The 61,703-nt window shown below is 38.9% G+C and overlaps 3 protein-coding genes across 3 annotated transcripts; all 3 read right to left on the bottom strand.

Annotated features, from left to right (window-relative positions):
* Positions 1 to 1,195: 1,195 nt before the first annotated feature.
* Positions 1,196 to 11,333, bottom strand: LOC146547125 (uncharacterized). Its single transcript, XM_085264064.1, has 6 exons — positions 10,781 to 11,333; positions 7,567 to 7,998; positions 5,358 to 5,759; positions 4,785 to 5,192; positions 2,822 to 3,268; positions 1,196 to 1,682 (listed from the first exon to the last, which is right to left on the bottom strand). Exons 1-6 carry the CDS (start codon positions 11,296 to 11,298, stop codon positions 1,196 to 1,198), a joined length of 2,694 nt encoding a protein of 897 aa, XP_085120190.1. The 5' UTR covers positions 11,299 to 11,333.
* Positions 11,325 to 31,779, bottom strand: LOC146547124 (uncharacterized). The gene is made up of 9 exons (XM_085264062.1): positions 31,602 to 31,779; positions 30,556 to 30,651; positions 28,801 to 30,406; positions 28,357 to 28,617; positions 22,951 to 23,382; positions 20,502 to 20,957; positions 15,439 to 15,855; positions 14,879 to 15,286; positions 11,325 to 11,778 (listed from the first exon to the last, which is right to left on the bottom strand). Exons 2-9 carry the CDS (start codon positions 30,575 to 30,577, stop codon positions 11,325 to 11,327), a joined length of 4,056 nt encoding a protein of 1,351 aa, XP_085120188.1. The 5' UTR covers positions 30,578 to 30,651; positions 31,602 to 31,779.
* An 11,351-nt stretch (positions 31,780 to 43,130) lies between these two features.
* On the bottom strand, positions 43,131 to 47,395 carry LOC146547123 (uncharacterized). Its single transcript, XM_085264058.1, has 10 exons — positions 47,260 to 47,395; positions 46,673 to 47,012; positions 46,325 to 46,588; positions 45,954 to 46,208; positions 45,621 to 45,869; positions 45,227 to 45,484; positions 43,945 to 44,250; positions 43,575 to 43,844; positions 43,370 to 43,453; positions 43,131 to 43,223 (listed from the first exon to the last, which is right to left on the bottom strand). Exons 1-10 carry the CDS (start codon positions 47,393 to 47,395, stop codon positions 43,157 to 43,159), a joined length of 2,229 nt encoding a protein of 742 aa, XP_085120184.1. The 3' UTR covers positions 43,131 to 43,156.
* Between the last annotated feature and the right edge of the window lie 14,308 nt (positions 47,396 to 61,703).

Genomic DNA, 61,703 nt, shown 5'->3' with positions numbered 1-61,703 from the left:
TCATGTGAGCAGCCTGTCAGCTCCACTTGTTTCTTCTCTGGTTGCAGTTTCAGCACTTCCAGGAGGATGGAGGTCTTTCTCTCTGAGAGGTTTATGGACCAGACTGCAGGAGCTGACTGGAAAACTGACTGTAATGATGGAAGGACACTCAAGCCTGTTTTAGTCTCATAGTCCGTCACTTTGGAGTACAGATTAAGCAGGAAATCACATTGTATGTATTTCACATTAACAGGGAATGTTTGATATCTGCACACTGATGATAACAGCTCCAGTATCTTCTCTCCTGTCTGCTGTTCTCTCTCTGCTGCTGCACAGAACAGATTCACAAAGAACCTGGTTTGATCAGAAAGATCTGACCTCTGAGGTTCAATACTGAAAAAAAGAAAGAAACATTTAGTAATTATTCAATTTCATCTGTATAATTATAATAACAACAACACAACAAGTTCAGCAAATGGGACATATGCAGTGACTTATAAACTATACTATAGTGTTTGTGTATTTATTGATTTATTTTAAGTAATTGCGTTTTATGTATATTATGGTTTTATATTTTTACAAATTCTTTATATACTTATTTATATACATATATATATTTAATGGTTTATACCTTGTGTTGGGGAGGGGGGGGGGTGTTGTGCGTGTGTGTTTCTTGTTTCTTGTCTTGTTTTTATGGACATGAAGTCTGCCAATAAAGATTGAATTGAATTGAATTGAATATACTACAGTATTACTTTTTAAAACTATTCAGTAGGCTCATGCTTGTTTGTTTGTTTGAATGTGTAGTAATCAATGATAATCCAACATACTGGTACATTTCAGACAGTTTCTGACTCACACAAAGAAAATCTTTTAAATTAACCTATGAGGTTTCCAAAGATTAAAAGAACATTGTTTTGGAAACATATTAAATAAGTTTATGCTCTTTAATAATGATTCAAATATTACCGTATACTCTCTACACATTTACATCAACTGACGTACCTGAGCTATCACATATAAGATAGATTTGATATTGAAAGATGGATTTCAATAATAATAGATTTTAAAGGTATCCAACCCAGTATTTGCAAGGTGTACTTAAAAATCTTCCACTGAATTTATTTATACTAATGACAAATTCACGAGAATATTTAAACCCATATTATTTGATTAAGTAAAGTCCTTAAAATTTAAGGGGATGAAAATATTTCCTTCACTTAATTTTGGAGCAAATCTCTTCTGTAGAGTTAGCTATGTACCTGAGCTGTGAGATATAAGGCAGACACTGCAGGAAACTCCTCACTTCACTCTCTTCATGTGAGCAGCCTGTCAGCTCCACTTGTTTCTTCTCTGGTTGGAGTTTCAGCACTTCCAGGAGGATGGAGGTCTTTCTCTCTGAGAGCTTTATGAACCAGACTGCAGGAGCTGACTGGAAAACTGACTGTAATGATGGAAGGACACTCAAGCCTGTTTTAGTCTCACAGTCCTTTGAGTGGCAGTACAGATCCAAAAGGAACTCACTCTGAGATTTCCTATCATCATCATCCATGTATCTGTCACTATACGGGAATGTTTGATATCTGCACACTGATGATAACAGCTCCAGTATCTTCTCTCCTGTCTGCTGTTCTCTCTCTGCTGCTGCACAGAACAGATTCACAAAGAACCTGACTGCTTCATGTGACCACCAGGAATAAAAGCTGGAACAATAAGAAGGAAACATTTAGTGATGATTTGATGTGAGCTGCATAAAAACAAACACACACTACTGATGGACTCCATCTTTCCTTCCTGTACATAATGAAGCTCCATGTTAAACACATCATCCATCAGAGCAGCCGAACACTGTTTTACACTCTTACAACACAAACACTCATCCTGCTCTAACACATCTGCTACATCTGCAGGTGGACACACAAAGTGATGAAGACTCTCTGCTGTCTGAAATCTTCATCTGCTGCTCACTATAGAGCTGCTACCATCATCATCATCAGGCTCAGTAAAGTTCAACAAAGTCAGGAGATAAAGTGCAGCTCAACAAAAATAAGCAAAGAACCTGGATTAACATGGCGTTGAGCTACTGCGTTCTTTCTATTCACAAATTTCATTTTTCTTGTGCAGGTCGATATTTCGTTAAAAGACGTTTCCAAACGGGTGCAGATAAATGCAGTACTATTCAAACATCTTGAGTACCTTCATTTCTTTATGTTTTGCTTCTAAACAGCCAAACTTTTTAAAAATGTTTCAAACTGCTTGTGAGGAACAGTTCTCTGGGCTTTCTGAAGGTCTTTCAACTATTTCTTCAGACACTGGCTGCTTTTCACTCAATTTCAATCTAGTGTGTGTACCATTTTCAGATAAATACTTTTTTGTTTGTTTGTTTGTTTTGTTTTTATTTTGGGAGACAAAACACAGATGTGATAGAGTCCAGGTGACCCTGAATTGGAAAAGTGGAAGAGAAAGTATGGATAGAGGGACATCTAACGCTGATACATGAATCATTACAGCATAAAAAAGGCTCCCCACTCATGGAACAAACCACTGTTGTGTCTACACATAACAGACAACTTAGGAAAGACCTGCTTTTCAATTGTGTTTTTAGACACTTTGTTACTAGCAGCATGTCACAAAAACATTATTTTTTGCAAAAATCCAAAACATAAAATAGTTTGACAGACATAAAATAATATTTTTCAACAAACAATGTGATCCCCAAAGAGAGATCTCCTGTCTGGCTCCTTGGAAGCAAAACAGAAAAAAGGAAGGTCTCTCAAGAATTTTACACAAGTACTCTAAATATCACAAGAGCTTCTAGTGAAAGAAAAAACTAGTAGTTTACCTGAGCTGTGAGATATAAGGCAGACACTGCAGGAAACTCTTCACTTCACTCTCTTCATGTGAGCAGCCTGTCAGCTCCACTTGTTTCTTCTCTGGTTGGAGTTTCAGCACTTCCAGGAGGATGGAGGTCTTTCTCTCTGAGAGCTTTATGGACCAGACTGCAGGAGCTGACTGGAAAACTGACTGTAATGATGGAAGGACACTCAAGCCTGTTTTAGTCTCACAGTCCTTCACATGGGAGCACAGATCCAGCAGGAAGTCACACTGATATTCCTTTTTATTTTCACCCATATATATGACATTAAAAGGGAATGTTTGATATCTGCACACTGATGATAACAGCTCCAGTATCTTCTCTCCTGTCTGCTGTTCTCTCTCTGCTGCTGCACAGAACAGATTCACAATGAGCCTGGTTTGCTTATTAAAATCTGACCTCTGAGGATCAACACTGGAACAATAAGAAGAAAAAATTGAGTGATGATTTGATGTGAGCTGTATAATTATAATATTGGTAAGAATGCAGTTGAGCAAAAACTTCTACAAATGGTATTATGAAGGTAAATACATTACCAAACTTAATAATTGAAAATAATAAAACAAGAGAATATGTAGAGAAAAAAGTTTTGACTTGGAAAAGTTACAGTCACATCACAAATATTGACAGATGTGTAAATGTATATTTACACAAATATACTGAGAGCCACAAACCTGTGATTTAAAATTTACTCATATGTATTAATCACAACTCTGTAATGACAGCCTCTAAAACCCACAAGTGCTCAAACTGTGCCCTTTTGAGCCACAAATTTGCACATTTTGACTCTTGCAACACTTCTTGCAGGAAATGTAAATGCAGAGAAGAATACACATATACATACACTACCCGTCAAAAGTTTTAGAACACCTGAACTTTTCCAGTTATTTATTGCAATTAAAGTCATTCAAGTCCAATGAATGGCTTGAAATGGGACAGAGATAAGTGGTAAACTGCCAAAAGGTAAAAAAAACAAGGTAAGGTTACCCAAAACAAAAAATAATGTTACTGGTAGCTACTGGTAGACAGAGCAATCACCCGAGACTGCAAAACCAGGCTGACTAACCTGTGCACTGCATGGATTAATTACAAGGTCTATGACTCGATGTCTACAAGTTATTTTGAACAATCCTGGATCTTGTTCTTAACATTTAGCTGACTCCTCAGGACTTGCCTTACACTCTGCAGGTAGTTGCAGCTTTTCTAGAAGCCTTATCTTGGTTCTCATTTGTCTGTGGGATCCCCAGGTACATGTAGCTGTCCTCAATGTCTGCAATGTTGCTTCTGGTAGTTGAATCCCCTCACCATTGACTATCTTCGTTTCTCTTTGTTATCCATCAGACTACATTTCTCCAGTCCAAATAAGATTCTGATGTCGTTGCTGGAGATCCCGGTGGTGTGGATCAGTGAATGTCTTGTTCACTCTTTGCATACAGCTTGATGTCATCCATGGACATGAGGTGACTGACGGTTGCTCTGTTCCGTAGCCAATCATGTCAATGATCTCACTAAGGACGATCAGGTCTATATAGAACAGCAGTGGGGACAGAGCCTCTCCTTGATAGAACCCGCACTTGATGGTGACTTGTGCTACTGCCTTGAAGTTTTGTACATCACATGCCCATTGAGTTCCTGATAAAGCCTCTTAGGGTCCTGTAGATCTGGTACAGTTCTAGGCATTCCAGGATCCAGGTATGGGACATGGAGTTATGGGCCTTCTTGTAATCAATCCAGGCGGTGCACAGGTTAGCTAGCCTGGTCTTGCAATCTTGGGTGATTGCTCTTTCCAGTAGCTACCAGTAAAATTATTTTTTGTTTTTAATACAAAAAGTGGTTTTAAATCTGTTTTGGTTGTGGGTCCAATACAGAGATAAATGGGAGGTGTCTTAATATCACAAAAGCTTCAAGTCAAATAAGTCTAATAATTTACCTGAGCTGTGAGATATAAGGCAGACACTGCAGGAAACTCCTCACTTCACTCTCTTCATGTGAGCAGCCTGTCAGCTCCACTTGTTTCTTCTCTGGTTGGAGTTTCAGCACTTCCAGGAGGATGGAGGTCTTTCTCTCTGAGAGGTTTATGAACCAGACTGCAGGAGCTGACTGGAAAACTGACTGTAATGATGGAAGGACACTCAAGCCTGTTTTAGTCTCATAAGAGTACAGGTCCATGAGGAAGTCACACCACTTTTGTTTGAGAGGATTTTTTTTGTATCTGCACACTGATGATAACAGCTTCAGTATCTTCTGTCCAGTTTGCTGTTCTCTCTCTGCTGCTGCACAGAACAGATTCCTGAAGAATTTGGTTTCTTCTAACGGTTTTGATAAATCAGGTATAAAACTGAAATCACAAATATTGAGATTAAAAATGTATATGTATAGTTTTTATCAAAAGAAACATAGGTTTAGTGTTATTTAAGTGTGAAATTTGTTTTAAGTCAATTTCAAATCAAAGAAATTTAAAATTGAGCAGCCTCAAGTGAAAATGGTGCTTCTAATAATTTACCTGAGCTGTGAGATATAAGGCAGACACTGCAGGAAACTCCTCACTTCACTCTCTTCATGTGAGCAGCCTGTCAGCTCCACTTGTTTCTTCTCTGGTTGGAGTTTCAGCACTTCCAGGAGGATGGAGGTCTTTCTCTCTGAGAGCTTTATGGACCAGACTGCAGGAGCTGACTGGAAAACTGATTGTAATGATGGAAGGACACTCAAGCCTGTTTTAGTCTCATAAGAGTAAAGATCCATGAGGAAGTCACACCACTTTTGTTTGAGAGAACTGTTTTTGTATCTGCACACTGATGATAACAGCTCCAGTATCTTCTCTCCTGTCTGTTTTTCTCTTTCTGCTGCTGCACAGAACAGATTCCCCAAGAACCTGATTTCTACATCTTGATCCCCGAAATAAAAACTGGAAAAATAAGTAGGAAACATTTAATGATGATTTGATCTAAGTTGCATAAATACGACCACATACCACCGGCCCTCATAAAGTAAACCTCCCAGGCTCCCATTTTTTATTGTTTGTCTTGTTTCAATTTGTTGTTTGTTTTTAACCAAACTAACAAAGCAACTCTAAAAACAATGCGACAGTTAGCGTTCGCCCCTACAGTGGTGAACACAAACACTTACTAACAGGCACTCTGGAGTCAGATTGGCATATGGAATAGAATAACAGAATTGGCGTGTTCATCACTGGCATACTTTTCACAAATGAGAACAGGTTCACTGTCAGCATCTGTGAAAGATGTGAAAGGGTCTGGAGAAGCTGTGTAGACACTTCTTGTAACATTGTTCAGCGCAATCATTTTGGGACTGATGGCCTGGGGAGGCAGTTCCTGCAGGATGAAGGAATTGATGCCACTGACTGGTGTAGTTGAGATATAATGTACTGAGTTAGTTGCAGTGTACTTTCTCAAAACTGCATTGTATTTATTTAATTTTCCAATTGAATTTTCATAATATTAAGGTTTTACATGTCGCTGTTGTAGTGAGACATTAGTCAGTGGGACACCATTAGTAAGCATGTTGCATATATGGGGGATCCCAGCCAGAGTTGCATGGACTCCACACTGGTAAGGCACATTACCCTGTAGCTCTTCTCCTTGTGCTAAATTATAAGTTTAAATTTGGTGTATTGTGCTTCACCAAGCATTAACTCATAAAGCAAAAGGTCCCCAAAATGGTTTTAAATACTCTGAATAAGAAAAATAATAAACAAATTGCTTTTTCATCCATTATACCACCCATTCATGTGTTTTTCCCTTGTGCTAAACAGGGAACAGGCCTGCTGCTGTGTGTCCACTGATTTTGCTGCACGTTAAATGTATTTTCAGCCAAGTTGGAAAAATGTACTTTTGTATGAATGTTTTTTGTAATTGGTTTATCTTAGTGAGGATTTAAATATTAAGTGATTATAAGTAGTTTATTTGTGAGTATATCTTGCATCATTTTTGTCTTAGTGGCTGTTTAGGGAAACCACACCACTATTTTGATGTTTTTCTATATTGTGGGTCAGAGCATGGACTCCACACTGTATGCCCACTGATTTTACTGCTTCATTTTGTCTTTTAGAAAATAAAGCCAGTTTTTCAACCAGTTCCTGTTTGTTGACAAAACACAGTCTACCAACTGATAGCTGCTACACTGGCCCCCTGATTGGGACAATATCTTTCAGTCTATCAATCGCAGATTGGTCCAGATTGCACCAAGGAGCTCAGTGATGTCCTGGTCCAGATTTGAGAGATGTTGTCCCTGGACACTGTTATTTAGAAGTATGCCCCAACGTTCTTTGGCATCCACACAATCAGATAGAGGCCATACAAACAATGAAATAAAAGTTTCATTTTTATTTGTTTCAATGATATTTCGGCAAAATGAACTAGCCTGCATTTTTTCTTTTTAGAGGGTTTTTCAATTTACCCCTTGGTAGGTTAATCAGTTTTATTTCCATCAAATGATGTGGCATTGTTTAATTCCAATAACATCACCCAGCCTAGTATTGACATTATGTTTGATTTTTTTCTCCATTGAGACCTGATGTGTTTTAGAGTGATTCTTTAAATTTGAGAAGTATATGATTTCAGGTATTTAAAACACTGTGCCAATAGTGATGGCTGTGAAATATCACAAGACAAAAATAATGAGTTCAAAATTGATCACTTCTAAGCACATCTTGTCATATGATAGGTTAATCATGTAAAATACCTTTCATTTACCTGAGCTGTGAGATATAAGGCAGACACTGCAGGAAACTCCTCACTTCACTCTCTTCATGTGAGCAGCCTGTCAGCTTCACTTGTTTCTTCTTTGGTTGCAGTTTCAGCACTTCCAGGAGGATGGAGGTCTTTCTCTCTGAGAGGTTTATGGACCAGACTGCAGGAGCTGACTGGAAAACTGACTGTAATGATGGAAGGACACTCAAGCCTGTTTTAGTCTCATAGTCCTTTGAATGGCAGTACAGATCCAGTAGGAAATGTATCTGATATTTTTTATCCAAGTTTGCATCTTCAGGAATGAATGTTTGATATGTGCACACTGATGATAACAGCTCCAGTATCTTCTCTCCTGTCTGCTGTTGTCTCTCTGCTGCTGCACAGAACAGATTCACAAAGAACCTGACTGCTTCATGTGACCTCCATGGATCAAAACTAGAAAATTAAGAAGGAAACATTTAGTATCTGGTATACACACAACCACAACCATCAGTAAATATCTGTGCTGGACATATTGAAACTACATTATGGGGTGCATTTTCTATGCTTAAAGGATTCAGGTCACTGTTAAATGGCTTAACAAACAAAATTACAGTTTTTATCAAAGTGGACAGGTACAAGGATTAGACTGAAAATGAGTGAAAAAGCAGTCAATGATCAGAAGCAACACTTTTAAAACCTTTCAGGAGGGCATTGGAGAACAATTTCTGAAGACCACTTAAAAAATTTAAAGGAACCCTCAAAATGGTGTGATATTTGACAAACACATGGACAAGGAGCTGAACTCCCAGTTCCAACTCCACAGTCCAAACACTTTAAGAAGATTAACTCAAATCAAGGACTCTGGTTTTCTAAATTATTTTTTCATTATTTTCTGTGCACAAACATATATGCCAACATAACATGATCACCTGCCTAATATTGGGTCAGTCCCACTTTTGTTATTCATTGCCTATGTAAGAAGGATTTTAAATTTGATTCTGATGAACAAGACACTAATGAACAGACACTAATATGAGAGAAATATGCTTTCCTAATTTCTAGTCCCGCTCACTGCAGCATTTTTGATCCAGTGAAGGTTTTTCAGTGAGTTTTTAGGACAGTAATTTAAAAGCAGGAAATTAGAGGTAATCCAGGTTGTTAGACATTTAATTGATCGGTGTTTGTGGTGGTGGGGTGTGGTCAGTGGTTGGGGGGAGGGTGGTGCAGTGGGTTCAGGAATATTGCCAGGGAGGGTGAAATGTAGCTGCTAGAGCAGTTTGTGGAGGTGATGACAGAGAGAAAAGAGGTTGGTCCACTGCCACTGGCCGGCGAGCCTGAAGGGAGCAGTTGCAATAGTGATCCCAGCTCCCAGACTCCTGGGGTGACACAGTGGTACTCGTGTTGGAAGTGGAAGATGGGACACTCGAGCAGAGAGTGAACCTTGGTGGAAGCAGAGTGGGTTGAATATAGACGTGATGCTCAGTTTTTGACCATGTGATAAAAACTGATGATCAAATGGTCAAATGATGTACCAAAAGACTCTGCGGTGGATCCGCCCTCATGTTAGCAGATCCACCCCATTTTCTGGCCATCTGAAGAGAATCTGGCACGCCTAGAGATAGCGCATCTTCAAACAGCAGTCTGCTCAGTCAGCGTGCCTTTTTAAAAAATTTAATTTATTCATGTTTTCCATTTTCACATTTTACGAGGCGCTCTCACACTGAAAGCCCTGGACTGGGCAGCAGCACTTCTGTAAAAGGGTAATTATTATAGAATATCTTGTCACATATCCTGCATTCATGAAGTTACCATTTCAGTGAAATTATACTGGTGTGAAATAATTAAAGTAACTACTTGTATCAGTGTGACAAGTAAGTATAGCAATCTAATCACCTATTTCAATCACTCCTGCAGTCGCTTCAACGACTTAACTCTCATCTCTCTCTGTTGCAGATTTTCCCCCAAATGCTCTTACCATTCCTGCCCGGTTGTTAAATACTGTCTCTGTAAACAAACTTTGCATGTATAAAAATGTATTCTGAAATACAACATATTAAAAAATTAAAATGTCTTTATTAAAGCAGCTATTAGTCAAAATTTTACCAGCCAATTTTGCTATGAATCTTACATGTCTGACAAGCACAAAGAGATACTGTATGAGATATGATAGGATATATAATTATATGATATTGAGAGAAGTTTATTCTCTCTCGCTGCTGTCAACTATAGATTTTCTCCCTGGGTGGCTTTGAAAATGTTGGAGAAAGAAATAATAAATTGAAAGGTGAAGAATGTGTGGGGAAAAAACAGCTACATGCACTTAAAACATTACTCACACATTACATTAGTGCAAGTGATAATGTTTAAAACAGTTCAAAGCCACAGAGCAATGCTGTGGTCAAACTGACTACATAAAAAAGAGTCATGCAAATTTATTTCGTTGAGATCATTGCATTGACTGTGCTGAGTTCTGAAAAACAAAAACTAAACTTGGAGGTTTATTAAAGTTGGTTTGCTGCTTGTGTGATTACAGATGTAAATAGAGTCATGTTTCCCACTGATAATATCATAAAGCATTCAACCTACAGCAGACAGAGGACGTTCAAGAAGCTGTGCTGCTGTCCCTGTCCATGATGATCCTGCTCATGCTTCATGTAAACAAAACTGATTTTGATGGAAAAGTTTATGGTGAAAGACCCTTTTTTGTCAGCATGTGGTGATGGCTGTAGCTCAGGAGGTAGAGCAGGTCATCTACTAATCAGAAGGTTGGTGGTTTGATCCTTGTCTGCTCCAGTCTGCATGTCAAATATTTGTGGGCAAGATACTAACACCAAGTTTCTCTCTGATACATCCATCAGAGGATGAATACGTGTGAATGTTACATAGAAAGAGCATAGAAAAAAGTGCTTGGGTAAATCAAGAAAGTTGTGTAAAGCACTTTGAGAGCTCAGAGTAGAAAAGTGATATAATAACCATTCCATTTACTATGTGAAAACCATTTCCCAAAACCTGGACTAACAGCTGTGATTTATCTTGTGAGATTGCAAACAGAAGATGAAGCACTTTTTTTCCCCTTTTTGTGGGGTAGGTGGGATATATGTGGACGTATTGGGATGAGAGGAAAACAAGCTTTCTACAGTAACCTAGTAAGACAGTTCAAATTCATATCTCTTTGTTATGAAACTCCAAATGATGAGTGCAAAAGACATGACTTTACTCTGCAAGATTCATTTACCTGAGCTGTGAGATATAAGGCAGACACTGCAGGAAACTCCTCACTTCACTCTCTTCATGTGAGCAGCCTGTCAGCTCCACTTGTTTCTTCTCTGGTTGCCGTTTCAGCACTTCCAGGAGGATGGAGGTCTTTCTCTCTGAGAGGTTTATGGACCAGACTGCAGGAGCTGACTGGAAAACTGACTGTAATGATGGAAGGACACTCAAGCCTGTTTTAGTCTCATAGGAGTACAGGTCCACGAGGAAGTCACACCATTTCTCTTTAAGAGGTGATTTTTTGTATCTGCACACTGATGATAACAGCTCCAGTATCTTCTCTCCTGTCTGCTGTTCTCTCTCTGCTGCTGCACAGAACAGATTCACAAAGAACCTGATTTCTTCTGAAGGTTCCAGTAACTCAGGCATGAAACTGAAATCATTAAAATTAAAAATATGATATATAGTTTCTACAAAAAAATGGATACTTTGTGTGAATTGTAATATGAATTTTCTTTGTTGGCAAATTGACAAAAGGAACATCTTCTAAAAAAAAATGTAAAAATTAACTACCTGAGCTGTGAGATATAAGGCAGACACTGCAGGAAACTCCTCACTTCACTCTCTTCATGTGAGCAGCCTCTCAGCTCCACTTGTTTCTTCTCTGGTTGGAGTTTCAGCACTTCCAGGAGGATGGAGGTCTTTCTCTCTGAGAGCTTTATGGACCAGACTGCAGGAGCTGACTGGAAAACTGACTGTAATGATGGAAGGACACTCAAGCCTGTTTTAGTCTCACAGTCCTTCATATAGGAGTACAGATCCAACAGGAAATCACACTGATATTTCTTCATATAATCATCACCTATGTTTCTTTCATGAACAGGGAATGTTTGATATCTGCACACTGATGATAACAGCTCCAGTATCTTCTCTCCTGTCTGCTGTTCTCTCTCTGCTGCTGCACAGAACAGATTCACAAAGAACCTGGTTTGATTGGAGAGTGTTTCTGATGACTTACAGCAACTGGAAAACAGAACCATGTATGATGCAGAACACCACTGATCAATTCTTTTTGAATATCATTTCTTCTTCAACAAAAGAAGGAAAACTGCTGAATCAATTGAAAACCAAACGATCTACAGATTTTAAAGATTTATCACATTATAGCATTTCAAAGAACTAATAATGACTCCTTTATCCAGTAAGTTAATTAGATAATTCATGTACTTTGAGCCTTTCAACGTTAACACATTAATGCCGTGTTAACACCGTCATCATGATTAATGCGAATAAAATTTCTAATGCAATAAACCCATTTGGAGCACAGAATGTACGAACTTTGGACAAACTGTCCGAAATGTGTTGACAGAGACATTTCAGGGATTTTGAGTCATGGGGTGATCGTGGCTCAAGAGTTGGGAGTTCGCCTTGTAATCGGAAGGTTGCCGGTTTGAGCCCCGGCTCAAACAGTCTCGGTCGTTGTGTCCTTGGGCAAGACACTTCACCCGTTGCCTACTGGCGGTGGTCCGGGAGCCTCGCCTCTGTCAGTGCGCCCCAGGGTGGCTGTGGCTACAATGTAGCTTGCCGTGAATGTGTGTGTGTGAATGGGTGGATGACTGGTTGTGTAAAGCGCTTTGGGGTCCTTAGGGAAAGTGCTATACAAATACAGGCCATTTACCATTCTTTGATCAGGGCTCACAGAAGAGCTCAAGAAGATGTGTTTTTTCTCTGTATCTATTATTGTAGGATCTACCTTCGCCTTGAGGCGACTGTTGTGATTTGGCGCTATATAAATAAAATTGAACTGAATTGAATGTGGTCTGTGAAGGTCCCAGTGGTAATCAGAGCACTAGGTGCAGTGACTCCCAAGCTAGGCGAGTGGCTCCAGCAGATCCCGGGAACAACATTGGAGATCTCTGTCTAGAAGAGCACAGTGCAAGGAACAGCTAAGATACTGCGCTGGACCCTGAAGCTCCCAGGCCTCTGGTAGAGGACCCGAGCTTGAAGGATGGACTGCCCGCAGGGGCGAGAGGGTAATTTTTTTATTTATTTTTTTTATATACACATATACATATCAAAAGCATCACCAATTTTCTAAGTAAAAGTATTTCTAAAGGTGCTACTCATATAAAATTCTACCCAGATAATGACAATAATCAGTAGCAACTCATATAATCCACACATGTCAAGAAATCCAACCATAGACGTCCATAAATTATGTGTAATATTGAGAAATGAAATAGAGAAAATCATTTAACATGCTTAGTGAAATTTTTTTAATACTTTGCTCAAAAGGCTTTCTTGGTGATGACCGCTGCAAGAAATCTCCTGTATGTAGATAGTAGTCACATTTATTGCCCAAGTGTGATTTTAGCCCATTCTTCCACACAAACAATCTTCAAAATCCTGAAGGTTCTGTGGGCCCCTTCTACGAACTCTGAGCTTTAGTTATTTCTATATATTTTCAGTTAGGTCAGGTGATTGACCTGACGACACATACATGCTTTTCAGCATTAACTTTTATTTACACACTCGGTTGCTGTTCACAGACACACATGGCTGCAGCTTCCCAGCTCAGCTGAACACTCACGACAGGACACAGTACAGATTTTAAGACAGGGCATGATCGAACCTACTTCCCTCCCCCCGCGAGCAGGAGAGGAAACCAGCCCAGAATGTTGGTGCCCCAGCCCCAGGTCCAGCAATAGGGCAATGACAGCTCGGGCAGCTGGCCACTTCTCCAGCGGCGGCGGCAAAGGTAGCCCGGTGGTCGGCCGCGTGGCAAGCAGGTGCGGCATGCGTCGGCGAGCTGAGGCTCACAGACAGTCAGGTGGGCACCCGGAGCATGGGACCACGAGAAGCTCCGGCCTCTGGTGGAGGTGAGACGGGTCTGACCTGCACACCGACCTCAGGCTTATGTGCAGGTTCCTCTGGCATGGGAATCTCCGTCTCCTCCCGCGGCTCCTCAGCTGCTCCCGCCTGAGCAGGTCACAGAGACAGTAGTTCCTCCGCCGCCCTCCTCCACGGAGCCAGGACGGGCGCAGACCACATCCCGGCACAATCTTCATCATCCTTGTAAATGGCAGCAGATTTTTTATCAAGAATGTCGTGGTATGTTTTTCCATTCCTTCAATCATATGAAGCGTGCCAGTGGCCTATGCTGAAAAATAGCCATACACCATGATGTTCTTAACTCGTAACTTCACTGTTGGTATGTTTTTGTGGTCATATGTAGAGCCTTTTGACCTCAAAACATACTGTGTATTATGGCATTCAAAAAGTTTAACTTTGGTCTCATTTGAACAGACTATATTATCTCAGTATTTCTCAGACTCGTCTAGATGTTGTTCAGCAAACCTTAGATGAGCTTCAACATTTCTTCAGTTATTTAGTCTTGCATGGTGAGCGTGTGTACAGGTCATGGTGGTCGAGTGTATTATATATTGTTTTCTTTCTGTACGTGCTGATGATTTCAGGTCGTTCTGTAGCTCTCCACAAGTAGTCCTTGGCTCTTGGACAATTCATCAGATAGTTCTTTTCACTCCCCTGTCTGAAATCTTGCAGAGAGCACCTGGTTATGGTCAGTTTATGGTGAAATTATGTTTTTTTCCACCTCTTGATTATGGCGCCAACACTGCTCACTGAAACCTTCAGTAGTTTTGAAATTCTTCTGTAACCAATGCCATCAGAATGTTTTGCAAGAATAAAGTTAGGTCTTGAGAGACCTCACTGGTTTTAACCCATCATGAGATGTTTCTTGTGTGACATCTGTTTATTCCAGTTGAGACTGAAGAAGCTAAAGACTGACAGATTTCAGCACCACCAACCTTCCTTAATGTTTTTAATACTTGTCCCTGCTTCACTCATCCTTATTACACCTAACTGAATTTATGGACATCTATGGTTTGAATTCCTTGCAACTATTGCTATTATCTGGTAAAAATTGAATGTCAATAGCACCTTTACCAGTTTCTTTACTTAGAAAAATGGTAATACATTAAATAATTATTTTACCCACTGTGTGTTTGTTATAATATAAATTTCTACAAATATGTTTATTGATCCTGTATACTGTTAAAAGATATCCCTTTACAGAAGCATATAGATTCTGAGTTGTTTTTACCTGAGCTGTGAGATATAAGGCAGACACTGCAGGAAACTCCTCACGTCACTCTCTTCATGTGAGCAGTCTGTCAGCTCCACTTGTTTCTTCTCTGGTTGGAGTTTCAGCACTTCCAGGAGGATGGAGGTCTTTCTCTCTGAGAGCTTTATGGACCAGACTGCAGGAGCTGACTGGAAAACTGACTGTAATGATGGAAGGACACTCAAGCCTGTTTTAGTCTCATAAGAGTACAGGTCCACGAGGAAGTCACACCATTTCTCTTTAAGAGGACTGTTTTTGTATCTGCACACTGATGATAACAGCTCCAGTATCTTCTCTCCTGTCTGCTGTTCTCTCTCTGCTGCTGCACAGATCAGATTTCTGAAGAATTTGGTTTTTTCTGAAGGTTCTGGTAACTCAGGCATGAAACTGAAATCATTAAAATTAGACACATGCTATATAGTTTCTACAAACAAATGGATACTTCCTCTGAATTGTAATATGAATTTTCTTAGATGGCAAGTTGACAAATATAAAATAAAGGAACATCTTCTAAGAAAAAAAAAGTTTTAATAAACTACCTGAGCTGTGAGATATAAGGCAGACACTGCAGGAAACTCCTCACTTCACTCTCTTCATGTGAGCAGCCTGTTAGCTCCACTTGTTTCTTCTCTGTTTGGAGTTTCAGCACTTCCAGGAGGATGGAGGTCTTTCTCTCTGAGAGGTTTATGAACCAGACTGCAGGAGCTGACTGGAAAACTGACTGTAATGATGGAAGGACACTCAAGCCTGTTTTAGTCTCATAGTCCTTTACATGGGAGCACAGATCCAGCAGGAAATCAACCCATTTATCTTTCATAGCATTTTTTTGGTGACTGTAGAGTGATAACAGTTCCAGTATCTTCTCTTCTGTGTACTGTTCTCTCTGTGCGGCTGCACAGAACAGAATTCCAAAGAATTGTGTTTGTTCACTGAGTTTTGAAGCCTGGTGACAAAACCTAGAATGAGAAGGTAAAGAAAAGAATAAAAATTTCAAAATGTGGGAGCTTTTAGGTGTGCACATTATACATTTACATTTTTGCTTGTATAAAAACTTCCAAACATGGAAATGATGTCACTGGAAATATCATATTTATGTTTACATAAATACAATGAAACTGCAAACTAAAACCTCAAACACAAGCTCTCACAAATTGGACATAAAAACTAAAATTTGCATTTGTCCCTCTGAAATAATTACAACCCCCACAAAAAAACAAAAACTAACACCATTTCACACTTGATATTTATAAATGCTAACCAATTCCTAAGAGGGAAACAACAATGTCCTATGACACACACATATACAAAGTGGTTGCTAATATTGTGAGAAAAAACTGGTGTAGTGGGGTATGTAAATGAGTTATTTTCTAACATTAAAGGTAATTTAAGATGATTACATCAATTTTATGGAAATGTAATTTCAGATGCTGGCACACTATTGCAGTTGTCTTGATATATGTTCAATCATCGAGGTAAAGCAATCCCTGAAAGTTAAACTAGCATTTTACCACTGAAAACACTTTGGCGCTATCTTAGTGCTAAATTTGGGGTATAACTTTACCAAGCTGGACAACACAGAGATAACAGACAACCATTGACATTCACACTGATATCTACAACTAATTCAGAATTACAAATTAATCTTACACATTAGGACAATTTCATATTCAGATCCTTCTTGCTGTGTGACAACTGTACTAACCACTTTAAAGACTCCTTGTACCTTTGCTGTACCTAACACTATAGTTCAATAGGATAGATCCAATAACCCTTGTGGCAGAACAGGATCCATCCATCCATCCATTTTCTTCCGCTTATCCAGGGCCAGGTTATGGGGGCAGCAGCCCAAGCAGAGAAGCCCAGACTTCCCTCTCCCCAGCCACCATGCCCAGAAAACCTCGCCCAGGAGGCGCCCAGGGGCGCATCCTTGTCAGATGCCCGAACCACCTCAACTGGCTCCTTTCAATGTGGAGGAGGAGCGGCTCTACTCTGAGCCCCTCCTGAATGGCCAAACTTCTCACACAGCCACCCTTCGGAGGAAGCCCATTTCCGCCGCTTGTATTCGCGATCTCGTTCATTCGGTCACTACCCACAGCTCATGGCCATAGGTAAGGGTAGGGGTGTAAATTGACCAGTAAATTGAGAGTTTCGCTTTTACGCTCAGCTCTCTTTTCACCATAACAGACCGGTACAGCGTCCGCATCACTGCAGCCACTGCACCAATCCATCTGTCGATCTCCCGCTCCCTTCTCCCATCACTCGTGAACAAGACCCCGAGATACTTAAACTCCTCCACTTGGGGCAGGGTCTTGTCCCTGACCCGGAGTGGGCACTCCACCCTTTTCCGGCTGAGGACCATGGCCTCAGATTTGGAGGTGCTGATTCTCATTCCCACCGCTTCACACTCGGCTGTGAAGCGTTCCAAGGCGAGCTAGAGGCCATCACCTGATGAACCCAACAGGACCACATCATCTGCAAAAAGCAGAGATGAGATCCTGAGACCACCGGAGTGAAAGCCTTTCACCACTTGGCTGCGCCTAGAAACACTGTCAATGGGCCATTTAGTCCTTATACAACCGTTGCAAGAGCTTGGTCCGCATAGCCGGCAATAAGTCGGACTTGTTCCTGGTGGGTGATGGGCTCCACCAGGGCTGTCCTTTGTCACCGATTCTGTTCAGAACCAGATCCATAGAGGCAAATAGATTTAGGACAAGTTGGTTGCTCGTTTAGGTGGCTGTAGCTCAGGACATCGAGGAGATCATCTATTAACACAAAGATTAGAGGTTCGATTCCTTGTTGCCCCAGTCTGCATGCCAAATACCCTTGGGCAAGATACTAACTCCAACTTGCTTTCCGATGCATGTGAATGTTAGATAGAAAGCACTTAAGCATAGTAAGAAGTGCTCATATGAATGGGAGAATGAGGCATGTTGTAAAAAGTGCTTTGAGTGCTGCAGGAGAGTTGGAAAGTGTTTATAAGAATCAGTTACTTTAGACTGAACTGAAGGAATGATTAATTATCACCTAGGGCTGTTCGATATAACGATATATATCGGATGACAATATAAGAACGTCTATCGTTTCATTTTACGCTATCGTTTGTTTCGTGGTGTCGCAAAATAAACTGTTTACGGCAATATTTTTTCACCGTTTTGATGGTCACTGTAGCGGCTATATTAATTTCTTAAAGTTCTCTCTTTCTCTTATATTTAATATAACCACACTAAGGACGGACATGCGCCTGTTTTTATGCGTTGTCGTTAGCAACAACAACGGTAACAGCATCACGTGTCCACTTGTTTATGTTCCACATAAACCTTTCAAAATAAAGCTCAAGATCCTGTTGAGACTTTTCAAAATAAACTGAATCGCGTGAAAGAGCAGATTATTTACGGATCAGAAGTAAAAAAGAGCCGCCAGGTGCTAAAAAATAAACCTTAGACTCAAACGTTAGAACAGGTTTTTCCCCGCAGCACACCGTGTAATAAATACTCACAAAGAAAACGGCGGCTGTTACAACTTATGTCTAAAAATGTATAGTTTCATGCATCGGTTAAAACACTCGACTCCAGCTACATGACGCACAGCTGGAAACACTTCCCGCAAGTCGAGCTGCCCGAGATTCACAGAATTTACAGAAATTTTTACATTTTTGTGATTTATATCGTTATCGGGACGATAGAATTCTTATATCAGGATATGAGATTTTGGTCATATTGCACAGCCCTATTATCACCTTCTGCATACAGGTTTGAAACGCAAATTCAGAAAATAAACTTTGAATGTACATACTTTTGTCTCGCTGCAAGCACCGCAGAACTTAAATGGAGGAAGCTGCGTAGTGGTAAATGCAATCATTTTCACAAATATTGCTGCAGATTTATATCTAGTTGAATATGAATACCTGCTGTCCAGAGTTAGGCAATTGCTTTAGACAACAGGTGTTCAGCAGGAGAGCATGTACAAAAATACATGCTTTTCTTGTGTGATGATATGTGAAGTTCTTGGTTAAAATATTAATAAATGTAGTATTTATTTTATTACAAAAAATGTTTTACTTTGATACGACTTTTTTTCCCCAGTAGAAATGAACCAGTCACAGGTACATGCGTGCGGTGTCTTGAAGCAGGTTGAGGGAGAAGACGAGAGGAGCTAGCGCAAAACAGTGTGGACTCCTGTAGTGATGTGAAGCAAAAGGTGGAGACCACGCATGGTTATCGGTAATATAATGCAGAAACTGTCAGACATTGCAAAGCACTGAATGCCGACCTGAAGTTTGCTGCTCGTTTATAAGGATAATTGCCAATTGGCAGAGCAATGAAGCAAGATAGCAGCCTAAGCTTGCACTCAGTTTAGCATGTCCCAACAACTCTAAAGAGAAAAGCCATTTTGAGTTATTTCTGAATTCATAATTCTCTCTCTCTCCAAAGAGGTTAGTCTAACTAAGTTTTTTGCTTTGTAGAGTTACTTTCCATTGTAACAACTATCCATCCATCCATTTTCTTCTGCTAATCCTCGTCAGGGTCGCGGTATCTCAGCTACCATAAGGCAGGTGGCGGGGTACATCCTGGACAGGTCACCAGACTGTCGCAGGGCTAAGGCATAGAAAGAGACAGCCATTCACATTCACACCTATCAGCAATTTAGATTTCCCAATTAATCTAAACCCACTAACTGCATGTATGTAGACTTTGGGAAGAAGATAGAGTACCCGGTTAGAACCCAAACAAACCGGGCAAAACATGCAAACACAACACAGAAAGGGCTGGTGGCCAAGAGGTAGAATCAAACTCAAGACCTTCTTGCTGTGAGGCACTAATCTCTGTGCTACCATGCTGCCCAATTAGAGAAAGCTGGTGACGACTAATGAGAGAAAAAAAAATATTAAATACAGTGAGCCAAAAGAAATGTTGGCAAATAAATGCAAATCAATATCTAAAAGGGGATACTCCTATCAAAACCCTCAATGAAAGCTGCATAGTCTTGGAAAATGATGATTTGAGACAGAACATTATAAGCTTAAAAGCTGTATTCATCAATCAAAGGGTGGTTGATCTGCAAGCGAGCAAGAATCAGCTGAAAGAATGAATGTAAACTGAAAGACAGTGTGTTCTTAAGGACAGTGCTGTTTTGTTTGTTGTTATTTACTTATAATTCTTGGAAAAGTTATGTACACGCCAGCAAATTCTTACTTCCAAAATCAAAATGTAAAAGCTTTTATACTCGTTTCATTTTTTATGCGAACAGCTTGAAATACAGCTTCAGAAAACAGTATATACTGTTTGATGCTTAAACAGTAGATATTTTATGAATAATAGCAGGTCAACAATACTTTTAAGGGACAACCCTACTGGGTTTTAAATACCTGGGAGTCTCCATCCTTTGATTTTAAAACTGAAGCCTCTTAGATGAGAGGCAAAGCATCTGAAAAGAAAACTAAAGAAGTCCATCCGCTTTCTTTCCAAACTGCTTACACTAGCAATACAACTGTTTTTAACTGAGCTTTAATTCAAATTTAATTGAATAGTTCTGTTGAAGAATGACTCTTTTTGTTTGATAGACATCTAGAAATAAGGACTAATTTCTGATTTTGGCCATTTACCTGAGCTGTGAGATATAAGGCAGACACTGCAGGAAACTCCTCACTTCACTCTCTTCATGTGAGCAGCCTGTCAGCTTCACTTGTTTCTTCTCTGGTTGCAGTTTCAGCACTTCCAGGAGGATGGAGGTCTTTCTCTCTGAGAGGTTTATGGACCAGACTGCAGGAGCTGACTGGAAAACTGATTTTAATGATGGAAGGACACTCAAGCCTGTTTTAGTCTCACAGTCCTTCAGATGGGAGAACAGATCCAAAAGGAAATCAGACTGATATTTCATGTCATTATCATAAAGATTCATGTTATAGTGATCTTTAACAGGGAATGTTTCATAGCTGCACACTGATGATAACAGCTCCAGTATCTTCTCTCCTGTCTGTTGTTGTCTCTCTGCTGCTGCACAGAACAGATTCACCAAGAACCTGGTATGATTCGAGAGTCCTGCTCTCTGATGACTTAAACTGCAATAAAAAGAAGGAAATGTGCAATTAACCGAAGAAAATAGCAATAATCATAGTATTTACTAGCAAGGAAAATTTAATAGAATATTTTACAGAACATCTACCAACAGAAAACACAGATGGAGCCAGTACATTAAAAATATGCACAGAATAAGCACAGAATTATACATGCAATTCTCTTTGTAAATAGTATGGCAATTGTAAGTTGAAAGGGAATCAATATTTCAATACCAATTCAAATACGACACCAATAAACAATAATCAATAAAACTAACACACTAAGTGAACTTGTGCTTAAATACTAATGGGCGTGTGACATAAGCAGATTCAGAGAGGGTTCTTATTCACACATTTTGTTTTCTAGATTTACACCAAACCATTTCCCAAAATATCTGGAACCTAAATGAACATTTTAAAATTTCTAGTAAACACAAAAATACTAATGAAAACCATTCAATAAAAACATACCTATAAACAGAAAAACTAAATACCCCTCTACCAACGACCTACTCTTTGCTTCTTTTACCCTGTTGGCACAAAAGTATGATTTCACAGGTAATCAGTTATTTTAGGTATTCTCAAATAGAAATTTCGCTCGATCTAATCTGATCAATTTCCCACATCAACTACCAAAAACTCTGCTCGACAGTACCCTGGAAACAGATCCATTAGCTAGAGGGGTGGTAACTTGAATTTATGAGATGATTTTCAATCATGAATGCCCGCCAAACGTCTGCATGAGATATTGCTGTGTTATGTTAAAATACCACTACTGAGGACAAGAAATATGCAGAGCTTGGCTCCAGACATTTGGGGCAAGGACTCTGAAGTGCTACAGGCTCGAGCCAAAGATCTGGAACTGTAACTCCAGCATACAAAGTTGTTTTAGTTGTTATCCCTAAGATAGCAACATGGCTAATGCTAACACTTACTAATATATAAAATCTTAAGAATTCCAATAGTAAGGCATATGAAAATACCATTGACCAGCTTATGCTGCTTACTGATCAAATAGAAATCCCAGCAAGCTGTAGGTTTTAAGGCCTCTCAAATCACAAAGTAACTGACTAACAGTCTGAGAGTAACTCTTGCTTTATTTCCTATCACGCTCTCTGTTCACATTTTGTTCCTCTCACAGAGCATTCCTTTTTCTTTTGAGATATTGAGTTTCCAAAGTTATTGAATGCATCCCTCATATCAGCTAACAGGGATCCAAATGGATACATGAGGAAAATCACAACTTCTGATTTAATCTGTGTAACTGCTGACACATTTCCTCTTTGCTGAAAATGAAATCTGATTTTGCAAGTGGCAGCAATGAAAGACAAACAATCTGACAGTTCTGCAATTTTTCTGTTTCTCTATTCACAAATACCACAAGCTTCATAATGAAAATTTAAGGCAAAATGATTATCTATAGTTACTATATTTTCACAAGGAAGATACTCACACAAAACCAAAATGTTCTATAGAGGGCTAAAAGTCTTATTTTATTCCTTTTCAATTTTATAGGCATGACCAACACTTTTCTCCCCTTAATATTGAGATTGTTGCAAACAGGATGTAACTAAACACAAAGTCTGCCTGTTGATGTACTACATGTGAAGAAAGCAGGTCATGCAGTATTGCATTGCATCAGTATTGGTGATGGGCATGTGTCATCCTATAATTCATCCATCCATCCTCTTATTCAGGACTGCTGGAGCCTATCTGCACTTTGTTAAGGCAAGAGGCAGGTTCCACCCTGGACAGTTCACCAGTCTGTTGCAGGGCTAAGACAGAGAGCCACACAACTATTCACACCTATGAACAATTTAGAATAACCAGTTAACCTAACCTCACTAATTGCATGTCTTTGTGAGGAAGCTGGAGTACACAGAGAGAACTACGCACAGAAAGATGCTGGAATTGAACTCAGGAAGGACCTTCTTACTGTGAGGCAACTGTGCTAACCACCATGCCAACACAATATTTAGTGACTTTAATTTTTTACCTGAGCTGTGAGATATAAGGCAGACACTGCAGGAAACTCCTCACTTCACTCTCTTCATATGAGCAGTCTGTCAGCTTCACTTCTTTCTTCTCTGGTTGGAGTTTCAGCACTTCCAGGAGGATGGAGGATTTGCCTTCTGAGAGGTTTATAGACCAGACTGCAGGAGCTGACTGGAAAAGTGGCCTCAGCATTGGAAAGTCACTTAAAATCCCTTGAGCTGTGATACATTGATAAAATGTAAGAAGGATGTCATGTTTTTCACTGTAAGCAGAAAACAAAGCGAGGAGTGTATCCACCACCCTGGGGAAGTCTTCTCCTTTGTGAAATACTTCCAGGCATAAATCCAACAAGAGTTGTTTTTCTTCACTCTCCAATATCTTACAGCTAGGCTTCTGTTCCTGAAAACTGCCAGGTCTGTGGTTCTTCCTGAAACTGCAGAAGACACACACACACACACACACACACACACACACACACACACACACACACACACACACCTTTTTTAACTGTAATTCAACATACTTAAATGCACCACATTCATTATGTTTTACACCAAAATAATAGCAGCTATGGAGATATAGTGCCTTCAGTCTAGCTTTCATTAGTCCAAAGAACAATTATGATCTCCACATGCATAAAAGTGGTAAAGCCAGTATAGACAAGTCTCGTGAGTAAAAGCAAAATTACTCATTTTGAATACGCAGAAAAAATCAAAAGTGCACAAGAATATTCATCATCAGATGCAAGACAATTAAAAATGGCTTCCTCAATGTCTTGTAAACTAGTTATTGTCCCATTAACTGCAATGTATACTAGTGTTTTCCACACATTCAGACTTTAATTGGGGAGGGGTGAGAATATGCGTGAGTAGCCAGGCCCGCAGAAGTACCAGCTGAAATTTGGAGGAAAACACATCGGGGATGCAGAGGTCAAGGACAGAAAAGAAGAAAAAAGGTGACGGTGAGACAGCGGAGGCTCGAAGCGAGGAGGAGGTATAAACCGTGTCTGCCGTCTATCGTGATGGGAAATGTGCGATCGTTGGCAATTAAAATCGACGAGCTCTCAGCACTGTTACGGAGTCAGAGGGAATACCGAGAGTGTAGCCTGATGGGTTTCACCGAATCACGGCTGCACCAGGACATTCCCGATGAGAATGCTTCCGTGGAAGGCTTCCACACTGTTCGGGCAGACAGGGACAGCATCGCTAGCGGTAAGCGGAAAGGAGGTGGGCTTGCTGTTTTAGTTAACAACCGGTGGTGTAACCCTGCCAACATAACAATCAAAGAAAGGATTTGTTGCCCGGACACTGAACTGTGTGCTGTTGGACTCAGGCCATATTATTTACCCAGGGAACTCTCTCACGTCATCTTGGTGGCTGTTTATGTTCCTCCCTCTGCTAACCCCACAGCTGCATGTGACACTATCCACTCTGCCATAGCTCGGTTATAGACTCAGCACCCGAGTGCCTTTATTGTGATCTCGGGTGACTTCAACCATGTATCACTGGACAATACACTACCAACATTCAAACAATATGTGGACTGTCCCACCAGGGGAGAGAAAATTTTAGACTTACTGTATGTGTAACAGGGTCATAAATCACATTGTTATAATTACACAAAATGTGTTCTAATCCCCCAAACTGCTCCTTTTATACCTGACTTTTAGGACCTCCAAGCCTGTAGTTGTGTTCATTATCAGTTAGAGCCCCTCCTCATTCTTTTCTTCTTCTTCTTTGGTGCAATACTATAAATACAGTGTACCCCTTTTGCCTCTCCCCTTTTTCTACAATTCCCCTGTGGGAGAGGTGGGTGTCATTTCTTTCCAACACCTTAAAAACACACATAATTCATATTTAGCCACCCTGATGTTTATGATTGCGATGTTAGTTCAGTTATTGTCATTATTAAGCCTGTTTTTGTAAGATGTGATAAGAGTGTAGTATGTGTGTATCATAAATGTGTTTTAGGCGCCATAAATGCTAGCATGAATATATACTCCTTGCTAGCTTGGGAGCTGTGGTGGGTTGAGCTAACCCTCTTCCCCACTGTTTGTATTTGGTCTAGGAGCTGGAGTGGGCAAATTATTTACTTGGAGGTCTTTCTTTCTTTTACCTTTTTTATCAGGTATGTCGGATTTCATGTTGTTGTTTTTGTTTTATCTTATGTCAAATATGTTACGTGTAAATGCATATTTTATGTTTAATGTAAAAATAAATGCCAGCCCTTTTTCTACAATTCCCCTGTGGGAGAGGAGCTGGAGTGGGCAAATTATTTACTTGGAGGTCTTTCTTTCTTTTACCTTTTTTATCAGACACAATGTGGAATCACACCGGTTACATATGCTAACGTCAAGGATGCATACAGCTCCTCCTCCCTCCCCCCACTTGGTAGGTCAGATCATAACCTGATTCACCTCACCCCCCGCTATGTGCCAATTGTGAGGAGGGAACCTGTGACCACCAGGACTGTTAGGAGGTGATCAGAGGAGGCAATAGCGGAACTACAGAGCTGTTTCGAGGTGACCGACTGGGAAACACTCTGTGAGCCTCACGCCGAGGACATCAATGGGCTTACTGAGTGTATCACAGACTACATAACTTTCTGCACCGACTCCATTGTTCCAGCTCAGACTGTTCATTGTTACCCAAATAACAAGCCCTGGGTGACTAAGGACATCAAAGCCCTCCTCAACAACAAGAAGAGGGCTTTCAGAGGGGGCAACAAAGAGGAGGTGAGGAAGATCCAGGTGTTACTAAAGGACAAGATCAGAGAGGCTAAGGACAATTACAGGAGGAAGCTGGAGTGGAAACTCCAGCAGAACAGCATGAGAGAGGTGTGGAGGGGCATGAAGACCATCACTGGATTCAGGCCAACCAACAGCAGGGGAGCTGAGGGAGGTGAGAATAGAGCCAACGAGTTGAATCTGTTTTTCAATAGATTCGACATCACAGTGTCTGCTCCCACCCCCACAACCTCACCTGTAGTCAGCCTGGAATCCAGAGCCACACCACTGTGCCAGCCTCTCTCTTCACATGGCGCTGTTGCCTCCTGTGAGATTCCTGACACCCCTCCCCCACCCATCACCTTCACTCAATACCAGGTTGAGATGCAAATGAGGAGACTTCACTCAGGCAAGTCTGTTGGACCAGACGGAGTGAGTCCCCTCGTCCTCAAGACCTGTGCCCCCCAGCTGTGTGGAGTCTTTCATAAACTGTTTATGCTGAGTCTGAGTCTGCAGAGGGTCTCGGTGATGTGGAAGACATCATGCCTTGTCCCTGTACCAAAGACGCCACGTCCCGGTGGCCCCCAGGATTACAGGCCCGTGGCACTGACCTCTCACATCATGAAGACCCCGGAAAGGCTCATTCTGGACCAGCTGCGACCCATAGAAAGACCACATCTGGATCCCCTTCAGTTCGCTTATCAGCCTCGTCTCGGAACTGAGGACGCCATCATCTACCTGCTCAATCGTGTCTACACCCATCTGGACCAGCCGGCGAGCACTGTGAGGGTCATGTTTTTTGACTTTTCCAGTGCTTTCAACACCATCAGGCCGACCCTCCTGGGTGATAAGTTAGCAGCGATGCAGGTGGATGCTTCTCTGGTGTCCTGGATTGTTGATTACCTGACAGGAAGACCACAATATGTACGTCTCCCACAGTGTGTGTCTGACAAGGTGATCAGCAACACAGGGGCACCACAAGGGACTGTCCTCTCCCCCTTCCTCTTCACCCTCTACACCACAGACTTCAGCCACTGCACAGAGACCTGCCATCTTCAGAAGTTTTCTGATGACTCTGCGGTGGTTGGATGCATCAGCAGGGATGATGAGACAGAGTACCGGGCTGTGGTCGACTCCTTTGTCACGTGGTGTGAGCAGAATCATCTGCAGCTCAACGTGGCAAAGACCAAGGAACTGATCGTGGACTTCAGGAAGACCAGGAAACACTTGACCCCTGTTTCAATCCAGGGGGTCAGTGTTGACATTGTGGAGGACTATAAATACCTTGGAGTACACATTGACAATAAACTGGATTGGGCTAAAAACACCACAGCACTTTACAGGAAGGGCCAGAGTCGTCTCTATTTTTTGAGGCGACTGAGGTCCTTCAACATATGCCGGAAAATGCTGAGGATTTTCTATGAGTCTGTTGTGGCCAGTGCGATCCTCTATGCTGTTGCATGCTGGGGGAGCAGGCTGAGGGTCGCAGATGCCAACAGACTCAATAAACTAATCCGTAAGGCCAGCAATGTTGTGGGGATGGAGCTGGACTCCCTCAAGGTGGTGTCGGAGAGACGGATGCTGTCCAAGATAAAGACAATGTTGGATAACACCTCCCACCCACTCCATGACATGCTGGTCAGTCACAGGAGCTCGTTCAGTGAAAGACTGAGATTACCGAAAAGCACCACTGAACGACACAGGAAATCTTTCCTGCCTGTGGCCATCTCCCTGTACAACGCATCCACTTAACACACTGTTTGCTGCTACAACTACACATGTTTCTTTTTCAGCTATTTATTTATGAGTGACTTATGTATGTATGTATATATATATATATATGTATATATTGTACTATTCTTAGTTAGTGTATTGTCTGTCTTGTCTTAATGTTGGTTTATAATGGAGCACTGTAACAAAAAATAATTTCCCCCAGGGATCAATAAAGTATTCTGATTCTGATTCTGATACTTGCTTGATTATGCCATAAAAGGAGATGCACACACAACCAATCAGATAAATCAGTTTGGAAGTTTTTCCTCTGCAAATCTACAAAACCAGTTACTGACAATCAAACATAGTTTAAACATTAAACATGTGGTGTTCTAAGAAAATATACGATTTAAGAAAAAAAATAAGAGATTTTTCTTTTTCATGTGACGGCAACAACATGTGTTATAAAAGTTGAGATGGAGGCAAAATGCTGGAAAAGTAAATGGAACCAAAAAGCTGGAGGAACATTTTGCAACTAATTTGTTTAACTGGCAATATGTCTGTAAAATGATGGTAAAACAAGAACACTGTCAGAGCCAACTGAAAACATTTGGAGCTTCACAAACCAAAAATTAAAGACAAAGATGGTAAACATGGCCGAACTTTTCTGAAATGTATTGTTGGCATCAAATTTAAAATTATTTTTCATTTTAAAGATGTCAGGGTTGGCTTGATGGATTCCACATTTCATTTCCAACTTTTAAGATAATTTAATAATCAATGGTGACGATGTGGATCAACAACCTCAGCTGAACAACAACAACAAACAGTTGAATGGTCTTCAGAGAACTACAGAATAGGTTAGCAGTGACTGAACTTTAAAAATTAAAGCAAGGTGGATTGTGTTCAAAGATGGAGTAGTTCTTTCAACAAGAACAACTTGTGTAACTGTGAAAAAAAGCCACGTACCTTAGTGAGTGGATGTACTGTGAACACTTTAAGAGGAACTTGCTGAGATAAGGACAGACAGGATCACTATTGTCCCAGTGAAGACAGACTTTAATCTTCTCTCTGCTTCTCTGAGTTAATTTTCCTGCCTGTTCAAACAGTCGTCTGTCACCTCTGACTGGAAGATGTAACCGATTCCCATCAAGACCGAGTAAGCAGACGTAGTTCATTTCCAGCTCATTGATAAGAGAAATAGTCCACAGCTGCAGTAATGAGCAACACCTGTAATAAGAGGATTTTTTTAGAAAGAATATCATTATTGTAAAAGACAGCACAAACACTGACAACCTTTAAAACTACAAAAGTATAAATTAAAGTACAATGGGTGATACAGTAAAAATCTTGTCAGATTACATAGAAGTGACATGTTTCTGACATGCTGCTGTGAAACATGCTCATCCTTACCTCTGAACATTCCCCAGACTTTCTAACTGGACCTTTGATCCTTCTTCTGAAACTGTTACAGCATCAAGGTACAGCTGTATTTTCTTCTCCTTACTCTGGCTGATTATGTAGGACAGAGCAAAGCAATGCAGAGAATCAAGAGTTCCCCCTCTCACATCAAGACAGTAGCCCAGTTTGTCCAAGAGAAAAAGACAGACTTCAGGAGACTGAGACTCGTACAAACACTGGCACAAGAACAGCAAGTCATCAGTATGTCTGTCTTTTTGGTGAAACTCTATAAATTTGATAAGCACTTCTTTGAGGTCAGTTTTGAGGTCACTGATGTGCGAAGCCAGAATCAGACTTTCTAACACATCTGTGTTCCTCTCATTCAACAGTCCACACATGAAAAGGATCAGATGTTTCACATGTGTCAGCCTGTCAGTCGTCCAGAGCTGAATAAAACCTCTGATCCTCTCTGGATTCATCAGGAGCCACAGTGCTGCAAAAAACTCCTGCAGTGTGGAGTGTTTAAAGGCAGTTGATGTTTTCCACACAACCCGAGTGACTTGAACTTCAAATGTCTTCAAGAACGATGAATGAACACAGCTGTCTTCACAGGTCAGAGATGTTAAAATCTCAGTTTGACTTTCTGTTGCAAGAAAAGCAGCTTCAGCCAAAGAGGCTATTGCATCTCTTTCATATGTAGTGTTGCTGCTCCTCTGAATGCAGAAATGAAGGATGTTCAGGTATATCTCAGTTAGTGTGCATGGCTGTGGAAGATGCTCTGAGCCCTCAAAACTAAAGAAGGCAATGACCATCAGTGCATACACAGGAGTGTGACAAAGACTGAACACTTCGATGTTACTGAAAACGTTGTTCATGTGTTGCTCACTCAGGTTCTTAGATAAATATTCTCTGATGCTTTGTTCACTGAAGCCCTTCACTTCCACTCTGAGAGGATCCCAGTCTGACAGGAAGTCTGCTGACTCCACCTCTGGTCTGCAGGCGATGATGATCTTTGACTGAGGTAGAAGGTTCATGTGGATGAGCTCCCCCACCACAGATGAAGAGGGGAGGTCTGTGAGCCCATCAAAAATGATAACAACTCTGTCAGAGTTAGTCTTTATGTCCTGTAAGACCTCATCTCTGCCTTCATCTGGTTCACTGAACACACTGAAGAGGAGATCCTCCAAGCTTATAGTCGTCACATCATGGGATGTTTCTCTCATGTCAAAGTAAAACATGTACTTTATGTTCTTGTCTTCACTTTCTGCCCACAGTTTCAACATCCGATGGGCCACAACTGTTTTCCCACTGCCAGCTGCACCAATCAAAAGGATCTTTTTCTTATCATGTTTCAGGAGGTCACTGACGGATATTTCTTGTTGGTTCTCAGGTTTGTAGGTCTTTACATGTTTACGATCAATCTTTCTTTTCTTCAACATTGGGTTTTTCATTATGGATGGTGAATCTGCTTCTTTTATCCATAACACAACTGGAGTGTAGGACAGTCCAGGGCTCTGCTTGTTGAATAGAAGTGCTTTGCTTTGGATCCATGAGCTTTCTGATAAATTTGGAGCTTTGGTTTTCAGCTTTGCCTGGTAGTTATGGCACAAGCTTTGATCTGAAAGAATGACTCAAGTTAGAAAAAACATAGTAAAACTTCTGGTAAAGTATTTTGCTCTGACAAATAGCAGAGAAATATCATGTTAATTCAAACTGTACAGATGAATATGTCAAATGCCTGTCATGTATAACCAGACTTTAACTTACAGAAAGAGGCTTCACCATCCATCCTCTTCCTCTCTGCATTTCTGCTGCTCAGTGTAAAATCCTTCACCACAAATTTCAAGGTTCCTGAAACTTAAACTGTAAATCGTAGCTGGTTAATTCCTTTAAAGTTGTTTTCTCGATTATTAAATTCAATTGTAAATATTCGTATGAAATATTGTAAATTTAGTAAATTCTTAATACTCTAACAAATATGCTACAAAATTACAAAGCTGCAAAAATATACATGTTCACAATTCAGTCACAAACAGCTTCTGTGCCTCTTTAATAAATACATTAGGTTTTGTTGCATGCCACTAGAAGTCTTTGTGCTGCTGCTGGTAAATCTGATCACAAATGTTCCTTCTTTTTTAAAATTCAAACTTTATTTTTCACACACTGTTCTCGTTTAAATGACCTGCGCAAAACAACGGGATGAAAACACATGGAAGGACGCGCATTTTGTAGTCCATCGTTTCAAAATTTTCAGCACGGCGGATATCCGGCGTCACTTCCGATCATAGCATAGTTAAACTCTTTTCCTGAAAACCTCCAGTACTTTCAGACTGTGGAGTGTCTAAACCTAATAAATGACTCTTTGCAGCAGCACTATCTGTTCACGTTTTGTCCCGTTTTCTCAATTTCCCAGCAGTAACATGGCAATCACACTGACGCCCCGCTGCCATGAATGGTAGCGCCCGGTGACGTCATCACGTTTGTACTGAGGTCTACAAAGAATGTGAATAAAATAAGATACACGGAGAAAGACTACCCCCCTTTTCAAATTTTAAAGATGAGTTTCTGACGTCTGTTTCGGCGTACAAAGATGAGACTGTATTTATGAGCTGTACAGGTCACTGTGTAACGTTTGTGGCGCATGAGCAGTCTCCGAGTTTGTTGTGTGAATGAAGTTCACAGAGAAAATAAGTGAATGTGACCCTCTAACACTGCAACATTTATGGCAAACTTTATCACAAACTCCATGTAAAACAGCACTCTGAGGCTAAAACATGTTTATAACCGAACACAGTCCAGCTTCAAAAACTTACCGAGCACAGTAAAGTGTCACAGATGGAGTCCCCCGGCAGATTTAAGCGGCTCATTTCTCTTTGGACCTGTGGAGCTTTCACACAGCAGTAAACCGATGGTCTAAGTACTGATCCACCAGCGCAGCATAATGAATAATCACCAAACCTTCACGTTGCTCAACAAGAAGCTGCTTTCGGTTATTCAGTAGGTCCACTTCCTGGAGTCTCGCGTCAGCCCTGTTTGTAGGTCCGGCTGGTGTCCACGAGGTGGCGCCATTAGATCAACACGAAGATGACACCAAGCGCTCGTTTTCTTCATTCAAATCGATTTTAATCTGATACCGATTCATTAAATCCTGTTATTTATTTTTAATATATATATATATTTTATATAAATTGTTACGTTTCGGTGTGTCAGTGTTTTGTTTTTGCATGACTTATGTATTTCCTGCTTTACTTTGAAAGTCTGTGTTATCTTAGTGTGTTCAGTTTACATTTTCCCTGTCTCGTCAGTTCTAATTTGCCCCAGCTGTGTTTCCCTCCTGTGGTCCATTTCCTGATTGCTCCCTCTATGTATTTAAACCCTGTGTTTCAGTGTGTCATGGTCGCGATCTCCCCCGTGTTGTAAATAGTTTGGTGTTTTGTTGTAAATAAATAGTCTGTTGTAAATAGTTGTGAATGGGTTTGTTAATACTTTCGTCATGGGATATTTTCGTTTTGGGATTTTGGTGGAGAGCCTTCGTGGTTTTATTTTCCTTATCTTTGTTTTTCTACGTTGCACCCCGGTTGCCTAGGCCGGGGTGTAACAAAATCCAGAATCTCAGGTCAAAGTACACAAAAATATTTCAACAACCACCCAACAGCAAAACAGCAAAGATCAAGTAAAACGATTCTGTAAAAAGATGTAAATACAAAGCACGGGTCGTTCATAGTTTACTTCTGTTTTTGTTCTTACAGGATATTTTAAAGCGTTTATCTGCTATAAAAAGCCAGACCAGGAAAATCTCCATATGTTTCTATGTTTTATCCTCAATTACTTTGACACTCTGCTGTTAAGTTAACACCTCTGATGAAGTCTCAATAGTGTCAGCTTTGTTTTTATACCAAGATAGTTTACACTAAGTTTGTAATTGCAGAGAAGTTTTCAAATAATTTGGAATTAAATATAGTTAATTTCCGAGGTTTAGAGGGTTCTTTCAACAGTACAAATCTAAGATAAATGATCATAATTATAATATTTCTGAATGAGTCAAAATTTAATTGAATCAAATCAAACCTTGTGAATCAGAATTGAATCAGCTGTAGAAATCAGTGACAATACCCAGCACTATTTCATACCAGTGCATATGTATAATAGTAAAGAAACACCATTGATCCGAACCACATGTAAATGATAAAATACAGATGAATGGATAATTCTACTGAGTCTGGTGACTCCGTGTTTATGTTTTGTTTTCGTATTTTCCTTTGATTTAGTGTTTTTTCATGGCTTTGTCTTTTGTATTTATAGTTTTCTTAGTTACTCTTTAGTACCTTAGAGATTTTCCAGCCCTTAGGTTTTGTCACCGTCCCTACCTTGTGTTCCTTGTGTTATGTCTGGTGTCCTGTTTTTTCTGTTCATGTATTTCCTTTGACGGTCCCGTGCCCTGCATCAGTGTGGTGTTTTGCCTCATCCCTGACTCATCTCATCTGATTATGTTGAGCTGTGTTCTCTTGCTGTTTGCCATTTCCTGATTTCCCTCTGTGTGTATCTAAAGTGTCTGTTTTCCTCTGTTCGTTGTCAGATTGTCTGCGTTATCTTCTGCATGTTCCCCTGAGTTACCTCCGTTTGTCATCCTCCATGATGTTTCCCCTGCATTTCATGTCTCAGGCTCCTCATTTCAGGTTTTATTAATGTTTTACTTGTTCTTCATGTTCTTTTGTGTAGCTTCACCCAGTTTAGTTTTTGTTAGTGTTTTCAGTTTACCCCTTTGTTTGTTGCTTTGAAGAGTTTTTTGACAGCCCCTCAAAATAAAGGCTTGCTTTCCGTTTAACCTCATCTTGCATCACTGTGTTTGCATTTGGGTCCAGTCTCTCTCCACTCCACACCATCTGCTTCACCAGATGTTACAGTTTATGTTTTGCTTATTTGTAATAGTGGTGCAGGTGTTTAGATTTTCCTGCACATTGGGTGATTGCATGGGGGTGGAACCCCTTCAGGCTGACAAACTTCAAACTACAGCAGTGACACATGCAAAGTTTGCACTGGCAGTAAGTGAGACCAGACCAAACCAAAAGGGGGACAACTCTGACTCCACTCAACCCCCTTACAGGTGCACCATTTGTTTAGATACACTGAAATACAACAATGAAAACCACTTAACAAAAATGAGCAGGGATTATCCTGAGCTTAAAAAATTGGTGGTTGGAGCAGGTAATAGCAATGAAATACAACACCAACTAACTAAATGCTGCTAACCTATAGGTTAGCAGCATTTAGTTAAGTCTATAGTTAAGTCTATAGACTTAACTTTGTGGGAGAGACACTTGAATAACATACTTTCCATTAGCATCACATTGTTTGCTTTGACATTCAACTTTTGGAAAACCATCCTGGTGTGTTACACAGCCAGAAGAGATGGAACAACTTGTTAATGTTACCTTGTAAGATTAATATGACAGATAAATATGACAAAAAAATGGCATCATTATTATAGATATTGTATTATTTAACATTAAACTGTGCCATAACAACATAACATATCAAGAATCAAAAAGTTTTCATTCTTTATGTTATTTCTTTAAACTGTGATTCAATGTATTCAAGTTCCAAAAAATAAAAACAAAAACCCTCAAAGATGCTACATTACAGTGTTGGGTATGTGACATACAGTAAGTACATCTAGATAGCAGATAGATCCCATTCAAAACATAGTGCCAGCTGTTAAGGATTCTAATCAAATGGGTGCAAAACAAAATATACATGTGGTTCTGTGTAAGTGTTGAAGTGTAAATGATGATGCTGGCTTTGCATATGACTGATTCTCCTCTACATGTGTCACCATCCTGTTGTTGTCAGACAGTTTGAGGTTTGTGTTTATTGTGAGTTGACAGGAATCTAATAGAGAACAAACACAATCCAGCTGCAGTTATTGATCCATCATCTGTTCATTGATTGACACTTTGATGGTGACAGATGTGAATGAGTGATGTGACAGTTTGAAGATGGTTGAATGTGTGCTGCTTTGTTTTCATGAATCACATTAAAAACACACTTACACTTCCTCAGACCTCAACCAGTCTCAACCATTGTACTCCAGCAGTTTCCACACTGAAATGAGGAGGAGGGGGGTCATATTCCCCACGATTCATTGGTGTAACCCAGGGTACACTGGGTACATGAGTTGTTTATAACATGATTCTTACAACAAGGAGGTCATTTTCCATTTTCCAACATCACACGTGAAACATGTGCGAAAATAGAAAAAACTCCTCATTCTATGATGAGTGTGGAGGTTGGACAGAGCTGAGAAAATCCCTGATTCTCCTGAAAGTTTACATGAACACAAACACAAGCACTTCACTCACTTTCACTCTGTTACTGTTCTTGGTCTCTGACCCAGTGTTTATTGTTTATTATTTATTTGCGGGGTTATTGCTGTCTGTGTTTTGGTTTTGTATTTCTAGATCTTTGGTTTTGGTCCCATATGTTCCCTCTGTTTTCAAGTCTGTCCTGTCCCTGTGTGAAGCCCGTGTCCTTGAGTCTGTGTACTTCCTGTTTTTCTTGTTGGTACTCTCTGTGCGTCAGGTTCTCTTTTGCTCTCCTCCGTCTAGTCTTTGGAAATAGTGTCAGCTGTGTCTCCTAGGTTGTATTTTTATTCAGTGTTATCATAAAATCTTCATGATTCACCAGACGTGACATAAGCTGTGATCATAGCAGCAACTCAAAGCTGCTCCAGGCAGTCATTTTTTCATTTAAATTGTATGATTTAATTCCACTGAATTTAGAGGAAAATGTTAGCTCAGGTCCTCTACCAGAGTCCTGGGCAGTATCTCAGCAGCTCCTAGGACTGTGCTCTTAAAGATGGATGAGGAGAAAAGTTAAAACCAGAAGCCAAGACTTTTTCAAAAAAAAAAAATTCATGTTGTTGTTCATGTTGTTTTTAAGCAGTTGCAACATGTCACTCTGTATATCTGTATGTCTCTGAGCTTCTGTGCAGGATTATCATTAAAATGCTGGTAAAATTGGCACAGTTGTACCCTCCTGTCTTCAACCTAGCTGCGATGTTAAAAAATTCAAGAGGTGCACGACTGGAGTTCAACATGCCACAAAGATTGTGTCTCATGACACAGGATGTGATGGGAAAATCATCACATGACATGGAGAGCATCAAAACAGCCTCAGACCTATGATGTAAGATGTGAGCTTCCTGAGTAATGCAATGACTGTAGAAAACATTGGTTTAATGCATGTGTAGCTGTTGCTGTTATGGTGCACGTGGTGTGATATGCCCATGTAGAAAGATGTCTGTGAAAGTTCTCAGTCATCCAGGTCATCGTAGTCAAAGGAGCTTGCAAAGAAAAGCGTCTGGACTTCTTTAAGTTGCTTGAAGACGTTTCACCTCTCATCCGAGAAGCTTCTTCAGTTCTAAGGTCAAATGGTGGGGAGTCCCAGATTAGTAAATTAGTAGTCACATGTAGAAAGGACAGCACTGCGACACTGGACTTGCTCTTACTCTGGGTTCCCTCTTTATTTTGGCAACTAATACAAAGATAACAGCATACAGTCGTCATCAACAGTGTGTTACTCAACTGCAACATTCAATTCTGTTAACAAGGATTAGAACAGTTATAGTCTCATAGAGAAAAAGACATGGGTGCATGTCAGAAAGCACCCGACTAGCTAACTAGTATTAGCTTATCATGCTAACCAAAAATGTTACTCATGAATAAAGTTACTATTGATGCACCAAAATGCCTGTAACTTTCAGGGTACATGCTAGTACTACTTACAATAAAAATACATATTGACAATTACTACTGTGAGGATGTTTTCATTGAGGCATCCACTGTGCAGCGATTTCAAACCTTAACAATGCAGTTGCGGTATTTCTCCATCAGGTGGCTCCCAACTATTCACAAAGCACATCAATTTTGAGGAAATTCATAAAGCTGTTTTCTAACCGTGTTACACATGCAGGAAATCTTTTTCCCTTTTTATGGTGGGGGTGGTTTCATTAAAAAAAATTATATATTTCTTCCTTTACAAATATTTACTGCTGAATTTGATAGAATGCACCTTTGTCAGCATTCCCTCAAATACACACCACATGTAGTAGCATCAACATTCAGTTCGGTGTTTCAGTATAATTCTTATTATTCTTATTATTCTGATTCCTGTCACACAGATACTGGCCTGTGAAGTCATTAGACTCCAGCTCGCCACACAGAAAACTTGAACTGAGACAAAGGTGACATTGGTGGAGGAGGAGCAGCTTTATCCTGATAAGGCAAAGAAAAGTTAAACTTGGAGAATTCTAGTGGTTGTAAGATATCTGCTCTGTACTGACACTGCTTCTCAGATTTTCTGGACAGTGAATGGATGATTTTTATTATATATAGATCCAGATTTACTAAAATGTTGTTTTTGCACTAACTGGATTCTGGGATGAAAAAGTCCTATCAGTATTAACAAAGAGAACACAGTGAGAAGATTGTGTGTAAGAGGAGGACGCTCTGAGATTTTAGTGTATATTATACAAGAATGTGCTGGGAGTTCCTTTCTCAAGGGGCAAAATATAGAGAAGAATATTTAAATCAAGCATGCAGATTGATTTGCTTTATGATAGTTTATAATTAGTTTATTGCTAAATGTGTATCCATAATGCTGGATAAAAAATTTTAAATTTTCACTTGATATGGAGGCAGATATTTCTGTGTGGTGGATTGCAGAGAGTTTAGAGCTCATGCTGGAGAAATATTCTCCACTTGTGTCAGTTTATTTGTAATGTCAGAAAAGCATACAGGTCCTCAAACCACCTGATTCTAAATGTGCTCAGTGAACTCATCTCCAATCTGAAGGAGTCACACAACACCAGCAGCAACTAAACTCTTCCAGCTCTTCAGTTTTTGATGTTGGGTTCTTTTCAGCAAACTGTGGCTTCTGTGGCTGGAATTTCACAGCCTGTGCAGTGAAGTTCAAAGAGAAATGTCTGAAGAACGGAGAGAACCGACGGATAAGGACGGTGACTTTGGACCCTAAAAATAATTAGGCCTTGGATGGATGTCAGTCTGATCAAAGTGTTTGCATTTAAAAAGTTTTATTATTTTTAATTAAACTGTTATAATTTCAACACCATGGACAGCACGCACAGTTTTCACAGTGATCTCACACGTGACTGTTTTTAGTGGTGGACGTATGTTGCACATAAGGTATAGATCACAAAGTGAATGTAGGATGCCTGAATACATACACTGTATCACACTCAGCATTTTCTGAATGACACAGCCCCACCACCTGGAGCCGACTGTGATCTGCACATGATTTTCTGTAACTATAACTAACTGAGACACAATCACATAAATTACAGACATCTGACCTCTTATTATTTATTCCCTGAGTCCATATGCAGCTGTACATTGATGTGATAGAAAAAATACATTTATTTTAAGAAGAAAAAATTTGAATTGCATTTTAAACGAGGTCCACTAATGAGGAAAATGTCATAAAAGTGTAACATCATTCAAGACCATACAGCAGTTTAACATGACAGGTTTTACACAGAACAAACCTTGCTATGGTTGACCAAAGAAGTTGAGTGCACATGCTCAGTGTCATATCCAGAAGTATTCTTTTGAAAATAGATGTAATAGATGTAATATTGCTGCAGAGGTCGGAGGTGTGGAGCGTCAGCCTGTCAGTGCTCAGACCATACGCAGCACACTGCATCAAATGGCTGCCATACCAGAAGCCTCTTCTTAACATAATGCACAAGAAAGCCTGCAGTTTGCAGAAGACAAACATCTTTGCTTTTTCTTAAGGAGAGGTTGGACAAACATTTCACAGATCAGTGGTGCAAACAAACAAAAACATATGCTCTGATCTACAGATGTGAGAAAGAAAGTTGGTCTGTTTTCTCCACAAATGTGCCAGTGTATGGCATATTAAAGGTTTGATGAGCAGGTAAAGTCAGAAATGCAATCAAATATATAATTCAACCAGTAAAACCATTGTTTTCTGTTACATATCTGTGATCTGACATCTTAATCAAACTAACAATAATAATAACAATAATAATAATAACAATAATAGTTTTAGTAATGATTTCTGATTTTTGTAAAACAATACATTTGAAAATTCATAGAAAACAATAATTATATGTTACCATTAAAAATAACATTTAGATTATGAGTGTGTGCATACTGGTGGATTAACTGATACAGAAAAATTTAGGTAGTTGCTGTTAATTTAGGTCATCTATGGTATAAACCTTACACTGAGTGGTGGTCTGATAAATTTGACTGCACATTTTAACCACAATGCTGCTGAATGTAAATAAGCGTTACCATGCTTCAGCATAGTCTGCATTACCACTCATCTGTTTTTCCTTGAATTTGTTAACTTTACGTGAGTCCATATCGAACATTTAGCCTGATTAAAAAAACAAAAACAAACTATTTCTATCATGTGTCAGTATCGTGTGTACTGTGTATTTGAATTTTTATGTGATTACATGAGAAGTCCAAGGTGGGGTTAAACAACAAAAGCCGCATTATGAGGCAGAACAGAGGAAGCTTCAGAGACAACATACAATTCAGACATAGTAGGGAAAAAGAGCTGCGATGACAGTGATCTACAGAAGAAGCAGCATCAGGGGCGCTTTTAGCCCCTTTTTGGGGGTGCAAATGAATCAAAGCACCCCCAAAGATTTCTTACTTTTTTTTTGACAATATTGGCTGTTTGTGTGACACACTACTAAAAATATAAAAAGCATACAGTACTTGGCTGAGGCAAAATGGTTTGTTCCAGCTCGCCTCTCCCCTGCTCTGGCTCTATCGCCCTTTCTGCCAGCGCGATGGTGGCTGAGACGCAACGGAGTGGCGGTGTGGGTGTCTGGCTTAAAACAGGACATATTAGCTACATTTAACCTTCAGTTACTCTTTATATAGTTAGGTAGGAGTCAGACCATGTTTCTTTTTAGCTGAAAAACATTACACCAGGTAACCAGCAGTGTTGAAAACGTGTTTCCCGACTATGTTTGCTACCCTACAATCCGTCCTGCTCTGTAGTAAAATCAGTGACATTCGACTGTCCTGTTGCTCCCATTGAAATGTATACAGCCTATTTAAAATCTAAAACTTAAAGTTGTCCGTAGCCTGCTGTTGTTACCACTGTCCTGTTTGAAATGGAATGAGAGAAGCTGCTTATTTTGTCATATGTGCCGATATTAAACCCAGGAGCCGCATTCAGGTAAAAGTGTAAGAACAAATGATCTGTCAATAAAGGATAATGTTGGATCAGTGTTTCAATAGTTATATCTTTTATTAGATGTTCATGTGGTTTGGTTATTTGCCTTTTAGTTGAAAGTACACTGAGAGAGGACATTTTTATTAGTGATCTTAATAGTATTTTTTTCATATTAATGTAATTTTTTCATCTAATTGAATACAATCTATTTGTGTATGATTGTCAGTCCAAAGAGGGAGCGAGGAAAGAGGGAACGTGAGGAGAAAGTACAAGGTCAGGAAGAACCAGGTAAGAAAACAGACAGGGAATAGTGACAGGCACAACAAACTGTTAAACTGCTTGAGAGAGTTGATGATAAAAAGTGATAGACAGATTTGCCAACCTCAAGCTGAGGCGACATTGGTTAAAATAAAATTAAAAAAAATCTGCAGAGCCATATCTGCAATAAAGATAGAATTAGAATTAGAATTCAACTTTATTGTCATTGCACATGCACAGGTACAGGGCAATGAAATGCAGTTTGCATCCATCCAGAAGTGCTTTAGTGATATAGATATATTACAATATATATTAGCAATAATATAGATATGTAAGTATATTACAGAAATGGGTCTATTATGGTATGTTATAATGTACACTGTGTGAAGTATGTTGTGAATATTCTATAACTATAAGTATGTACAGGCTGTAGTGAGTACAAGCTATGTACAGGATATGAACAGGATATAAATATGAAAAACTATACAGAATATGAAATAAATAACTTTACAGAAATCTGAGATATACAGCTATATAGAAATGGGAACTATGCAAGTTGTAAACAGTTGTAGGATTAAAAATTATCGTATGTACAGAATGATTATTTACACAGAGCTATACAGTAGTGCAGTTAAGATAAGTGAGATATGTGGATAATTTCTACAGAGGCTGTATAAAGTGCTAGGGGTTGTGAGTGGTGGTTCAGTCCATGTTATTATTGTGTGTTTGAGGGTACAGTTGTCCATTGTGGGTGTGCGTATGTTCAGTCCATGAGTTTAACGTGGGTCAGATGTCAGGAGGCAGAGTTCAGGAGTCTGACAGCTGTAGGGAAGAAGCTGTTCCGGTACCTGGTGGTCTTAGTCCGGAGGCTCCTGTAGCGCCTCCCAGAGGGCAGGAGGGTGAAGAGTCCATGTGATGGGTGACTGGGGTCTTTGATGATTTTCCCAGCCCTTTTCAGACACCGCTTCCTGTAGATGTCTTTTATTGCAGGAAGTGGTGCTCCGGCGATGCGTTGGGCAATTTTCACGACCCTCTGCAACGCCTTCCGGTCCGAGGCAGAGCAGTTCCCGTACCAGACTGTTATACAGTTGGTCAGGATGCTCTCGATGGTGCAGCGATAGAAGTTCACCAGGATGTCTGAGGACAGGTGGTGAGCCTTCTTGACCAGCTTGGAGCAGTTGGTCGTCCAGGTGAGATCCTCGGAGATGTGGACTCCCAGGAACTTGAAGCTGCTCACACGCTCCACAGCCGTCCCCTTAATGTGGATGGGTGGATGTGGGTCAGCATTCCTCCTGTAGTCCACGATAAAGATCTTTTCATACATAGTATACATTGTACCATAGGCAAAGTTGCCTCCATTTTTATATATTTTTTAATTAATATTTTGTACATTTGTACATTTCAAGGACTCTTCTATTTTTGGAGTGTATTTTTATGTATCCTATGTATACTATTAGCATCATGCATTATTCTCCCCCAGTAATTAAGGTTAGGATATGTATTTTTTGTTATTCCAATCCATTCTTCATTTGCAGCATTTAAATAACCTTTATCGTATTTCATGGTTTTGTTACAGACTTTTTAAAAAGTGTTTTGCTTTTCTTTCACAAATATGGGGATTAAACTGTGTTAAAATGTACAAAACAGTGATGTCATGTTTTGAGACGAGGACCCAGGCACAGAGAGACTTGATGAATTTAAGAATCTTATGATTTAATAAAGAAATTTGCAGACTTGCACAGAGATGGTAAAATTATGATGACTGATAACGGAAACGAAGACAACGGAGGACGAGGACAGGGAGGAACAGGTGTTTAAATGCACCAAGGAGACAGTCAGAGGGAACTCGGGACAGCTGGAGACATTTAATGATGCAGGGACTGACAGAGACAGGAAAGACGTCTCATCGTGATGAGTAAAGTTTATCTTGCCTGGCTGGGCAGCTGTCTGGGTGCTCAGCACCCCCAAAGCTCTGATCCTAGAATCGCCCCTGTGTATATGATAATAAAACCACTCAGTGTTGTTATATAATTATAATTCCCATATCAAAAAATGTAAGAGTTGTGTGAAATTTTAGTGCACTATTTTTAAAGACAGACAAGTTATACATTTTTATAAACTCTTTTCAGACAAGATCAGATTTTGTATATTTACATGATTAAAAGTGATATTTGTAAACTGATTTGATTTTCACATGTATTTCATAAAATCTAAATATGCACCATGTTTTGCACCACACCTTTATTTCTTGCATTAATTCATTTAAAATAAAGAAATGACACTCACTGGTATCTTTATGGTCATGCCACCTGACTGCAATGTTATTACATGACTACTGTGAAAATCATTATGACATCTTTATGTTCCAACTCACACATGCAGTCCAAAATCAGTGCAGTTATTGCAAAAGTACCAACAATTAACAAAGCAGATTCACAACTTTAATGTAATTATTACAGCCTCACTTTGTTTTTTCACTATTTGAAAATAATTTAATCACGATAAAACAATCTGATATGTAAACATTAGGATGACTGTTGCATAGCTTCAATCAGAGCTCCATAAAACAAAAATCTGCAGAACTTTCAGAAACAGTCTGAGGTGTGCTCGTCTCTACACAAATACTATTTTTAATAATGACATAATAAAGAAATACAATAAAGCAAAATAAAATATTCTAAAGTAGCTATTAAAGCTTACTGAACCATTATTGCTGTTGTACATTACAGATTAGCAAGAAACAATTATGAGACCATAAAACCACAGGTCCCTGATGATGATGATGACGACGATGATGATGATGATGATGATGATGATGATGACGACGACGATGATGACGATGATGATGATGACGACGACGATGACGAGTGCTTCACCAGATCTCAAACTGCTTGTGTTCCTTGAAGGCTGCTCTGTGCACGATGTTGTTGCTGTAGAGTCTAGAAAGAGACCAAAGCAGAGAGAGCAGACGTCACTCATTCACTCAGAACAACATGAATCCATGTGAGCTCAGACTGTGAATGATTCCTCTGAGAGTCTGAGGAGAAACTCCTTCACTGATGGGGACTGATTCATGTTGGCTCACCGCACACAGTCGATGGAGGGGTTGATGGAGAGCAGCTGCAGTAACACATCAGTTGAAGCATCAGTGATCTGATTGTGACTCAGACTGTAGCACAAACACAACAAGTGGCTCTAAGTGATCACTGCAGATTATATTATTGTAGTGTGTGTGAACAGGCTGATGGTTATTGGTGCCTCCCAGAGAAGGATCAGTGTGTGACACTCACTCCAGGACTTGGACTTTGTGCAGATGTGTGATGAGAGGGAGCAGCAGCTGGTCAGTGAGCTGACAGTGACTGAGGTCCAGCTCTGTCAGCCCTTCACACGAGTCCAGCATCTGGACCAAAGCCCCACAGACCCTCTGATCCAGCGTGCTGTGACTGAGATCCAGCTCTCCACCCAGAGCTCCACACAGGGACACCGCCCGCCTCACTGTGTCCCTCTCACTGTTCACAGGAACCAGAGACAGCAGCTGGACGAGGACAGTTTTACTGACTCTAAACAGGACAAACAGAGCAAAGAGAAAATGTCAGGATGCATCAACACCAGTGTGAACGAGCTTCTCTCTGGTTTAGACTCTTCTGTGGTCTTTCCCACCTGAGGCGGACTCTGTGGAGGACAGGAAACAGCAGGTCCAGCACGCTGTCCTCCACCTCACAGTCTCGCAGGTCGAGCTGTGTGTCCCGGCTGCTGTGTGTCAGGATGGTGGAGACGGCCCTGCAGTCATCAGCAGTCAGACTCAGAGGCTCAGGCTGATCCTCCTCTGGTAGCTCCACACAGGAGGAGCAGGACAGATCCAAGCTGTGCTGCAGAGTCCTCAGCAGGCCTGATGCTGCCTCCTGCTGGACGTCACAGGCAGCACAGCAGTGGATGAACTCCTGAATTGATGAATTCCTGTCAACACTGCAAGGAAAACACACGGAGACAGAAAAACTAAAATTATAGATGCTGTGAAAAAACTGCTAGCTTGAATAAAATGTGTTGATCTTTGAAACTAAAGGATTTTGAGAACAGCATCTATGAACTAGCAGCAAATACATTATTGTAATTAGATGCTGGATTTATGCACTCTCATGTTATTAAACGAGTGACAAAGTCACACTGAGCCCAGTTTTACTGTTTGAGCTGATTGTGCATGTGGATGTTAACAGATAACAGCTTTGAATGAAAAAGGACTCAGTTTATACGATAACTGTGTTTTCCATAATTTACTGCAATATAATCAGATTAAATGCATCATTTGTCAGCAGTGATGAAGAGTAAAAATCTCCTTTGTGTCCAGGAAACCACAGAAACAGAGCGCGTTGCAGATTATTTTAATGGGTCCAATTAAAATGTGTCTGGAGGTTTATGAACTCCAGCCTTCAGCTTATTGTTTGAGCAACTGATAAAAGTAGAAAACAATACATTCATGTAATATTTCTAATTATAAAATTACTAATGATTAGTAAATATCATTCATTATTATTTTAAGGCAAAGTTAATTAATGATCAATTAATACAGTAAAGTTTTACTGTGTAACTTTTATTATCTGTAGTTAACATGACATGTTTTTATAATTTCTAGGTAAAGTACATTTACATCACGTTCACTCTGCCTGCTGCTTTTTTAAAAATTTTTTATTTTAGGCTTTAAAAGTTTCCTTCTAGTTTCTTGTTCAGCTGTTCATAAAATCTTTTCCATGCAGTAAAAGTAAAATGTTAGTTTATAAAACAGTGCACTGTTAAGTATGTTATTATGATAACATTTATTTTAAAAAAGTAAAAAATAAATTAGGTAAAGAACTACAATCCTCCATGACAGCGACTGAATAAAGTCCAGTGTGTTGGTCAGCTCTCACACAGGTGCAGCACAGAGAAACGAGCTCTAATATCTGACCTGAGATGAGAAACGTTGTCCAGCATGAAGAGGATGGACTCTACTCCCTCTGCTGGTATGGAGGTCCACAGGAGGTTCAGTTTGACTCCGTCTCCGTGTTTGAGGATGAAGATCAGAGCAGCACAGTCCACTGAGTCCAGCTCTCTGCAGCTCAGGTTGATCACATGACCAAATGACCTCAGTAAACTGGGTACAGCGTGACTGTCATGAGCTCTGTAGAGCTCTCTGATGGAGCTCATCACAAAGCTGGGACTGGGCCTGAAAACAAACAGTTTATTTCCAACTTTGTTTAAAGGATCCATAAACTGCTGATTAAAGATGAGACAGCATTTCAAATCCTCCTGATTAAACAGCAGAAACTGTGTTTGGTAAAAGATCAAACTACATTCAGCACCTTTTAAACACAATCCTGTCCAGAAAGGGAAGCAGACGTGTGGTTTCCTCCTGTAAGAAGAGGTTCTTCCTCAGGTTCACAGTGATGGTCTGAGCTGACGCCTGCTGCAGCAGATAGTGAAGAAGTTCCCAGTTCAGACAGCAGGAGGTCAGGTCTCCACCAACCTTACTCAAGAAGGACAACGTCAAGTCCTTGTCCTGGATTTCATGGAGGAGATACAGAAGCTGCTGGAAGCTCTCTTCACTCAGTCTGCAGAGATCATAAATATAAAATTAGCTTTAAAGTAAAAATGTACATTTTATTTGGCCTGTGATGTCCAGGAAAGACATTTACTTGACTGTTAGAGGACCATCATGGAGCAGCAGTGTAATCAGACCCTGAGCAGGGATGCAGGTCTCAGTCAGGTCCAACCGTCCGACTGTCCAGTATCTCAGCAGGGAAGCCAAACTACTGACAGCCCTCAACAATACTCTCTGTGATGGTCGAGCTTTCTTAGGCACAAGAGAAAGCTCTTCCACAGCCAGTGGACAGACCACTCTGCCTCTTCTTACCCACTGAAACAGGAGCAAGGACATGTCGATGGAAAGCCTGAAGATCACAGAGACAAAAGAGCAGAAATGATGAACACCAAGAACCAAAGATTCAAAGTGGACAGCAGATAAATGGTGTTATAAGAACAAGAGAGTCATGATTTCACTTCCTGCCTCAGACTGTGTAGTTGTGTTGTGTGTCTAAAGAGGAGAGCGGCTCCTCTGGCAGACATCTTGCTGGGTGTGAGGATGAGATCCACTTTAGAGCCACACAGTCTGAGAACTCTCCCCACAGACCAGCAGCTTTTCCTGTATAACTCTCCTGTTAACAGCAGCTGGAACCCCAGGAGCTGCAGCAGAGACTCCAGCTGCTGGGCCTCATCTCTGGATCTTACAGACATGGATGTACACACACTCTGGAAGAAGTCTGGATCACAGCTGAAACACAATGAAGATGAAATAAGAGAACATGCTGAAAATATTCTGCAAATGAAAAAAATAATTAAAATCTGTCTTATTTACCTGAGCTGTGAGATATAAGGCAGACACTGCAGGAAACTCCTCACTTCACTCTCTTCATGTGAGCAGTCTGTCAGCTCCACTTGTTTCTTCTCTGGTTGGAGTTTCAGCACTTCCAGGAGGATGGAGGTCTTTCTCTCTGAGAGCTTTATGAACCAGACTGCAGGAGCTGACTGGAAAACTGACTGTAATGATGGAAGGACACTCAAGCCTGTTTTAGTCTCATAAGAGTACAGGTCCATGAGGAAGTCACACCATTTCCCTTTAAGAGGACTGTTTTGGAATCTACACACTGATGATAACAGCTCCAGTATCTTTCTTCCTGTCTGCTGTTCTCTCTCTGCTGCTCCGATGATCAGATTAATCAAGAACTTATTTTGATCTGCGGGATTTTCTGATGACTGAAAGAAACTTTAGATTCCAAGATGATATTTTTTAAATATTTAAAGTCAATATTTTAATTCTGTGTCATAATTTCTGGACGTAGCCTTTCTCTCTGCCTTCTCTCCAAGCACAACACATTTGAAGTTAAAGACAGATGAAACATGTATGAGGTTATAAATAGATTAATATGCATACAAGCAGTATACCTGAGTGAGTGAATGTTGGGTAAACACTGTAAGAGAAACTTGCTGACAGATTGGTAAACAGAACTTCTGTGATCCCAGTGGAGGCAGACTTTAACCTTCTCTGCACTTTTCTGCAGGACTTTTCCAGCTTGGTCATAGAGTTGTGTTTGACTGTTTACTGAAAGGTGCAGCTGGTTCTCAGCAAAGTGAAGTAAGCTGATGTAATCCACCTCCACCTCACTGAGAAGACCAATGGTCCAAAGCTGCCATGATAAGAAGTCAGTCCTACAAATGGAAATTCATTAAAGAGCTTCATATTAATTGACAAGTAATCAGATCGTAACAACCATGGAGTCTATTTTGTTTATTAATCCAGAAACAGATTTAAAATATTTGTTCTTTTCATTCTAGATTCTGCACCACAACAACTGCAAGACGCTGTATTGACCACTCTGCAACAGGTCCATTCCAATTGTGCTGTTAACATGTACAGGCTGAAGACTGATGCACAGAACTTTAGTTTGCATTTTGCCATTTTTGGTTACCCTTAGTTTGGCCACTGAATTAAAAGTCTGCAGAAAGCATTTTATCAGCTAAAGCTAGAAGAGCTTCAAGACAGTTTAAAGCATAAATTTCAGTGAATTCCCAGTTTATATGTTGTAGAGAATTTATGAAGTTTTGTGATTCTTGCTCCATCTCTTCTTTAGTTACATTAACATGTGTAAATGACCATGGCAGACCCGGGTGTACATTCATGCTTTGTCGCATCTTTATTCAACCACTTTTTCCACACACGGTTGCTGTAACCTTACAATGGGCCGCAGCTCTGCCGCTGCGAGCCACACACATCAACAACAACACCATGACAGGACCCTGCACCACTCTTAAGCTGGCGAGGCGTGATTGTGTGCAGGCGCATCCACCTTCCCTGCTGCGGCAACGCCGCCACAACATTTTTCATCTTACAATAGATAATTAGTGTTCCACTGAGTTTGAAAAAGTATTGTTACTTCTAAAATCATTTCAAAGTTCTCTAACCCATGATTTAGCATGACGGGGTTGGTGGTGGGTCAGTGATGGTCAGGGAAGGCATATCCATTGAGAATGCACAGACCTCTACAGGCTAGGCCACAACACCCTGACTGCCACTAGGTATCAGGATGAAACCCTTGGACCCATGTCAGACCCTACACTGGACCCTAGGTTCCTCCTGCTGCACAGCAATGCCCAGCATCATGTGACATCCAACAAAATACCTCTGACCTATCATGTTTTGGTCCATCCAAAATCACAACAAGGGTTTGACCAAAGCTTTGTTTTGATAGTGTAACCCAGAGTAAATGGTAAATGGTAAATGGCCTGTATTTATATAGCGCTTTACTAGTCCCTAAGGACCCCAAAGCGCTTTACATATAAAATCTGGTTTACTAGCATTTCGTAATTTCCTGCACTTATTTCCTGCCATTGAACGCATCACAAATACATGACTCCAACCACATGACTTTGCTCAGCCAATCGGATGGCATGTAGGTCATAGTAAGCCTGTCCCGGCTTCCTCCCGTGATTGCGTGGAGGCAAGCCAGGTGACAGAGCTGTTGCAGGTGTGTATTGGCAAACATATACATATATATATATATATATATATATATATATATATATATATATATATATATATATATATATATATATATATATATATGTATGTATATGTATGTATGTATGTGAAGCCTGTCCTTGTGTGTCTAACACAAGTGAAGTGTACGACAAAGATGTCTCCTTGTTGAACAGGACTGCTTTACTTTGGATCCATGATCTTTCTGAAATCTTTTGAGTTTCTGATTTCAGCTTTTGCTGGTATCTGTGGCACGGGCTGGGGCCTGAAAGTAAGGAGGTGTAGGAGAAATTAATTAAAAAGTAATTTAGTGATTTAACTCATGTGTCACTGAACAACACTGCATTTTAAATGAGTGTGATCACATTAAAACATGCCACTGACTTCAGTTTGTTTAAAAATACCTTGTAAATACGTTACATCCATGTTGGTGTCCTCCTTGAAGGAAAAGCAGCTGATCCAGTAGCTCAGGTCAAATTCGTCTTTCAAAGAAAGAGTCTGTCTCTGTATTTTCCAGAACAGACTGAGCTTTCTGTGGATCTCTTTATTGTTATGTCAATAATCCTGAGAAACTCATAGCAAGCTGCTTCTCCCTTTTTATTACAGTGTCCACAATTCTTCTGCTTTTGTCAAAGTCGTCACCATCTGTCTTTATTTTACTGACTTCTTTGTTAGGTTTTGTATTGTTCATTGTCATTTATGCTTAGAAATATTTACCCACATATGCTTAGAAGTGTATAATCATTTGTAGATTGAAAGAATGTCTCATCCTAGGAGGTCTGTAACAACTGTGTAGCATGAAGAGGGGAGTGCGTTCACTCCCTCTACAGAGTGTTCTGGCATAGATCACACACCTCCTAGGAGAGGCCGTATCTTCTCTTGCTGATATATGGTTTAGCAAACACACGTATATTTCTTTAAGTATAAGAGCCTTTTGTTCAGATGGAGCCCTAGACTCCTGGCACCAGCTTTGGGGAGTCTTCACAGGGTCACATCTTGACCCCCCCCCCCCCCCCCCCCCCCACACACACACACAGGCAAAGTACTCTTTGTGTGTATGTAGACGTCATATGTTAATGAACCTATGCATATACATGTAACCTCAATAAAAGCGCAGTGTTATGGGAGAACGAACGAGAGCAACTGGGGTCAAGCGAAGGAACGGCGCCTGTCCAGTTCTCTCCCGTGCACGAGAAACATGAAGAACATTGCCTACTTGTGTCTTGCTTTGCTGTGTAATTATATTGTCTTCAACGTTCCAGCGGATGGATTCAAGCTACAAACGTATCATTCTTCCTCTGAGAAAACTCCTCTCTGGTACAGATTCTCCACAATCACAGTAGTGAGCCTCTTTAATGTTCTCACCAGGTTGAGTCTGGCCCTCCTGACGTACTCCACTGCTGACTGAGAAGAACAAGCCACGTTTCCTTTATTTCCTGGATTTCAGTAGTTTCTGTTCAAACAATATGAATTTAAACAAATGTATTTTATTTCAAAGATTCAGACTATTAAATATAAAGCATGATAAAAGAAATAGACTTTATCTCCACCTAACACTAATTTATCTTAGATTGACGTCCCACTGATCACATCCTGTGTCAAACAAGCTGGTTTAAAGGGGGGGGGGGGGGGGGACTAAAACTGTATTTAAAACAAACACACACAGCTGCTTAATTTTAAAAACAAATTTAATACGGACAAAAGTAGAATTTTCTTTTCCACACTTTAATTTCATGCTTAACTAGAAAAATTTGCATTTCCTGCGAAAATGCTGTGTGGATGCCTTAACGCTGAAGATGTCTGCAGAAAAAAGCTGAAAAAGTTGAAAAAAAAAGGTTGCCCTGAGCAGGATTCAAACCTGGCCCTCCTGGTCTAAGGGCAGCTATTTAGCTCACTGAGCCAAAGTCATTCTCACAAAGAAGAGGTGGAGAGATTGACAATTGTGCTGAAATGAGCAGAAGCTGCTGAGAATTGTGCCGATAAGAGGTGGAAAGGCTGAAAATGTTTCAAAGAGGTGAATAAGCAGAATTTGGGCAGAAAAGAGGTGAAAACTCTGAAAATTTTGCTGAAAAGAGTTCAATCAGCAGAATTTCTTCTGAAAAGAGTTCAATCAGAAGAATTTTGCTGAAAAGAGTTTTTTTCTGAAAACAGCAGAAAAAACTGAAAATTTTGCTGAAAAGAGTTGAATGAGCAGAATTTGTGCTGAAAAGAATTCAATGAGCAGAATTCTGCTGAAAAGAGGTTTTTGCTGAAAACAGCTGAAAAAGCTGGTATTTGTGCTGAAAAGTGGTGAAAAAAACGAAAATTGTGTTGAAAAGGGGTGAAAAAGCTTAAATTTGTGTTGAAAAGAGTTAACAAAGTTTAACTGTTGACTGAAAGAAATGTTGCCATAAGCGGGATTTGAACCCAGGCCTCCCAGTCTGAGAACGGACGCTTATCTCACTGAGCTAAAACACAGCTCAGTCCAGCATGCAAAATCAGTGAGGACATTGATAATGTGTTCCATTCATTTCAATGGTCAAAAGTCATAACAAACATCAGCAGAAATAGCAGAATATTTTAAAGTTTAAACATAGTATTTCTGCTAAAACTTAGTATTTATACTAAATAATATTTTTTTCCTGCCAAATCATAGCATTTGTGCTGGAACATAGAATATTCTGCCAAATCCTACAATTTGTGCTAAAACATTATTTATGATTTAGCAGAAACACTGGGACTTGGTAGAAATACTATGATTTACATGAAATACTTTGACTTAGCAGAAGTACTACAATCTAGGAAAAAAGTACTACAGCATAGCAGAAATTCTATCATTGAGCAGAATTACTAGGATTTAGAAGAAATACTAAGATTTGGCACAAACACTCATGTGGCTCAAGAACCTTTATTGTGCAGTTATACTATGATTTGGAAGAAATACTATGCTTTGGCACAAATACTATGATTTGGAAGAAATACTATGTTTTAGCACAAATACTATGATTTGGCTCAAATACTATGATTTACCAGTAATACTATGTTTTGGAACAAATACTACACTTTGTCACAAATACTATAATTGAGTACAAGTACTATAAGTTTAAAGAAATACTATGATTTAGCAGAAATGCAGTGTTTTTGCAGAAACACTGTAATTTCGCTTAAATAGTATGAAATAGCAGTAATACTATGATTTGGCAGAAATACTACTTTTTAGCACAAATACTATTGTACAGAATGGTGTACGTCAGTTTAATGCTGGGTGGTGCTGCAATAGTAACTATCCTCGGTCAGAAGGAGAGGCTGACATCCAGAGATTAGATTACCACAGGTGGAGTTTATTGCGGTCAGATGGATGGTACAGGGAGGTATGGCATACAGTAGGAGGATGTGGAGAGGTGATATGGTGTGGTTTCTATGATTAAGAACAGGGTATGCATTACAACATGCATACAGATTAAAGATTAAGAAAACTGGCAACAAATTCCTCCACTACAAATCAGTCTGATGCCACTTTTTACAGGGTTACGTTTACTAAGGCACTACCCAAAAGGCGCCACAAGAGGGCACTCCAACACAAGAGATGACCTATTTACACTGATGCACTTAGTAAACAGCCCCTACTTAGCCACTACATAATACAGTGATATTACAGTATACAAATTCACACAAATACTATGATTTGGCAGAAATACTATGACTGAGTAGTAATACTATAACATAACAGATTTCCTAAAAAAAACTATTAAATTGCAGTAATTCTATGACTTGGCAGAGATACTACGTTTTAGCACAAATACTATAACAACGCAAAAATACTATGACTTAGTAGTAATACTATAACATAACAGTTTAATGTTCTTGCACAAATACCACAATATGGCAGAAATACTATGTTTTAGCACAAATACTGTGATTTGGTATAAATACTATGATTTGGCACACATACTATATTCCGCAGATACACTATAACATAACAGATATTCTACGACTTAGTAGTAATATTATAACATAACAGAATTATTAATTGGGCACAAATACCACGATTTGGCAAAAATGCCATGATTCAGCACGATTACGATGACATGGCAAAAATACTATGATTGGGTACAAATACTATGATTTGGCAATAATATTGCATTTTAACACAACTACTGAGATTTGATTGAAATACTATGATTTAGAAGAAATACTATTACTCCATACAAATACGATGCTTTGGGACAAATACTATGTTTTGGTTCCAATACTATGATGTGCAACAAATACTATGATTTGGCACAAGTACTATGATTTAGTACAAATACTATGATTTGGCCGAAATACTATGCCTTAGTAGTAATACTATAAAGTAACAGATATACTGTGATTTTGCAGAAATGCAATGTCTTTGCACATATACTATGATTTTGCTCAAATACTATGAAATTGCAGTAGTACTATGATTTTGAAGGAATATTATGATTTGGCAGAAATACTGTGATTTGGCAATAATACTGTGTTTTAACACAACTACTGAGATTTGATTGAAATACTATGATTTAGAAGAAATACTATTACTCCATACAAATACGATGCTTTGGCACAAATACTATGTTTTGGTTCCAATACTATGATGTGCAACAAATACTATGATTTGGCACAAGTACTATGATTTAGTACAAATACTATGATTTGGCAGAAATACTCTGATTTGGCAGAAATACTATGCCTTAGTAGTAATACTATAACATAAGAGATATACTATGGTTTTGCAGACATACTATGTTTTTGCACAAATACCATGATTTGGCACAAATGCTGTGATTTAGCAGAAATACTATGATTGGGTTCAAATACTATGATTTGGCAATAATACTCCGTTTTAACAACAACTACTGAGATTTGATTGAAATACTATGATTTAGAAGAAATACTATGACTCCATACAAATACGATGCTTTGGCACAAATACTATGATTTGGCAGAAATACTATGACTTAGTAGTAATACTATAACATAACAGATTTCCTAAAAAAAACTATTAAATTGCATTAATTCTATGACTTGGCAGAGATACTACGTTTTAGCACAAATACTATAACAACGCAGAAATACTATGACTTAGTAGTAATACTATAACATAACAGTTCAATGTTTTTGCACAAATACCACAATATGGCAGAAATACTATGTTTTAGCACAAATACTGTGATTTGGTATAAATACTATGATTTTGCACACATACTATATTCCGCAGATACACTATAACATAACAGATATTCTACGACTTAGTAGTAATACTATAACATAACAGAATTATTAATTGGGCACAAATACCACGATTTGGCAAAAATACTATGATTGGGTACAAATACTATGATTTGGCAATAATACTGCATTTTAACACAACTACTGAGATTTGATTGAAATACTATGATTTAGAAGAAATACTATTACTCCATACAAATATGATGCTTTAGGACAAATACTATGTTTTTGTTCCAATACTATGATGAGCAACAAATACTATGATTTGGCACAAGTACTATGATTTAGTACAAATACTATGATTTGGCCGAAATACTATGCCTTAGTAGTAATAGTATAACATAAGAGATATACTATGGTTTTGCAGACATACTATGTTTTTGCACAAATACCATGATTTGGCACAAATGCTATGATTTAGCAGAAATACTATGAATGGGTACAAATACTATGATTTGGCAATAATACTGCGTTTTAACAACAACTACTGAGATTTGATTGAAATACTATGATTTAGAAGAAATACTATGACTCCATACAAATACGATGCTTTGGCACAAATACTATGTTTTGGCAGAAATACTATGACTTAGTAGTAATACTATAACATAACAGATTTCCTAAAAAAAACTATTAAATTGCAGTAATTCTATGACTTGGCAGAGATACTACGTTTTAGCACAAATACTATAACAACGCAGAAATACTATGACTTAGTAATAATACTATAACATAACAGTTCAATGTTCTTGCACAAATACCACAATATGGCAGAAATACTATGTTTTAGCACAAATACTGTGATTTGGTATAAATACTATGATTTGGCACATATACTATATTCCGCAGATACACTATAACATAACAGATATTCTACGACTTAGTAGTAATACTATAACATAACAGAATTATTAATTGGGCACAAATACCACGATTTGGCAAAAATGCCATGATTCAGCACAAATACGATGACATGGCAAAAATACTATGATTGGGTACAAATACTATGATTTGGCAATAATACTGCATTTTAACACAACTACTGAGATTTGATTGAAATACTATGATTTAGAAGAAATACTATTACTCCATACAAATACGATGCTTTGGGACAAATACTATGTTTTGGTTCCAATACTATGATGTGCAACAAATACTATGATTTGGCACAAGTACTATGCCTTAGTAGTAATACTATAACATAAGAGATATACTATGGTTTTTCAGACATACTATGTTTTTGCACAAATACCATGATTTGGCACAAATGCTATGATTTAGCAGAAATACTATGATTGGGTACAAATACTATGATTTGGCAATAATACTGCGTTTTAACAACAACTACTGAGATTTGATTGAAATACTATGATTTAGAAGAAATACTATGACTCCATACAAATACAATGCTTTGGAACAAATACTATGATTTGGCACAAGTACTATCATTCAGTACAAATACTATGATTGGGCAGAAGTACTATGTTTCAGTACAAATACTATGATTTGGCAGGAATACTCTGATTTAGCAGAAATACTATGTTTTAACATAAATACTATCTTTTGGCAGAAATTCCTGCTAAAAAGGACTATTTCTGCTTTTTAGCAGAAATACTGTAATTTGGCATAAATACTATAATTTGGGATAAATACTATGATTTGGCACATATAATATATTCAGCACATATATTATAAAATAACAGAAATATTATGATTTGGCCCCAAAACCATGATTTTGCACAAATACCATGATTTTGCAAAAATACTATGATTTAGCAAAAATACTATGATTTAGCAGAAGTACTAAGATGTAGCAGAAGTACTTTGTTTTAGCAGAAATACTATGATTGAGGAGTAATACCTAAACATTGGAGAAATATTGATACACAGACACACATACACAGAGAGTAAAGGGAACAGGAGCTGTTGAGAGTCTGGGCTTGGTATATGTAGGTCAGTTAAATTAGCTGCACCTGCTGTAGTCAGCCCTTACACACACAGACAGAGAGAGAGGTGTGAGTTTTCTTCAGTGTATTTCTGACATTCAGGATTCCCCTCGAACAAATGGCCATAATTTCCTAACTGTAGAGGCTAGAATGGTCATTCAGACATTGTTTTGTTCAGAAGAGATGGGGGAATCTTCAGGTCTTCATAATTCAGAGATAAAATATAAATTATTAAAGATATATGACTTGTAATACACTGTAACTCAGTAGAGGCGAAGCAAAAACTGCCTTGACTTGCCCTCAAACAACGCTTTGTAACTCGAAATCTATTTGGAGTATCGATATCATTCTTTCACCATAAGAGACAGCAGGCTTTGGTGAACAGCCTCTACGGTTAGGAAATTATGGCCATTTGTTCGAGGGGAATCCTGAATGTCAGAAATACACTGAAGAAAACTCACACCTCTCTCTGTGTCTGTGTGTGTAAGGGCTGACTACAGCAGGTGCAGCTAATTTAACTGACCTACGTATACCAAGCCCAGACTCTCAACAGCTCCTGTTCCCTTTACTGTCTGTGTATGTGTGTCTGTGTATCAGTATTTCTCCTATGTTTAAGTATTACTCCTCAATCATAGTATTTCTGCTAAAGCAAAGTACTTCTACTACATCTTAGTACTTGTGCCAAATCATAGTATTTGTACTAAATCATAGTACTTGTGCCAAATCATAGTATTTGTTGCACATCATAGTATTGGAACCAAAACATAGTATTTGTCCCAAAGCATCGTATTTGTATGGAGTAATAGTATTTCTTCTAAATCATAGTATTTCAATCAAATCTCAGTAGTTGTGTTAAAATGCAGTATTATTGCCAAATCATAGTATTTGTACCCAATCATAGTATTTTTGCCATGTCATCGTATTTGTGCCGAATCATGGTATTTTTGCCAAATTGTGGTATTTGTGCCCAATTAATAATTCTGTTATGTTATAGTATTACTACTAAGTCGTAGAATATCTGTTATGTTATAGTGTATCTGCGGAATATAGTATATGTGCCAAATCATAGTATTTATACCAAATCACAGTATTTGTGTTAAAACATAGTATTTCTGCCATATTGTGGTATTTGTGCAAGAACATTGAACTGTTATGTTATAGTATTACTACTAAGTCATAGTATTTCTGCGTTGTTATAGTATTTGTGCTAAAACGTAGTATCTCTGCCAAGTCATAGAATTACTGCTATTTCATACTATTTAAGCGAAATTACAGTGTTTCTGCAAAAACATTGCATTTCTGCTAAATCATAGTATTTCTATAATCTTATAGTACTTGTACTCAATTATAGTATTTGTACCAAAACATAGTACTTCTGCACCATCATAGTATTTGTACTAAATCATAGTACTTGTGCCAAATCATAGTATTTGTGCCAAAGCACCGTATTGTATGGAGTCATAGTATTTCTTCTAAATCATAGTATTTCAATCAAATCTCAGTAGTTGTTAAAACTAGAGATGGCACGATACCACTTTTTTATGTCCGATACCGATACCGATATCATAAATTTGGATATCTGCCGATACCGATATGAATCCGATATAGTGTTTTTTAATCAACAAAACTGTTTTTTAAAATATCTTGCTGCATTTTGCAAGTCTGCAAGTTCATACTCAAGTTTAAAACAACAACTACACTAAAGCTATTCTGTTATACCTGTATACAAAAAAAATATTTCATAGTTCAGCAATACTGATCAATCTAATAAACTTAAACCTACACCATCCTCCCTATTCTGGTATTTTAAAGAGTACTTAGCGTAAATATTAAGCAACCTAACTAATAGGGTTCCAACTCCCAGCAACAACAAAAATAAATAAATAAAAAATAGGGAACCACCCCTCACGCTCCACCTCATGATGCTTAATCAACGTAATCAACCTTAATTTGATGCAGTGTGAAAAAAAATGCACAGAAATCAATTATTTTTCAAGAAATATTAAATAGATTCAACATCTTTCTTCAACAAAATTGCAGACTGCACAGATGGTACCTTCCCAAAGGAAAATGTACTATAGCTTACTAGGGTATATATATTAGACTTAATAGTCACTATATACAGTAATTGACTTCTATTCATTTTACATCAAATTAAAACTTTGGGTGTCAGATAATTATTTATTAAAAGCTAGACATTTTAAATGAGAATAAGAAAGAAAAGTATGTCTTTGTGCCCCCTTTTCCCAGTTAATGCCCTATCGGCCCCCCTGGCTAAACTTTGCTAGATCTGCCCCTGCACAGTTACCAGCCGTCAGCTACTAGAAAAAGATCCTCGAGTAGAAAGTAATATTAAATAAATTGTAACAACAGCTTATCAAGCTTAAACGTCCTGCTGTTGTTCAGCCGCTGGTTTCCTCTTTCTGGCGCAAAGTGGACCAAAAACAAACAAGAGAGACTCACGACAGAAAAGCCGATCAGCTGATCATTAGCAGTTTCACGATTGAAGTAGCAGCCGGAGAGCGAGAGGCAGTCGCTCGTTAAGCTTAACGTGGGAATGCTTTACAAACATTCAGAGATGGACTTACACACTTGCTTTACTTCTCTCGGGGATAACTTTGTCGGAGATGAAATGCCAGGTTGCTAGCGAAGCTCCAAATGCTATCCAGACCACTGACAGGTCCCGCATGCCACAGCTGCTCTATCACGTGATGCATACTGCTCCGACGTTCTGAGGCGAGTTACGGCGTGTTGCAAGTTTTGTGAGGTGCTTTCGTGATATTTAATGGATCGGATTACATTTTTTATTTTTCTCCGATATCCGATCCAGTAATTTAGGTCAGTATCGGACCGATACCGATACGTAATATCGGATCGGTCCATCTCTAGTTAAAATCCAGTATTATTGCCAAATCATAGTATTTGTACCCAATCATAGTATTTCTGCTAAATCACAGCATTTGTGCAAAATCATGGTATTTGTGCAAAAACATAGTATGTCTACAAAACCATAGTATATCTCTTATGTTATAGTATTACTACTAAGGTATAGTATTTCTGCCAAATCATAGTATTTGTACTAAATCATAGTACTTGTGCCAAATCATAGTATTTGTTGCACATCATAGTATTGGAACCAAAACATAGTATTTGTCCCAAAGCATCGTATTTGTATGGAGTAATAGTATTTCTTCTAAATCATAGTATTTCAATCAAATCTCAGTAGTTGTGTTAAAATGCAGTATTATTGCCAAATCATAGTATTTGTACCCAATCATAGTATTTTTGCCATGTCATCGTATTTGTGCCGAATCATGGTATTTTTGCCAAATCGTGGTATTTGTGCCCAATTAATAATTCTGTTATGTTATAGTATTACTACTAAGTCGTAGAATATCTGTTATGTTATAGTGTATCTGCGGAATATAGTATATGTGCCAAATCATAGTATTTATACCAAATCACAGTATTTGTGTTAAAACATAGTATTTCTGCCATATTGTGGTATTTGTGCAAGAACATTGAACTGTTATGTTATAGTATTACTACTAAGTCATAGTATTTCTGCGTTGTTATAGTATTTGTGCTAAAACGTAGTATCTCTGCCAAGTCATAGAATTACTGCTATTTCATACTATTTAAGCGAAATTACAGTGTTTCTGCAAAAACATTGCATTTCTGCTAAATCATAGTATTTCTATAATCTTATAGTACTTGTACTCAATTATAGTATTTGTACCAAAACATAGTACTTCTGCACCATCATAGTATTTGTACTAAATCATAGTACTTGTGCCAAATCATAGTATTTGTGCCAAAGCACCGTATTGTATGGAGTCATAGTATTTCTTCTAAATCATAATATTTCAATCAAATCTCAGTAGTTGTTAAAACGCAGTATTATTGCCAAATCATAGTATTTGTACCCAATCATAGTATTTCTGCTAAATCACAGCATTTGTGCCAAATCATGGTATTTGTGCAAAAACATAGTATATCTCTTATGTTATAGTATTACTACTAAGGCATAGTATTTCTGCCAAATCATAGTATTTGTTGCACATCATAGTATTGGAACCAAAACATAGTATTTGTCCCAAAGCATCGTATTTGTATGGAGTAATAGTATTTCTTCTAAATCATAGTATTTCAATCAAATCTCAGTAGTTGTGTTAAAACACAGTATTATTGCAAAATCACAGTATTTCTGCCAAATCATAGTATTCCTTCAAAATCATAGTACTACTGCAATTTCATAGTATTTGAGCAAAATCATAGTATATGTGCAAAAACATTGCATTTCTGCAAAATCACAGTATATCTGTTATTTTATAGTATTACTACTAAGTCACAGTATTTCTGCCAATTCATAGTATTTGTACTAAATCATAGTACTTGTGCCAAATCATAGTATTTGTTGCACATCATAGTATTGGAACCAAAACATAGTATTTGTCCCAAAGCATCGTATTTGTATGGAGTAATAGTATTTCTTCTAAATCATAGTTTTTTCAATCAAATCTCAGTAGTTGTGTTAAAATGCAGTATTATTGCCAAATCATAGTATTTGTACCCATTCATAGTATTTCTGCTAAATCATAGCATTTGTGCCAAATCATGGTATTTGTGCAAAAACATAATATGTCTGCAAAACCATAGTATATCTCTTATGTTGTAGTATTACTACTAAGGCATAGGATTTCTGCGTTGTTATAGTATTTGTGCTAAAACGTAGTATCTCTGCCAAGTCATAGAATTAATGCAATATCATAGTTTTTTTTAGGAAATCTGTTATGTTATAGTATTACTACTAAGTCATAGTATTTCTGCCAAATCATAGTATTTGTGCCAAAGCATCGTATTTGTATGGAGTCATAGTATTTCTTCTAAATCATAGTATTTCAATCAAATCTCAGTAGTTGTTGTTAAAACGCAGTATTATTGCCAAATCATAGTATTTGAACCCAATCATAGTATTTTTGCTAAATCACAGCATTTGTGCCAAATCATGGTATTTGTGCAAAAACATAGTATATCTCTTATGTTATAGTATTACTACTAAGGCATAGTATTTCTGCCAAATCATAGTATTTGTACTAAATCATAGTACTTGTGCCAAATCATTTCATCACAATTGTCAATCTCTCCACCTCTTCTTTGTGATAATGACATTGGCTCAGTGAGCTAAATAGCTGCCCTTAGACCAGAAGGGCCAGGTTCGAATCCTGCTCAGGGCAACATTTTTTTTCAGCTTTTTTCTGCAGACATCTTCAGCGTTAAGGCATCCACACAGCATTTTCGCAGGAAATGCAAATTTTTCTAGTTGTGTGGATGCCTTAATAGGCATCCACACTATTGAGATTAGTGGAAATTGAGCGAGTAGCAAGAAGTTGTTTGGACATGAAGAGAAAATTCAAACAGTTTCACTGTCCCCTCTGAGTTAATTGCATAGCAACCATAGCAACGCATGTATTTTCTGAAAAATCACAATTTTGCAACTGAAGACTTAAAGAGAGATAAGATGAAAACGGTAGAAGATCTGAAAAAGCTGAATCACACAGGAATAGCCCAATCATTTGTGAACGTTTTAAAGTTTGAATGGAGTTTCTAGGTGAAAGTATGAGGCAGTAGTTAAGTTTCAAAGACAAGAAAGTTTTAGCAGAATTGTGGAAGTT

This window comes from Mchenga conophoros, linkage group LG23 (assembly GCF_057382185.1).
Source record: "Mchenga conophoros isolate Kocher_MC1m ecotype Shallow Benthic linkage group LG23, M_conophoros_male_GT1.1, whole genome shotgun sequence".
NCBI classification, from domain to species: Eukaryota; Metazoa; Chordata; class Actinopteri; order Cichliformes; family Cichlidae; genus Mchenga; species Mchenga conophoros.
Note: the sequence above shows the minus strand (reverse complement) of the source record. Positions and strands in the feature narration are given on the sequence as shown.

Coding starts and splice junctions, on each gene's coding strand:
- LOC146547125 (XM_085264064.1), bottom strand. CDS start 11,298: ATGTTCCTTTTGTCAATTTGCCAACAAAGAAAATTCATATTACAATTC. Junction 5,760..7,566: donor CCTTATATCTCACAGCTCAG/GTAAATGAAAGG, acceptor TTATTTTTCCAG/TTTTTATTTCGGGGATCAAG. Junction 5,193..5,357: donor CCTTATATCTCACAGCTCAG/GTAAATTATTAG, acceptor TTGTGATTTCAG/TTTTATACCTGATTTATCAA.
- LOC146547124 (XM_085264062.1), bottom strand. CDS start 30,577: ATGGATGGTGAAGCCTCTTTCT. Junction 30,407..30,555: donor GGATGGTGAAGCCTCTTTCT/GTAAGTTAAAGT, acceptor TCATTCTTTCAG/ATCAAAGCTTGTGCCATAAC. Junction 23,383..28,356: donor CAGTACATCCACTCACTAAG/GTACGTGGCTTT, acceptor TGTCTTCTGCAG/TTTCAGGAAGAACCACAGAC.
- LOC146547123 (XM_085264058.1), bottom strand. CDS start 47,395: ATGACCAAGCTGGAAAAGTCCTGCAGAAAAGTGCAGAGAAGGTTAAAG. Junction 45,870..45,953: donor GATGGTCCTCTAACAGTCAA/GTAAATGTCTTT, acceptor TGATCTCTGCAG/ACTGAGTGAAGAGAGCTTCC. Junction 43,845..43,944: donor CTCCACAGAGTCCGCCTCAG/GTGGGAAAGACC, acceptor TGTCCTGTTTAG/AGTCAGTAAAACTGTCCTCG.